This window comes from Salmo salar, chromosome ssa01 (genome assembly GCF_905237065.1).
Source record: "Salmo salar chromosome ssa01, Ssal_v3.1, whole genome shotgun sequence".
NCBI classification, from domain to species: Eukaryota; Metazoa; Chordata; class Actinopteri; order Salmoniformes; family Salmonidae; genus Salmo; species Salmo salar.
In genome coordinates this window covers 62912103-62975546 of record NC_059442.1, presented here as the reverse complement: position 1 = coordinate 62975546, position 63444 = coordinate 62912103, and the positions used below count along the sequence as shown (strand labels likewise).

Sequence of the window (63444 nt, the reverse complement as noted above, 5' to 3'; positions counted from 1 at the left end):
GACATTTCACATTCTTAAAATAAAGTGGTGATCCTAACTGACCTTTTAACCAGATAATTCTTACTAGGATTAAATGTCAGGAATTGTGAAAAACTGAGATTAAATGTATTTGGCTAAGGTGTATGTAAACTTCCGACTTCAACTGTATGTTTTATGTGAGATGTAGAAATGGGTCTGAAACCGAAAAAAAGAAAAGTCATGTGAGCATCACAAAGCCTACTCCACCCATGCTTTACCAAGGTTTTACACCACACATCTTTGACCTACTCCAGTAGCTATGTACTTCAAAACAATGTGTATGCAGGTTGATTAGGATTATAACCTTCTCAAACATCCCAATTCATACTCTTCAGTGGAATAATGGACTTTACAGTGTCCTTTATTAAAATTGTATATATATGTATATATATAGTACCAGTCAAAAGTTTGGACACACCTACTCATTCAATGGTTTTTCTTTATTTTTACTATTTTCTACATTGTAGAATAATAGTGAAGACATTAACACTATGAAATTAAACATATGGAATCATGTACTAACCAAAAAGTGCTAAACAGATCAAAAGTATATTTTAGATTTTAGATTCTTCGAAGTTTGCCTTGATAACAGCTTTGCACATTCTTGGCATTCTCTTAATCAGCTTCATGAGGTAGTCACCTGGAATGCATTTCAATTAACAGATGTGCCTTGTTAAAGTAATTAACTTTCCACAAATTAACTTTTAAGACATCAAGGTCAGTCAATGCGGAACATTTCAAGAACTTTTAAGGTTTCTTCAAGTGCAGTCGCAAAAACCATAGAGCGCTATGCTGAAACTGGTTCTCATGAGGACCGCCACAGGAAAGGAAGACCCAGAGTTACCTCTGCTGCAGAGGATAAGTTCATTAGAGTTAACTGCATCTCAGATTGCAGCCCAAATAAATGCTTCACAGAGTTCAAGTAACAGACACATCTCCACATCAACTGTTCAGAGGAGACTGCGTGAATCAGGCCTTCTTGGTCGAATTGCTGCAAAGAAACCACTACTGAAAGGACAGCAATAAGAAGAAGAGACTTGTTTGGGCCAAGAAACGGACATTAGACCAGTGGAATTCTGTCCTTTGGCCTAATGAATCCACGAAACCCTAACCACGCTGGGCCAATTATGTGCCACCCTATGGGACTCCCAATCACGGGACTCCCAATAACCAGCTATAGCTAGCTTAGCTCTCAAACTAGGTGGCATACTGCCTTCTCCCTACAGTTTTCAGAGGTTCACATGAGCCCACGACTGGATCATGTGAACTACAATGTTCTGCCCCCAGCTGTGCCCTGGACACCATATGTGAATTGATTGCCCCCATCTATCTTCAGAGCTCGTGCTGTTAGGTGACCTAAACTGGGACATGCTTAACACCCCGGCCATCCTACAGTCTAAGCTTGATGCCCTCAATCTCACACAAATTATCAATGAACCTACCAGGTACAAGCCCAAATCCGTAAACACGAGCACCCTCATAGATATCATCCTAACCAACCTGCCCTCCAAATACACCTCTGCTGTCTTCAACCAGGATCTCAGCGATCACTGCCTCATTGCCTGTGTCCGTAATGGGTCTGCGGTCAAACGACCACCCCTCATCACTGTCAAACGCTCCCTAAAACACTTCGGCGTGCAGGCCTTTCTAATCGACCTGGCCCTGGTATCCTGGAAGGATATTGACCTCATTCCGACAGTAGACGATGCCTGGTTATTCTTTAAAAGTGCTTTCCTCACCATCTTAAATAAGCATGCCCCATTCAAAATGTTTTAACCAGGAACAGATATAGCCCTTGGTTCACTCCAGACCTGACTGCCCTTGACCAGCACAAAAACATCCTGTGGCGTACTATCGAATAGCCCCCGCGATATGCAACTTTTCAGGGAAGTTAGGAACCAATATACACAGGCAGTTAGGAAAGCAAAGGCTAGTTTTTTCAAACAGAAATTTGCATCCTGTAGCACAAACTCCAAAATGTTCTGGGACACTGTAAAGTCCATGGAGAATAAGAGCACCTCCTTCCAGCTGCCCACTGCACTGAGGCTAGGAAACACTGTCACCACCGGTAAATCCACTATAATTGAGAATTTCAATAAGCATTTTTCTACGGCTGGCCATGCTTTCCACCTGGCTACCCCTACCCCGGCCAACAGCCCTGCACCCCGCACAGCAACTTGCCCAAGCCTCCCCCATTTCTCTTTCACCAAAATCCAGATAGCTGATGTTCTGAAAGAGCTGCAAAATCTTGACTCCTACAAATCAGCCGGGCTAGACAATCTGGACCTGTCTCTTTCTAAAATGATCCGCTGTATCGTCTGAGATCCCCATGGATTGGAAAGCTGCCGCGGTCATCCCCCTCTTCAAAGGGGGAGACACTCTAGACCCAAACTGCTACAGACCTATATCTATCCTACCCTGCCTTTCTAAGGTCTTCGAAAGCCAAGTTAACAAACAGATCACCGACCATTTCGAATCCCACCGTACGTTCTCCGCTATGCAATCTGGTTTCCGAGCTGGTCATGGGGGCACCTCAGCCACGCTCAAGGTCCTAAACGATATCATAAACACCATCGATAAGAGACAATACTGCGCAGCTGTATTCATCGACCTGGCCAAGGCTTTCGACTCTGTCAATCACCACATTCTTATCGGCAGACTCAACAGCCTTGGTTTCTCAAATGACTGCCTCGCCTGGTTCACCAACTACTTCTCAGACAGAGCTCAGTGTGTCAAATCGGAGGGCCTGTTGTCCGGACCTCTGGCAGTCTCTATGGGGGTGCCACAGGGTTCAATTCTCGAGCCAACTCTTTTCTCTGTATACATCAATGACGTCGCTCTCGCTGCTGGTGATTCTCTGATCCACCTCTACGCAGACGACACCATTTTGTATACTTCTGGCCCTTCTTTGGACACTGTGTTAGCTAACCTCCAGATGAGCTTCAATGCCATACAACTCTCCTTCCGTCTTCAACCGATCGCTGCCCACACCTGCCCGCCCGTCCAGCATCACTACTCTGGACGGTTCTGACTTAGAATATGTGGACAACTAGAAATACCTAGGTGTCTGGTTAGACTGTAAACTCTCCTTCCAGACTCACATTAAGCATCTCCAATCCAAAATGAAATCTAGAATCGGCTTCCTATTTCGCAACAAAGCATCCTTCACTCATGCTGCCAAACATACCCTCGTAAAACTGACTATCCTACAGATCCTTGACTTCGGCGATGTCATTTACAAAATAGCCTCCAACACTACTCAGGAAGTTGGATGAAGTCTATCACAGTGCCATCTGTTTTGTCACCAAAGCACCATGTACTACCCACAACTGCGACCTGTATGCTCTCGTTGGCTGGCACTCGTTTCATATTCGTTGCCAAACCCACTGGCTCCAGGTCTTCTATAAGTCTTTGCTAGGTAAAGCCCTGCCTTATCTCAGCTCACTGGTCACCATAGCAGCACCCACCCGTAGCACGCGCTCCAGCAGGTATATCTCACTGGTCACCCCCAAAGCCAACTCCTCCTTTGGCCGCCTTTCCTTTCAGTTCTCTGCTGCCAATGACTGGAACTAACTGCAAAAATGACTGAAGCTGGAGACTCATATCTCCCTCACTAACTTTTAGCACCAGCTGTCAGAGCAGCTCACAGATCACTGCACCTGTACATTGCCCATCCAACTACCTCATCCCCCATAATGTTATTTCTTTTGCTCCTTTGCACCCCAGTATCTCTACTTGCACACTCATCTTCTGCACATCTATCACTCCAGTGTTTAATTGCTGTATTGTAATTATATGGCCTATTTATTTCTTTACCTCCCTTATCCTACCTCATTTGCACACACTGTATATAGACTTTTTTCTATTGTATTATTGACTGCATGTTTGTTTATTCCATGTGAAACTGTGTGTTGTTTGTGTCGTACTGCTTTGCTTTATCTTGGCCAGGTTGCAGTGTAAGTGAGAACTTGTTCTCAACTAGCCTACCTGGTTAAATAAAGGTGAAATAAAAATAAATTAAAAAGATATTGATAATCATCGATACGGCTTTCAAAACATATGGCCCTTATCTTTCATCAGCGAAAAATAATCCTTCAAATAAAAAAGATAGACTTACTGTAGTAGTTTGCACAGATCCATACAGGTATGGGTGCCTCCATCTGACGAAACTACACTTCCGCTACACTTCCCGAGTTCGGAGCACACTTGATAGCTAATTGGCAGGTGTTCGGAGCACACTTGATAGCTAATTGGCACAGGTGGTCACTTCTGTCTGTTTTCTTTAAACAAGTGCTGAAACATGGAGATATGGAACACTAACCCTAAATAAAGGTGTTTATCAATGTAGCCTTTTTGTTTGACATTTTTTTTAATATGAAAGATAAGGTTCTTATGCTTCCAGAACTGCACCGCAAGCCATTTTGTGTTAATGTTCAGACCTGTCGTCGGGGCTCTAAACAAAATGCCTTCATCCAATGACACTTTTGTGTAATGTAATGGAACTGGGAGTCATGATCAAGGGCTATAGCTAGCTAGGCTAATTAAGGCTACATGCTGTGCTTTCTCCACAACCCCATTCAGATAAAACAACAGCCTACCTTTTGGTTGCTCGTCGTGGCCTACTCCTCATTTCTCAAAACTTTTATTCCATAATTTTTTTCCCATCTTGCAATGTGTCCCTGAACTCTCAGTCCACTCATTCCATTGAGCCGCTTTTATTGGCCAACATAAACAACAAGCTACACACATGAAGGCTACTGGTCGGCTACTGGTCGCTCAGTGCGCGTCATAAAAATGACATTGAAAAGGTTTTTAAACAATGTCACATGGATATTTTTGTTTCATTTAGGAAAAGCCTTTTCAATGTTAAAAACAGTTTAAAATTGGCCTATATTAGGCTCTCTTTTTTTAAATCAAAATGCATACTCACACAAGTATTTGAATACTAACATCCGTTTTAATATTCAAATAACCATGCACATCCCTACTAACAGCTATAAACCAATAAGCATCCAGGATCTAAGTGTACCATTTTATGAGGGATCTAGTTTGGATTAAGCCTCAAAGGAAGACAGTTTTTATCATGTGTAGGTTTCATTCAAGTCTCTGTTCATTATTTAACTAGTAACTCTGTCTTTGACAGGAGAGACACCAGATTCTCACTCTGACAGAGGGAGGAGTACTCCAGGGGAATCAGACCCAGAGATGCCCAAACCATTAAGATCACACCACTGCTCCCATTGTGGAAAGAGATTTACCCAGTTAAGGAACTTGAAAGATCATGAAAGAACACACACAGGAGAGAAGCCTCATCTCTGCTCCCAGTGTGGAAAGGGTTTTACCCAGTTAGGGAACCTGAAGGACCATGAAAGAAGACACACAGGATATAAGCCTTTCCAATGCTCTCAGTGTCAGAAAGGTTTTAACAGGGTTGAGGACCTGAAAAGGCATGAGATGACACACACAGGAGAGAAGCCTTTCCAATGCTCTCAGTGTGGAAAAAGTTTTATCAAGTTCAGCAACCTGAAAATGCATTTGAGAACACACACAGGGGAGAAGCCCTACCACTGCTCAGACTGTGGAAAGCGATTTACCCAGCTAGGGAACCTGAAGTCACATGAGAGAACACACATGAGAGCAAAGCCTTACCATTGTTCCCAGTGTGAATTTTTTTTCTTCTCATCACGGGACCTGATAAAGCGTGAAAGAACACACTATGTAGAGAGGCCCTACCAATGCTCTGTGTGGAAAGAGATTTATGAAGTCATCGCATCTGAAGGGTCATAAGAGAATACACACAGGAGAAAAAACATTCCAATGCTCTCAGTGTGGAAAGGGTTTTGCCTGGGTAGGGAACCTGAAACAGCATGAGATGACACACACAGGAGATAAGCCTTTCCAATGCTCCCAGTGTGGAAAAACTTTTACACAGTTAGTGCACATGAGAACACATGAGAGGACTCACAAAAGAGAATAGCCCAACTTCTGTTCCAAGTGTGTAAAGTTATTTTTCTCCCAAGTTAAGGGGTCTGAAAGAGCATGAAAAAATACCCAGGAGGAGAAGACATACCACTGCACTCATTGTGGAAAGACATTTTCCCAGTAAGAGGACCTGAAATCACATGAGTATAATTGTTCTATAGTTGCCAGGGTGCCGTAGTGGAAGCCTAAGCAGAGTTTTCCTGTACATCTTTTTTGAAATAATTTTTTATATAATTAAAAAATAATTATGAACTTTTTTTGTTATGTAATTAAGTATTGACTATACATATACACACACACACAGTGCATTAGGAAAGTATTCAGACTTCTTGACTTTTTCCACATTTTGTTATGTTACAGCCTTATTCTAAAATGAGTTAAATAAATCAGACCGTTTGCTATGAGACTCGAAATGTATTTCCAATCAATTGAATTTACTACAGGTGAATTTACAATCAAGTTGTAGAAACAAACAAGGATGATCAATGGAAACAGGATGCACCTGATGTTAACTTTGAGTCTCATAGCAAAGGGTTTGAATAGAATACTTATGTAAATAAGGTATTTTTGTTTGTTTTTTTTTTATAAATTTGCAAAAATGATAAACTGGTTTTCACTTTGTCATTATGGGGTATTGTGTGTAGAACTGATGAGGATTTTTTTTTAAATATATATACATGTTACAATAAGGCTATAACATAACAAAATGTGGAAAAAGTCAATCGTTCTGAATACTTTCCGAATGCACTGTATGTATCAATCTAACCAGAGATAACCATGCAGCCAATTAACTTGTCTTTTTTTTAAGCGTCTTTAAGATTCTTCTTGTGATTAAAAGGGCTACATAAATTAAATCTATTATTATTGTTAGAATAGAGAGGCTGTGTTCTGACTTCTGTTTTTGACTGAGAATGAGTGTTTTTGTTCATGCCACACAAAATGTAATTGTATATCAAATCAAAATCTAATTTTATTCGGCACATGCTTCGTAACCTATGGTTAGACTAACTGGGTGTTCATAATAGTCACAAACCACAGTTACAGTAGAGTACAATACAGTAAAAAGTAGAGTATAGTTAAGTACAGAAGACTAGAGCACACATGAGTAGAGTGCAGTATAATGTAATATTCTCTACTGAACTATACTTTTTACTGTACTGTACTCTACTGTGCACTACTGTACTTTGCTCTACTGTTCTGTACTGTACTGTAAAAGAGATCTTGGTCTCAGCATGACTACTTGTCAAAATAAAGGTTAAATAAAATATTCTACTCTATTTTACTGTACTCTACTGAACTCTAATGTACTTTGCTGTGATGTCCAAACTTGTGAAACATAGATGTCTATGATTGGTACAGATTTGGTCCTGTTATTACAATAATAGCCAGTGTGTAGAATAAAAGCCAAACATGCAAAAGGAGGATATTAAATTGTTCTACATTTGTGTACCTATTCAGGATACATCACCATGAAGAGAAGGGCATTCATAATTATGCATTTCTGTAACGAGTGTCGTGTGTGGAGGACCAAGACGCAACAGGGAAGGGTATACTCATCTTCTTTTTAATATTGAAGAAGGTGAAACAAAATGAAACACGTATACAATTACAAAAACGACACTAACAATTCTGTCAGGTGAAGAACACAAAACAGAATACAACTACCCACAAACCCCAAAGGAAAACAGGCTGCCTAAGTATGACTCCCAATCAGCGACAACGATGTACAGCTGTCCCTGATTGAGAGCCATACCAGGCCAAAACAAAGAAATACAAAGCATAGAAAAAATGACATAGAATGCCCACCCAAATCACACCCTGACCAAACCTAAATAGAGACATAAAAATGTCTCTCTCAGGTCAGGGCGTGACAATTTCTGTATAGTACAGATCAAGGACCCATGATGTGAGTCTCAGCGTTACTCTGGTACCGTGAAATTGTTCATATACTGTGCCTTCAGAAAGTATTCATACCCCTTGACTTATTCCACATTTTGTTGCTACAGCCTGAACTCAAAATTGATTAAATTGTTTTTTTCTTACCCATCTACACACAATACCCCAAAGTGAAAACGTGTTTTTAGACATGTTTGTTAATTTATTGACAATGAAATACAGAAATATCTCATTTATATAAATATTCACACCCCTGAGTCAATACTTTGTAGAAGCACCTTTGGCAGCGATTACAGCTGTGAGTTGTTCTGGGCATGTTTCTAAGAGTTTTCCACACCTGGATTGTGCAACATTTTCACATTATTATTTTCAAAATTCTTCAAGCTCTGTCAAATTGTATGTTGTTTATTGCTAGACAACCATTTTCAGGTCTTGACATAGATTTTCGAGTAGATTTAGTGTAACTCGGACACTGACGAACATTCACTGTCTTCTTGGTAAGCAACTCCATTGTAGATTTAGCCTTTTGTTCAAGGTTTTTGTCCTGCTGAAAGGTGAATTCCTCTCCTGGTGTCTGGTGGAAAGCAGACTGAACCAGGTTTTCCTCTAGTATTTTGCCTGTGGTAAGCTCCATTCCGTTTCTTTTTATCCTGAAAAACTCCTCAGTCCTTAACGATTACAAGCATACCCACAACAATATGCAGCCACCACTATGCTTGAAAATATGAAGAACGGTACTCAGTAATGTGTTGTATTGGATTTGCCCCAAACATAACACTTTGTATTCAGGACAAACAGTTAATTGCTTTGCCAGATTTTTTGCAGTATTACTTTAGTGCCTTGTTGCAAACAGGATGCATGTTTTGGAATATTTGTATTCTGTACAGGCTTCCATTTTATCAATCTGTCAATTAGGTTAGTATTGTGGAGTAATGACAATGTTGTTGATCAATCTTCCGTTTTCTCACTGCCATTAAACTGTAACTGTTTAAAAGTCACCATTGGCCTCATGGTGAAATCCCCGAGCGGTTTCCTTCCTCTCCTGCGACTGAGTTAGGAAGACGCATATATCTTTGTAGTGATTGGTTGTATTGATACACCATCCAAAGTGTAATTAAATCTCCCTCATTCACTTTCATTTCACATCCAAAGCTCGGTCTGGCGGACATCTCACTCTGTCTGTACTTGACCCCAGTCTTCTTCGACACACCATCTCCCTTTTATCATCATTTTCATCAAATTCAGATTCAACTTCTGCTTTCCTAATTCTCTTCGACCTCTTCTTCCTCCTCTTCCGAAATCCACCTTTTCATGTCCCTATCCCAATATTCCTCTTCTCCCGGCTTTGCTAGCGACCCGGTGGCATCCCGATTTAACTCCATCTCATAATCGTCCCATCGTCTAGGATTGATGTGCATTCCTGGTAATACACTCATGTCCCCCGTGGACCGGTTCATACATACACAAGGGTGTACAACATCCTAAATTGTCTGAAAATCCCAAAATGGGGGTGGAAAATTGTTTTATTAAGACAGTACATATATTTGCTATATATATTTTTTCGTCGTCTCGCCATTAAAGCTAGCCAAGGAGGAAAATGATGCCTATGCAGCCTGATTGGAGGATGCTTTATGTATGAGCCTATTATTACCGGGAATGCTAGATCTAGCTGCCACTATCAGCTGCCTAGGCTACACTCGAGCCATTTTATTAATGGAAAGAGACAAAAAACACCAAAAGTGTAATGACATTCAGCGATTGTCATTGGGTCTACACTCCTGTAGCCTGAATGAATTGATGCGTCTTGCTGACAAAATTACCTTTTTATGTAGAAAGAAAAGTTGGGACACCCTGTACGCTCTTAACCCCCCCCCCAGTTGACTTTGTTTGATTTTAGGGGGACTCATGTCTCATTCAGGTGGTCTCGTTCTCTCCGGCAGGTGGCAGCAGCTTAACAGAGAGTGAAGTCCCTCTAAATGACAAACCTAGGCCCAGTTCCATTTCAGTCCCTAGTCCCTACGTCTTTTGGGGTTACTGATCTGGAAGGACTGGTATATATAATAATAATAGAAAGGGTAGGGTTAAGGTAAATGGGTAAGGTGCAGAAATGGATTAATACCAGTCTATCACAGTCATGTTTTTTTCATTGCGCAGGCTCTGCTGGCTTAATTATTGCCAGTGATGAGGTATTCTAGACAAAGACAGATTATTATTTTGGATTTTCTGAAAAACTTAACTGACCAAAAATATAAATGCAATATGTAGTGTTAGTCCCATGTTTAATGAGCTAATATAAAAGATCCCAGAAATATTCCATACGGACAAAAAGCTTATTTCGCTCAAATTTTGTGCACTAATTTGAGCAAAATGTTGCATTTATATTTCTGTTCAGTATATAAGACTGCTGTAGGTCAGTGTTCCTCTGTGTATTCTAATGTTTATGTAGTCCACTGCTTCATGTGTATTTCAATGCTTCATATCTCAAGTAAACTTCTATAACAATAGACTTACCTGAAACAAATTCACAGGCGATTAAGATACTTACATATTTTTAAGAATACAGAGCACTATTTCATCTCACAAAAAGAGGATAGGATCATTCTAATGCTAGCACACAACTATCTGGGACCGTATGCATCGAGCGTCTCAAAGTAGCAGTGCTGATCTAGGATCAGCTCCCCCCTGTCCATGTAATCTTGTTCATGGTGATCTAAAAGACAAAATGTATCCTAAACAGCACTCCTACTCTGAGATTCTTGATACATATGGCCCCAGGTCTAGAAGTCACAGCCATTAGTTTGCAAAGTATTTTATTGTAAATGTTTACAATTCTCCATGTGAGGTTATAGTTTTGACGAGACAAAAAAATATGATAATAAGGTAACAAAAATAAATACATCTGTTGAGTAGACAGTGGTAAGTGTGGAGGCGAGTTGATGCAGAATTCCTTACTATGAATGAGCTGACTAACCGAGTTTTCATTCAATTAAACTTGCTTGAGAGATTCTAAGGAAAGACATCCTTGTCTGCCATTGTAAGCATGAATCTTTTGCCATCTCTTACTCTTCAATCAAAAGCTACACAGGTATAACATGTGAAAAAGGTTTCTTGAAGTTTAGTCTCATCCTTCCTACATGGCTAAATGGTCCAAATGAATTGTATGGACATCATTTCAGCAACAGACCACATGGATTCGACAAGTGAGTTAGTTTCAGAGGAATGCTCATTGTGACAATAGCACAACCGCAGTACAATTATGTTTGTTATATCTCAACCATAAAGCCAGTGTAGAGAAACATAATGAGCGATGCTAATAATCTGCTCACATAGAAAACATACCACAGGCTATATTGGCATCATAAATGAACAAGAGTCAATAGCAATTGCTAAATCAACAGTGGCATAGGCTACATTTTGCCAACCATTAACATTATACATTTCCCCCCCAATTTGATACGTTGAACAGTGGTAATAGCGCCACACACACACACACAATAACTCTTGTCAATGCTGAAACATGGGTTAACATTTTAGTTACACAGAGGGACACGGCCACTAAAAACAGGAAATGACAAGCAGACCGAGCCCCCACAGGGATTGTCGAGGTAACAGAATAACTGTTCAGATAGAATGTCACGCATCACCAAACATTACACTCATTCATTCACTCACCTAATACTCTCTTCAGCTCCAGCTCTTTCTAACAGGGTTAAAATTAAATAATAACCCAGAAGAAAACACAGTTTGAAAGACTATTTAGAAATGTAAAAAAAAAAAATCACCTTTCTACATAAAAATACTGTTTGTTCCATTTATCCCCACAGTTCCGATCAATATAACTGAAGATACTTAAATCTGATCTGAAAACAATATGACGAACATGTAGAGAAACATAATGCCTTTAGTGCCTTATACACACACAGTGGTCTGAAAAAATACATGTGGAAAACCTCTTCTGCTGGTATATAAAAGTGCCACAGTCGGGCCATAGAGTCAGTGGTTATAGGCCCGCCTGACAAGTAGTGTTCATAGGTCAGTTTAAAATCCTTCAAGTGGTTTGGTCTTTCAATGTTTCTTCATGTGATTGTTGGCCTGTCCTTGTAAAGTCCTGTTAAAGCCTGCGTGGATCTCCATATCAATTGTCGTCTCAATCGTCTCGAATGGCTCCCTTCCCTTGCCTCATTTCATCCATCCTCACTGATGTGAAAGAGCTGGCAAAGTGAGATCAAATCCCCCTGGAACCTTCTAACATATTACTAGTACCCATCCTGACATGACAAGTCAGAGCAGATGAAGCAGAAAAAGACACGGAGAGGAGACGAGGAGAGGAAGCCACTGTGGACCAATTAGGTTGCATTTAGACAGGCAGCCCAATTCTACTTTTTTTTCTTCACTAATTGGTCTTTTGACCAATCAGATCAGCTCTGAAAAAGATCTGATGTGATTGGTCAAAAGACCAATTAGTGGAAAAATATTAGAATTGGGCTGCCTATGTAAACTTAGCCTAAGATGCAGACAGTGTCCAGTTCAGGATGAGCCAGTCTAAGCCAGGCTTCTCTGTCTGGGCTTGATTCTTGGGTAAAGCTGTTGAGAAAGACACACATACTGCTTAGTAAATACATTGGAACATTATCAAACAATAATTAACCTCTTAATGCAAAGTTTTTCAGTAAGGTTTAACTTGAGGAAACTCAGTTGTGACACTGACTCACCCCCAGAAGGTTCCGAGGGATGTACCCCTCGGTGTCGCCCATGCGCGCCCACCACCACTCGATCTCATCCTCGTCCTCCCGGCGAACGATGGTCATGCAGTCACCCTCACGGAACGCCAGCTCATCAGAATTGTCATTGGAGTAGTCCCACAGGCCGTAGACCACGGCCCTGTTCATAATGCCCATCTTCTCCTGCACTCCTGGAGGAAAGAGGAGGAGAAAGAGGGTTTAGCAGAGCAAGAACACATACAAAAATGTACAAATCATACACAGATATATGCACGCATTCAAACAAACTTTCCCCAGACATAACACTCAAGGCTATAGGATCAGTAGATATGTTGAGCTACTAACCGTAGAGGAACTGGGAGCACTGGGTGTATCCCTCCTCCATCTCCTCACACTTATCTGCTGCCGTCTGCATGTCACTGTAGGTCATAGCAAACACCGCTGCTCCCGACTCAACCAGGAACTTACACACCTGCACGTTATTACAGGAGGCCGCGCAATGCAGCGGAGTCCTGAGAGAGAACCAGAGAGGGAAAAGAAGAAAGAGAAAGGGAGGAAAAAGGAGTGATATTAAGAAAAAAAATCATACATTCCAAAATACTTTCAAGTAAGAGTTCAAGTTGGACTGCAGTTTACAACACTCCTATCACTGACTGCAGTAAGAATCACAATCAGAGGTGTTGGTAGTATAGGATCCACTCACCATCCATCACTGTCGGCTGCGTTGACGTTGACACCAAACTGCACCAAGAACTTGACGATCTCTGTGTGTCCGGCACAGACTGCGTTGTGGAGGGCTGTGATCCCCTCATCATTTGGCAGACTAGGGTCCTCCACCTGAGAGAGGAGAGAGAGGTGGATACGATTTCACAACTCGCTTTACACATAGTATATTTTACACCCACTTAATAAAAATTATAATCAGCTAAGACTACAAAACAAACATTAAGACTACAGTACTTCATTTTGATTGAGAGGGATGGTTTACCAGCTACCATGCTACCTGCTATTACAAAAACACCTTTACAAATTTTCCTTCACTACACACAAGCCTGTTAAAAAGCACTTGTAAACACTGTCTATGAAAATCTTTGCTTACAAAATAGCTTAATAGAGAGCCACTTTAGGGAATAATATACATCTATACATACACAGACATAGTCTTACCTCGTAGATGATCCTCTGGACCAGGTCAAACTCTCCCTCCAGAGAGGAATCCAGGAGCAGGGCCAGAGGGTTAAACTTCACCCTCATACTGTGGTCGATCCTTTCCGAACCAGTCTTACGCAGGTTGGTCCTCTTCCCCTAATAGATACACGGAGGTGAGTACACTTTTCAAACAATGTCATGCCTTGATGAAGTCACACAGCCACTGACACACACTCACAAGGAAGTGTCTAAGGATTTTAGCTAGTGTCCGGTCCCATCTGTACTCAAACGGATAGAGAGATGATATATGGACGTCCTTGAGCCACATTCCAAATCAATGCTCAGTTCATATGAATGGGTGCCAGCCCACAATGCAACACCATGCTAAAGAATAATAAACACATTGCAAAAACGATTCTATAGGGCATCCAGAGTATCCATTGAATGTGAATAACCTGGCTTGAAAAAGAGAAAAGGTATGAGCGACCTGTTCCTTCAGCTCCTAGCTCATTACTGAGCTTATTGTGAGGGGACCAAATCAGTGAAGAAACAACTGGTTTCACTAAGCAACCTGATTATTACTCAACCAGATTATGGTTATTACTGGCCCATGAAAGAAAGGGCCCTTTTTGGGTCTTAACAGGGGCCCATTGGGTTCAGTGGAAGAGAGCAGGGACTGGGAGGCAAAACTGGATCAGACCATTCATCAACACTCCTAGGGTAGGACCTATTACTGGGTAGTATACCGTATTTTACAATTTACAGGTAGTGATGCACGGACCGGTTTGGGTTTTTACTTTACCTTCTATAACGGTATTTGAATGTTTGGTTAAATGTGGTACGTTGTGTGTGTAACGTACATTTTTATAGTTTACTTCACTACTTGAGTCAACTCTCTCCGCTATCGCTCTCTCTCCATGCCGCTTTCCACACAGAACTAGCCCTGTCCCGTCATTCAAGGAGCACATTTGTTGTTCCTCGACCATGAGACACTTGAGTTCAGTCTGCATGGTCAATGCAGCACATGCAACAATGTTGATGACAACGATGCTGTTTCACTTTGCTTCTTAATATAAATCCACTAGCGTTGTATAATTACACTATTAGTTTGTGTTTCTCACATCTGCAAACAGCTAGGTAGTATTTTCTTTTTCGAAATCATTGCATTTTTCTCTCCAATATTTATCTTGTCTCATCGCTGCAACTCCCCAACGGGCTCAGGAAATGAAGGTCGAGTCATATGTCCTCTGAAACATGAACCGCCAAACCGCACCTCTTAACACCCGCTCGCTTAACCCGGAAGACGGCTGCACCAATATGTCAGAGGAAACACTGTTCAACTGACGACCAAGGTCAGCCTGTGGGCGCCCGGGCCACCACAAGGAGTCGCTAGAGCACGATGAGCCTTGTAAAGCCCCCTCCCCCAAACCCTCCACTAACCCAGACGACGCTGTGCCAATTGTGCGCCGCCCTATGGGACTCCCGATCGCGACCAATTGTGATACAGCCCGGAATTGAACCCAGGTCTGTAGTGATGCCTCAGTGCCTTAGCTGCGCCACTCAGGAGGCCAGCTAGTTTGTCTTTTCTTAGCAAGTCGGGCTAAATCTTGTTAGCCGCTAATTGTTAGCCACTAATGCTAATCTTAAATACAAATCGCTAGCTAGCTAACAAATGTACTGAGTCAGAGAATACATAATTAGCTATACAGCCTAATAATACCAGTGACAGTGTAGACCTAAATCCGCATGTTGTTTGTGCAACTGTATCTTCTAAATCAAAAAGGAATACGCGAAGCAAGAATATGTTAACTACATGAAGTGGCTAAGACAAAACATTCAATGTAGCCAAAGATTATGGGGTCCCCTAGGTAACACTTATCAACACTTTGGTTCCTACCCTGTCACAATAACTCCTCCATGGGATTTTCATTCACTGTCATGTCAAACAACATTGTATTCAAAGTGCCTACGATTCTATGTCATGATTCCAACAGTTCACCCAAGTGTTTTGCTCTAAATCGCAATTGCAACATTTGGTTAAAAATAAGGCTTGGATTGTTTGCCTATATCGTGCAGCCCTACGTGGCAGTGTGGAAATGATCTCAAATAAGTGCAGGAAATGCAGAAATTTAAAATAATTTTGGGTTGAATTGAACAGTATAACAATCAGAATGGAGAAAGACCCATTAAAATCACTTAGAATGTGTTGACACCCTAGGGTCAGGCACTACTCATAAAGCAAATTTAGAATTTTGTTATTCAAAAATGTTAAATAGTCATACTGTTCATTTATTTATTTTTTTAAATACAGTGATATGATATTTTGGCCATATCGCCCAGCCCTAGTAGGACCCCACTGATAAACCAGCTTAGAGAGGATCAACAATGGAATGCAGCTTGTTGTTTACTTACAGGGCTAGAAAATAACCAAAGCTCATTTCATTGTCACCCTTGGACGGGCGAAGATTGAATAGGTTCCACTTCCTACTGCACTTGATCAGGATTAATGTGCTTATATAACCAATGAGAGGGTGGAGGGTGAACATGTACTGTATAATCTGAACAGTCAGAACAACCCATGATCCGACCATGAGACTAATAACATGAGGCACATACAGCACTGTAGAGTACAGTCGGCTATTGTTAATACATGCTATGGCTTAAGACTGGTGTTAAGCTATTTGCAGCAAGTAGAGTGGATGTGTTTGATCTGGTACTGGTGTTAAATGTGTCTGATTGTGAGCTGATGTTTATGAATGTCATAGAAGGCACTTAAAATGAAATGTATCATCATCATTAAAACAACAGTGTAACTTAGGTTTCTTACAGGTGGCAATGTGACCTGTCCGGTGACCTCTGGTGCCTGCATGCTGAGAGTGTCCTCCCCCAGGCTCTCCTGCCCAGCCCCGCTGGGGTAGGGTGGTGGAGGGTAGGGGGGGAACTCCTCCGTGAAACTCTCTGGAGGAGGGGTCAGGCTGGGTGGGCTGGGCTCCTCCATGCCAACAGCAGCAACAGGGGTCGGTGCAGGGAACAGGGGCTGGTCAGGTCGCGGTGCAGGGTGGGCCGGATGGGGAGGGGGAGTGAACTCCTCTCGGTCTCCCTTTGGGATGGCTGGTGGGGGAGTGTGCTCTGCAGGGAGTGGGGGGAGGAGGTTAGGGGAGGGGGGCAGGACTTCACAAGCCTCAAGTGTTACACTCTCCGGTTGGCTGCTATCCCCACCAATCTGGGCCCCTGGAACACCAGGCCCTGCCCCTCCCTCCTCCTTCACAGCCTCGGGTGTGGTGGGCGTGGTGAGGATGGTCTCCATAGCAGCCAGCGTGGTCTTCTGGTATAGCAGTTTCTGGATGTTGGGCCCCGCGGGGCCCTCGGGCTCTGTGATAGAGCTGCGTTTCTTCAAGGGCCGCGGGGCGTTGTACAGCTTCTTCCTGAGGGCCTCCAGGTCCCCGTCGCTCTGGTGGCGGTAGGGGTTGGAGATGAAGGGCAGCAGCTTGGTGGGGCTGAGGGGACGAGGGGTGCGCTCTGTCTCCCCCTGCTGGCCCTCGGTAGGGGGGACATGGGGGGCCCCGTGGTCCACCTCAGAGGGCTGGTCTGGGGAGTTTCGCTGCTCGCAGTAAGGATTTTCTGGGTGCTGGGGGCCTCCGCTGGGGATCACAGGCTTACCGTACACTTCAGACACAAAGAGAGACAGAAATAAACAGAGAGAATCGGTTAGGAGTTAAAGCAGGCTTTATAAAAACAACAAACAGACAACCTCTTTTCCTGCTAATAAACAATGACACACCAGGACCAGAGTTGTAGAACATGTAACATTTGAATCAGTTTGTAAGAATATCATCCAGGCAGTATATAAAATAATTAAACAAATTAAAAAAATATATTTTATTGTCACACACACAGGTGTAGTGAAATGTGTTATTTTACAGGAAAGCCATAGTAGTACGTCGCCCCTTGAGAAAATTACGGTTAAGTGCCTTGCTCAAGGGCACACTGACAGTTTTTTCCATGCCACTGGACCCGGCCCCTATCTGTTAAGGACCATGTGGTTGCTGCCCTAGTATCAGTCTCCCGATGTTAACAGAAGCACCGCTGGGCCCCGAGGGACCCCCTTCAAGCTAATGAGCAGTCATTCTGACTGCAAACGTTAAAAACTTAGACATGAACTCAGTAATAAAAACAGCAGCTCTGGGCTGTATTCTTTGACAATCTCTCTCTGGTCATGGTTTTAAAAGTTATGAAATCTCACATATGCCAGTATCAAACTTTGCTGTGGCCGGGGTCGTGGAGTGAATCTTTTCAGACAAATTAAATGGGAACACTTTGCCAACCCGGTGTGCAGGGCTTCTGAAACAAGTGCACCTACCGCCAACAGCGCAACACGAATAACACGAAAAAAAGAGCACAAGCCTTTACGCCTTCATCATTGGCTTTTCTACAGAAATGTTTAGTGATCGACTAGGAGTGCCTTGAAGATTGACCAGTCGATAGCGATTGATCCTTTGGTGACCAATGTACTAGCGTTTTTTCCTCCTCCGTTCTTCTCCCCTTTGCTCTGTGTACACATGCTGCTTTTCCTTCAGAAAAGAATGCATCACTACTTTGTTAATTTGCACAATGTATCTTGTTCACTTTCGCTTGTAAATGTCCACACTCACGAAAATGACATTCAGTAGCTACTAGCTATGCTTGTATAACTTTATGAACTGGATTTATAATATATATATATATATATATATATATATATATATATATATAAAATTAAATTAAAAAAAACTAGGAGCACGCTGCATTAAAACAGACAACTGAAGAAAAAGCAATTATTGAAGGAGCTGCACTACACTAAAAATATCTCCACCGTGCCGCAGAGGACAAGCGGCAGCTATGCAAGGAGAGACTCAGCACCTGGAAGACCCCATGGAGGACAATCATACTCGACTCGAGTGATTGCCGATGGAGAAGATGTGTGTCAACATGTCAGGTTGGTGGCTTTGTCCTGAAGGAGATCCACAGGGATGATAGCCTTATGGACTCTTAATAAATTGTGAAAGCACACTAAAGACCTCACTTCTGCAAATTGAGACACAGCCAGTCTCAGATAGGGCCAAGGGTTTATTCTGATCATGTGACCTGACCAGTAAAATCTCTAGGTGCTTGTCATATCCTAAAAGTAGTTTGTCTTATCATAACCAGGGCATCACGTTTTTCCTGGCCAGAGCAGAGCAGATCCCTGAGAGTTCATGTCCTCTGTTTCACTCAAGAGGAGAAATCCCACTGGTGAGACTAACTCATTACAAACCTAGTCAGACATATCTGCATATGCAAACCGGTAATAGTAACAGGGTGATGATGAGGATTACTTTGATGTTTTATTTAACGATTGCCATGCCTCGGGGCTTATTACCTTTAATTAGATTCACTAACTGCAGCTTGTTCTGAGTCAGGACCCTCTCCTCTCCACTGGCTAAATTCAATTACGGTACTCTCCTAGGTACTTAACATAAGACTGACGGCAGCCTGCTTTAACCTCTCTGTTAGGAATTACTCTTGCAGTAAGTGTAAAACAGAGAAAAGAACAGAAACAAGACTGTTTCTAGTACTCTGGTGTTGAGTGAAATGCTTTGGAGCCATGGTTCACACAACTTTATTGATTGACAGTCTTAAGACAAATAGCCAAATGACTCCAGACAGACAGTAGCCCTGATAAAGTCAATAGGAACAGAAGAGGAACCAGAAGGTAGTCTTACCACTGACAAATCCGTTGCCGCGGCTCTGGCTCCTGTTGAGAGCCCCCTGCAAGGCCGGTGGGAAGGGCTTGCCTGGGGTGGGCTGCTGGGTGTACATGGAGTAGATGGAGCTGGCTGCCAGGGTCTGGGGCTTGATCAGGTCTTTAGGCAGCTCTGGGGTGAAGGGTCTGACAGTGGCGGCCAGAGGGGGGTCCTGCTTTGAGGGCAGGGGCAGGGTCTGGCTCTGGGAGGGGGGCAGGGTGACATGGGCCTGTGGGCCCCCCTGGGATTGCTGGTGCTGGCTGGGAGGCTTGGCCTTGGGGAAGGTGCCTGTGTTGAGGCCTGGCTTGCCATAGGGGGCACCACTGGGGGCTTTGGGTTTGCTGGCAACGGGTGGGGGAACCTTAACTGGGGGTTTAGCAGCAGACTGGGGAAAGGAGGACAGAGAGGAGCTGGTTAGACCACAGAGGATTGGCATGTACGCACACACACACGATCAAGGACAACTCCTGATGTCAAGTGCTCATGTTTAATGAATGTTCAGTTTTCTGACTTTCTGGGCACCATACATTGCATTCGGTCTGCAGTAAAAATAGCTAAGCGGCCATTTTTGTTGAGATCCACAGTTCTTACCTGGGAGTCTCTGACCAGGTCGTCACTGCTCTGGTTCTTGCGGAGGGAGGCGGCGGGCACCTCAGTGGGCTCAAACATGGAAAATGGACGCACCCTCCTGTCCTTCTTCATCCCCTCAGTCTCATCTACACACACAACAACACAGGTGTAAAACATAACTATGCAAACATACAGGGAAAACAATAGCAAAACCCTATCTGGACTGTGTAAGTAATTAAGTGCATATTCAAGGAAAGTAAAGTGGCAATTTGAGTCTTCATGTTTGTGTGGGTTCGCGGATATGATTTGGCCACTACATATCTGGTCATTGTGTGGTCGAGTCTACAGTCATATTTATGTGTGGTTGTTGTGCTGTGGGGGTGGTTACCTTCCTCTGTGTTAGGGCTGGAGTGAGAGGTCATTCTGGGCAGTGTGGAGGATGACCCATGACTACTGCTGTTGGGCTCTGGTCCAGAAGGGCCCCACTCTGCCAGTTTACCTGAGAAAGGGCGGTGAGGGTGGTGGTTAGGGAGTTTAAGGTTTAAGGGGTGTTTTCTAAAAATACTTTCAATTGAAACCAATGAAAGGCAAAATATATTTAGAAAGGGTCTGGCCAATGCTGGGCTATATAGCAATACCCTGTGGCGGGGTCTTCTCTTTTCTCAGCAGAATTAAGACAGTACAGGAGCGCAAAATGTGGTAGAACTAGCTAGTTCTTTCCATCTTTCTAATTTCCTCAGTTACTGATTTAGACCTGATCAGGCCAGTCCGAAACCACATGGTTGTCAGACTGTCAGTTCTGCTGGAGGTAATGTGTTCGTTCCAACGGACCCATTTAGAATGCTTCCGAATCCAGAGTGGAAGGAGAATAGCAACAGGCACGGTTTAATTCAACAAACAGGCAGTATTGCCTCACAGCAACACATACAACAGAGATCTGGCAGAAAGAGAGATGATGATGAAAATACAAAAGAAAAATGTTTCTTCCATAACAAACATATCCCCTCAAAGCGTATTGCCACGCCCACACAACTGGGCCCCCTGCTCTGGCCCAGTTGTGCATCCACTGAAAGGGTAACAAACAGCAAGTACAAGCGGACACACTCACAGAGCACACCGCACCACAGGGAGTGTGTACTTTTTTTTTATCTTAGCCCGCAGCTATTTCAGAGGCTTAAGCAACAAGAACATGGATTCTAAAATAACCAAAAATGCACGAGAGACAAAAAGCAGAGGAGCCTTAGATATCCAGATATCTAGTGTTAAAGATTCGGTCCGTTATAGGCCAGAGCAGGGGGCCCAGTGTTGGCATGGTGAGGACCCGGGGCCAGGCAAAGACACTCCCCGTCGATGGAGAAGAGCTCTGGAGGGGTTTGGACCGGCTGCACATTCACATTTTTCCTCCCCAAGGTCTCCCTCTTTTCTTTCAGATAAATAAAAAAATATACCAGTTTCATTTAAGGACCAACAAATGTACAGCCGTGCCATATAGATTGCAAAATATTTGGGAAGAGATGTTCGATGTTCAGCTTTTCTTTCCCACTGCATATTGGCTCATCACGCAGAAGTGATTGCATGTAACATCACAGGAGACTGGGGAAACTCTTACTTTAACTCCTGTTTTTCCCTCATTTTGCGTTGAAAAGGACATGTAAAGGAAAAGATGGACCAATGAAATGACTAGTTTTGATTTCATATCATAAATGTTTAATGATGCCTCTCCGATTGGGGCTACTCTCTGGCAGATGATTACACAGGCTGCTTTATAGAATTAATTAACATTTCATTATTTATTTATTTCTCCATATTTTCCTCATTGTTTCTGTGATCAAAAAATACAATTAACATTTAAATGAAATTCTTTAAGAGTCCTGTGTAGTATTTTGATACTTCGTGCAAGGCAATTGATAAGCATTAAAAACTTTGTGGATGGAACTTCCCGAGTGGCGCAGCGGTCTATGACACTGTGTTCCAGTGCAAACTGCATTTCTACAGATGCTGGTTCGAGACCCGTGCCAGCCGTGACTGGGAGACCCATGAGGCGACGCACAATTGGCCCAGCATTGTCCGAGTTATGGGAGGGTTTGGCCGGCCGGGATGTCCTTGTCTCATCACGCTGTAGCGACTCCTGTGGCAGGCTTGGCGCATGCACGCTGACACGGTCACCAGGTGTATGGTGTTTCCTCCGAGACAAAATATTTTTTTGTGGATGGGTATAATTTGTATGTATAAAATGTATAATAGTAATATTTAAAATTACTAAATCCAGTAATTTTGTATACATTTATTTAAATTTGCATCGGGTCGCATCTGGGGGTATTCTGGTAAGATGCCGGCAAAGTCGGCTGAATTCTGGTAGACGGAAACGGCCCGATGTACTTGGGACGATTCTGGGCAGTCATTCATTTTGATTCCGGGTCGAGTCCGACACCGAGCTGATTCAATCAGTTCCGGCTCCCCGGAAGAGGGCCGCTTCTGGGCCGATTCCTCATTGCTAGCTGGGAACGAACAGAAACATCACAGAATGGCATTATAATATATGCACAAATTGTTCTGGAATGTTTCGGATGGGAAACATGTAGATGCCTTTAGTGGCAATGTACAGGTAACTGCCAAAATAATGAATACAAAGTATATTGAAAGCAGGTGCTTCCACACAGGTGTGGTTCCTGAGTTAATTAAGCAATTAACATCCTATCATGCATAAAAATGTTGGGCAGGCCATTATTTTGGCTATGCCCCCATAGGATGACAAAGCCCCCATCCACAAGGCACGAGTGGTCACTGAATGGTTTGATGAGCATGTCAACGATGTAAACCACATGCCATGGCCGTCTCAGTCACCAGATTTCAACACAATTGAACACTTATGGGAGATTCTAGAGCTGGGCCTGAGACAGCATTTTCCACCACCATCAACAAAACACCAAATGATGGACTTTCTCATGGAAGAATGGTGTTGCATGATCCTCCAACAGTGTTCCAGACACTTGTAGAACCTGGGCATTGAAGCTGTTTTGGTCCAATATCCTATTAAGACTATGTTGGTGTTTCCTTTATTTTGGCAGTTACCTGTAGATTAAGTAAATTCATAGTAGCTATTTGACCAATCTGAAGAGAATACTACTGAGCTTTCCCTGGTTCAACCTCTGAATGCACAATCACACAGCAACATGAGGGCTGGTATTCCACCCTGGCAGACATAAGTCACCATTTAGTGGCAGAAGAATTCTGGTTAAGGAGAAGGTAGGCTATCATCTCAGACGGGCACCACAAAACAGCACTATAACCACTGATTCAAGGTCTGGTATCTTTTCAATCCCCCTAATGGTTCAGGTTCAAATAAGTAGGGTAATTGGATCCTAGATCTATGGTTAGGGGCATTGGTAGAGGAAGTAGCCACAACAGAGCACCAAGGCCATAGGTTACCTTCTGAGCTCAGAGTGACTTTACCACCAGAGCCCATCTATCAACAGGGGTATCTCAGAATCCTCAGCTCCTGTTGAGGGTGGGGAACTCAGTCACATGTCAAACCTCTTACAAGCTCGTCATCTGGATTTCATTTATCACTCAGCTGAGGTAGAGATATAGAGTACCAACCTTAATTAAAAGGAGACTGTGAGCGTAAGAGGTGAAGTGGAGACTTCAGCAGAAGAATTGACAGGCAAACGTTTGCCAGGGCCAAGAGGGAAGAAGTGAAAGGGGAAAGGTGAAATGAACATGTGTTAAGGTTAAGGTCACTGTCTCACCTGTGTTGGCCTTGCCCTGGGGATCTGGTTGTGCAGGCATGTTAACGGTGCCGTCGGGGTAGACAGCAGGTTTGACCAGCAGCTCGTGTCTCACTGGGCCGCGAGGCATGGTGGACGACTGGATGTACGGGCCGACAGCCGCCACACGAGAAGGACCCTGCTGCTGCTGCTGACCCCCCAGACCGTCAGAGGGCAGCTAGGGGGAGAAAGAGATATGAAGGGAGGGAGAGAGAGAGTTAGACAGACAGTTCAGAGCAAGCCAAACACACAGATCCAGCTTGTCATCAGTGTGGAGGAACAACAGGGTCACTCACTGACAGACAGTATGTAAAGAGTGAAAAGTACATACAAAAATAGAAATACATTTATTAAGCATCTCCCTCAGCTTAGTAGTAGATTACGCTGTTAGTCTATTTGCAACTCTCCTAAATACACAAAGGAGTGGTTGAAGTTATGGATGAAAATATGATAAAAGCTAATTTAAGGGAGCTAAACAGTGTTGAAAAATACTCCAACTACCCCACATAAAGCCTGATCAAGTTGAACTCTGAAACATTTAGGAAAAAAAACACAGACCAAACTATCAGCTCTCTTTACATTCCAATATAACCAAAGTCTTTCTCTGAAAGTTTTTGGTTCAGAAAACAAACTTTAGCAGTTGTGTAAAATGAAGTCTTACGCAATGGAGCAGATTAAATAAATCAAGCCGTGCCCTTTAAAACAAGATCAAATCAACTGCACTCCGCTACTGGAAACAGAAATGCAGATAATCCGACGGCTGCTGCTGCTCTACCAAGTCATGCTGAAGAGATCAGTTTGTGTCTATGTCAGGTCCAGCTCTGCCATTAGTTACTGTACCTGGGGATGAGCGTCTTTTGAAGCCCTCTCCTTACCAGGGTAGCCATTCTTGAGAAAACAAAAACACAAAAGGCAACAGCAGTTGAACACACTAGTAGTCAAACCCCATACAAGTACATAAGTCGCTATTGATCAGTTCCTCCCATATGTTCAGACGGAGCGAGGTGAGGTGATTCTAGGCTGACATCTTTCAGGCTAGCGTTTCGCGACAAATGTGTTAGAAACATGCCTTCCAGGTGATGTCAGACAGACCCTTGCTGTGTAGTTGGCCAGAGAGAAGGGTAAACGTAACGGCTCTTTGTGGCCGCCTGAAAAAGCCCTGCTCATTATAATTCGAGGCAGACTGTCACTAAATCCCCTCCTCAAAGAATCCTGCTCTATTCAGCCTTCAGATTCTCTGCTTTCATCTGTAATAACTACAGTACATACATATTACACCTTTACCTCTTCAGCTCTCTCCTTTCTTTACCTCAGCTCTTCCCTTCAACATAGGAGAGAGGACTTCAAAAGATGGACTTTTTTAATAATGTGATACATTATTTTCTACTGGTTGTAACTGACAATTAACCTGTCAGTCTATGTCGTTGTTTGAATTGTTTCCATGTTCGCTATGGGGGGGAAATGGTAAGACAAGCAGAACACTTGTTCAGTGAAGGCAATCCCACACTGTGTTAGCTAGGTTTTTCATGTCTTCGGGTGTAGTTCGTAAAGGTTGAAGCGTGTATGTTAGGATGGTAACGTTATAATAATTAAGGATGAAGCGTAAATTCATGCCAGGAATAAAAAGTGTGAAGTTTTTGATTTCCTCCCTTCTGTAATAAGCAGCCAATTAAGTATTTTCCCTTTATTCATGTGTTTAATCTGATACTGTTATCTCCAGCTAAACGTTTTTTATGTATGTAAGCACTTCATAGTTATATCAAGCTAATAAGTGACTCATTAGACAAGAAAGTTCTAAGAGTGTGCTTAACTGTATTTTCATTTATTTTATAGTTCTCGCGGAAGGTGATAATTCTGACTAAAACAACAGAATAAAACCGCCAGTAAAAATCAAGGAACAGTTGTGCTCGTGGTTACTGGTGGGAGCTACACTGGTGGTTTTAATGTATATAAAATGATTAAGTATGCCTATTAAGGGAAGGATTAATTCCACTTCAGTATGTGGTTGAATTATTAATTCTGTGAGTTTTAGCACTGCAGATTGGAGGGGGGTCTTAAAGAATGTGTTTTGCTTAGTATACACTTTCATCCAAAGCAGTTTACAAAACAGACTATTTGTGACTCGTTTCAGGAAAGTAGGCTTATGTCCTACGTCACTACTTCACAGGAGCGGCATTTGAACGTAAACATTTAATTTTGATCAGAATGCGTTTTTGGCAGAAATGCCTTAACCTCTCTTGGGTAGGGGGCAGTATTTTCATGGCCGAATGAAAAGTGTGCCCAAAGTAAACTGCCTGTTACTCAGGCCCAGAAGCTAGGATACGCATATAATTGGTAGATTTGGATAGAAACCACTCTAAAGTTTCTAAAACTGTTACAATTATGTCTGTGAGTATAACAGAATTGATATGGAAGGCAAAACTCCGAGGACAAACCATCCCCCCCCAAAAAAAAATCTGCCTACCACTGTTTCAATGGCTATCACTTTTATTATAAGGCGAAATCCTCCAAGATTGCAGTTCCTAGGGCTTCCACTAGATGTCAACAGTCTTTAGAAAGAGTTTCATGCTGGTATTTGGAAAAATGAGCCAGAAATTATATTTTTTCTAGGTGGCTCCCATTTTGGCTGTAGTGTTTCCAAGCGCGTGGAAGAGAGCCCATTCTTTGGTATATTTCTTCGGTAAAGACAATAACAATTCTCCGTCTTAAATTGCATCGTTTATTTACGTATTAGGGTACCTAAGGTTTGTTTATAAACGTTGTTTGACTTGTTTGGAAAAGTTTATTAGTAACGTTTGGGATTCATTTTGTATGCATTTTGATGGAGGGAAACTGGGTGGATTATTGACTGAAGCGCGCCAGCTAAACTGAGTTTTTATGGATATAAAGAAGGACATTATCGAACAAATGGACCATTTGTGATGTAAATGGGACCTTTTGGAGTGCCAACAGAAGAAGATCATCAAAGGTAAGGCATTTATTATATCGCTATTTATGACATTCGTGGCGCACCTGCCTGGTTGAAATATGTTTTTCATGCTTTTGTATGCGGGGCGCTGTCCTTAGATAATCGCATGGTGTGCTTTTGCCGTAAAGCCTTTTTGAAATCTGACACAGCAGCTGGATTAACAAGAAGTTAAGCTTTATTTTGATGTATTACATTTGTGATTTTCTGAAAGTTAAATATTTATAATTCTGTAGTTTGAATTTCGCGTTCTGCAATTTCACCGGATGTTGTCGAGGTGGGACGCTACCGTCCCACCTGCCCATAACAAACTTGTATTCCAACCATAAATATGAAAACAATTATTAAATTACGAGCCTAGTTGGTTTAGCCACAGATAAATACAGGAACCTTCCTGCTAGCCATGATTGGCTGAGATAATGAATGGGCTGGACATGCCAAGAGATGAGTTTGGATTGGACTGCCATGTAGCGTGCTTCTGTCTATAACGTGAGCTGTTCAGTATGTGTTGACAGTCTTTTCTACCTCGCCGTTTTTGAAAGATATAAAGTTAACTTTCGCAGTTCTGAATGGCTTTCTACTTTCCTCAACAACATTGATTCCCTGAATTTAGCCGGCGCTATCGACAGATCAGTTGGAAAAAGTGATGGGATACTTTCTGCACACACCACGATCAATGTGAACCGAAGTGACTTGACACAACGCTGGTCAAACAATATGTTGCTACAAACAAAATGAGGTTAAATGGTTCCAGTCTGCCATGAAGCATTCATCCATGAATACGGGTAAGAGTCTAGCTATATTTTCAGATATGTTTATAATTTTGTCAGAAAGTAGTTTTATTGCAAGTTAAAGCGTACTGTTAGTTAGCGAGGAAACGTTAGCTTGCTGGCTCGCTAGCTAACATTACATGTATGATCTGTGTAGTAATATTTTTTAAATCAGAAACCCATTTGCATTGCTAGTTATAGCCTAATGTTAGCTAGCTAACGTTGAACCTACTTTGTTAGCTTTAGCTGCCTGCAGATTCATACTACATCTATGACAATGTTTGTATTGGTAGTAGTATGAGTTGGGATTATGCCGGTTCATTGTTTAACTAGCTACCTAGCTAGCTACATGTCTAAACAAAAAGACTCCACTTCAGACGGATTATTACATGACCCATCAAATTAGCCAGGTGTGTCTGGGGTTGATTGCGGCCATCTACTGGATTTCATGAACATGTGTACATGTCTAGACAAGTGTGAGCCATCCACTTAGCTAGATGTAGATGGGGGGTGGTTATAGCATTTCCTTCAGATAACCCATCAATTTAGTGTGTCGGGTAAGCATCATCTATTAACAATAAAATATTAATAAAATATTTTTATCTGGACACTTTCTGTTTTTGATATTGCTACTATGCAAGTAACCACTTCACTGTACCGTTTACACCTTCTGTATCCTGTGCATGTGACAAATTAACATACATTTTATTTGATTACCACATGGCCTCACATGTGAATCCTTAAAGAGTTGGGTGGGGCTTAAGAGGGTGTGAACGATACTGAATGGGTGTAGACAAAGAGCTCTCCAGTTGGTGTACCAAAACATTCAAGAAACATTTCCTCAAAAGTGGGGTTACGAGTTTATCAACTTTAAAACCAGAATTACTTTCCTATTGTTCCTCAACTGCAGTGTACAATATACCATGTTCTATTCTATTTTATCTAATGTAAAAAAAAAACACAATTTCAAATGTTGCTACATAAGACCGAATCAAGGCGGTCGGTCACATTTGCACATATACAGCTTAATATATATTTTATGACATTCTCTATGCAAATGTCATATGAACCAGGGAATATTGTGATCAGTGGCATGCACACTTTTAAGGAAACATTTTCAACTTCATATTCATCATCTCCAGCACCATACCAAAATGTGAAAACGGTGCGTTTCTATGTTAAGTAAAAAACAGGAAGTTAAGTGTTTCTGATGACACCATCTGGCGACACTTATGAAATCTGGCGTGCATCCTGTGATTTTAACCAACTATGAGTAGGCAAAGGTAAGTAGTAGTTGGTTAAAATGACATAATACACACCAGATGATGTCAAAATATTTTCAGATGACATTATCCGAAAACACTTTGTGTGCATCTTTATGACTACAACACATAGAAACCTGGCATTTTCACATAATATTATGTTGGAGTTTAGGTGGTGCAGGAGATTAACATTTGGGAAATGTCCCTTTAAATGATAAAACTTGGATTAGTAGGCATAAAGTCACTCAAACGGACAGATAAAGTGCCTTCAGAAAGTATTCACACCCATTTACTTTTTCCACATTTTGTCGTGTTACAACCTGAATTTAAAATGGATTCAATTTAGATTTTTTTTTATCACTGGCCTACACACACACAACACTTAATAATGTGGAATTGTGGTTTATGACATTTTTACAAGTAAATTAAAAATGAAAAGCTGAAATGTCAACCCTTTGTTATGGCAAGCCTAAATATGTTCAGGGGTAAAAATGTGCTTAATAAGTTGTGTGTGCAATAATAGTGTTTAACATAATTGTTGAATGACTACCTTATCTCTGTACCCCACACATACAATTATCTGTAAGGTCCCTCAGTCGTGCAATGAATTTCAAACACAAATTCAACCACAAAAGACCAGGGAAGGCACCTACAGTATTGGTCGATGGAAAAAAAAAAAAAAAAAAGATATTGAATATTCCTTTGAGCAAAGTGAAGTTATTAATTACACTTGGGTTGGTGTATCAATACACACAGTCACTAAAAAGATACAGGTGTCCTTCCTAACTCAGTTGTCGGAGAGGAAGGAAACCGCTCAGGGATTTCACCAGTTTATTGGCTGTGATTGGAGAAAACTGAGGATGGATCAACAACATTGTAGTTACAAAGTGTTATGTTTGGGGTAAATCCAACACAACACATTACTGAGTTACACTCTCCATACTTTCAAGCATAGTGGTGGCTGCATCATGTTATGGGTATGCTTGTAATTGTTAAGGACTGTGGAATGTTTCAGGATAAAAAAAAAACAGAATGGAGTTAAGCACAGGCAAAATCCTAGAGGAAAACCTGGTTGTCTGCTCACCATCTGACACTGGTAGATGAATTCACCTTTCAGCAGGACAATAACCTAAAACACAAGGCCAAATCTACACTAGAGTTGTTACCAAAAAGACAGAGAATGTTCATGAGTGGCCGAGTTACAGTTTTGACTTAAATCTACAAGAAAATCTATGGCAAGACCTGAAAATGGTTGTCAAGCAATGATCAAAAACCAATGACAGCACTTGAATCATTTTCAAATGTCACGACTTCCGCCGAAGTCGGACCCTCTCCTTGTTCAGGCGGCGTTCGGCAGTCGACGTCACCGGCCGCCGATCCACTTTTCATTTTCCATTTGTTTTGTCTTTGTTTTACACACCTGATTTCAATCCCACAATAACTGTTTCATTATTTAACCCTCTGTTCCTCCATGGGTTTTTGTGAGTGATTGTTTATTGTATTTTCGGTCTGTCATGGTGTGCGTGTATTTGTTACTTTCTATATTTGACATTTTGAGTAAAAGTACATTGATTACTCATATCTGCTGTCATGCGCCTGACTCTCTACACCAGCCACACATAGGACCCATTACATCAAAGGAATAAATGGGCAAATGTTGCACCTTCCAGGTGTGGAAAGCTCCTAGAGACTTACCCAGAAAGACTCACATCTGTAATCGCTGCAAAAGGTGCTTCTACAAAGTATTGACTCAGGGGTGTGAATACTTAATAATACTCAATAAATTTGCTAACATTTCTAAAAACATTTGTTCAGTTTGTAGTTATGGGGTATTGTGTGTAGATGGGTAAAAATATATATATTTAATTCATTTTGAATTAAGGTTCTAACAACAAAATGTGGAATAAGTCAAGGGGTGTGAATACTTTCTGAAGGCACTGTAAATATCCCCACGTTAAGTTAGTTTGATTGAGATACAACATGATAGAGTTATCAAGGAGGAAATTAAAGGGTGATGTCTATTCATTTGACAGTGGTTTTGTTTCTCTATTAAAATACTACTGATCGAGGATAGATTCTGTAAATTGGCCACCACATGAAGCATGTAAAATCATAATAAATCATGCCTGGGATTTACTAACATAATTTAAGAATTTGAGTGCCTGAGCAAATCATCCACAACCACTCTGAGTTTCCAATTGACAAACACTCCTCGCCCTTACACGTTGTTCTAGTACACTAATAGCTACAGCAAATCTCATGTGTCCTGACAATTTCCTCACAAAATCTTTCAAAGACAGATTAAAAAGTTCCATGTTTACATAGATTAAAAAGTGCAATGGAAACCACAGGAGTCAAAAACAATTCAGAGGAAGAGGGGCAGAGAGATACCAGGCAGTGATATCATCTCCTCTGGCATTCCTGTCTGTCTGCCTGCCTATGCTCTAGTCTCCTCCCCTCTCCTGGAGTTGTTTTTGCAAGTTGGGCTGAAGAGAGGGAATGTTGAGTGTAAACTGAGATAGCAAAATCAACCCTGTGACAAGGATCAAAACAATGATTAATTCCACCAGTGTCCTTCCCTCCTGGTCTTTGGGAGCCACCGGGTGCAGGCTTTTGCTCCAGCCAAGCACTAAAATACCTTAATCAGGTGTTAGTACTGGGCTGGGAGAAGGATCTCCCCACTCTGTGGGTCCCAGGGACGAGGGTTGAAGAACGCTGAATAGAGAGAGATTGAAAAAGTGAACTGTGGAAGGAGATATCTGAGGGTATTTCAGTCCTGTGAGTCAGTGATTTGTTTGTCAGTGAAGAAAGGCAGCAAGAGACAGGTTTGAGGAGTCTTACTTTTTTGATAGAGGCCGGCTCTGAGGGCCAGGGCATCTGGGGCTTTCAGAGGTAAACAAAATACAGTTGTGTTTATACTCTACAGCCCCAAGGGGGCGCTCAGGTTATCAATTTTGATGGGGTGTGCTTCACTATGTAAACATTTCCATTTCTTTCACAAAGTCTTGAGATGTCAAAGTAGGTGTTCTGCACTCATGTGTGCGCATGTGTGTGTGCGAGTGCGCATGTGTTTGTGCGTGTACAGTATGTGCGCATGTACACTACGTGCGTATGTACACTACGTGCGTGTGTGTACACTCACAGGCAGGTTCTCTTTCTGCTGCAGAGCGGCCTTCTTCTTCCAGAGGCGGTCTCGGAGCTCACTGACCCTTTTGTCCATAGAGGCCACCTCCAGGTTGCGCTTGTTCAGACTGTCTCTCTGATGCTGCAGCTTGGAGTTCTGCTCCTGGTTCAGCTTGTTACGCAGCTAGAGGGGACAAGAAATGACATGTCAGAGAGCTGAACTAGGATGGAGGACAGGGTAGAGGACATACAGTGCGTCATGAGAAAGTATTCATACACCTTGACTTATTCCACATTTTGTTGTGTTACAGTCTGAATTAAAAATTGCTCAAATGTATTTTGTTTCTCACCCATCTACACCCAATACCCCATAATGACAAAGTGAAAACATGTTTTTAGAAATGTTAGCAAATTTACTGAAAATTAAATACAGAAATATATGATTTACATAAGTATCTCCACCCCTGAGTCAATAAATGTTAGAATCACCTTTGGCAGCAATTACAGCTGTGAGTCTTTCTGGGTAAGTCTCTAAAAGCTTTGCATACCTGGATTGTACAATACAATTGCACATTATTCTTTAAAAAAATTCTTCAAGCTCTGTCAAGTTGGTTGCTGATCATTGCTAGACAGCAATTTTCAGTCTTGCCATAGATTTTCAAGCCGTTTTAAGTCAAAACTGTAACTAGGCCACTCAGGAACATTCAATGTCGTCTTGGTAAGCAACTCCAGTGTATATTTGGGCTTGTGATTTAGGTTATTGTCCTTCTGATAGGTGAATTTGTTTCCCAGTGTCTGTTGGAAAGCAGACTGAACTAGGTATTTAGGAACGACGCCTGTATGTTTGTAGTGACTGAGTGTATTGATACACCCTCCAAAGTGTAATTAATAACTTCACCATGCTCAAACGGATATTCAATGTCTGCTTTTTTTTATTTTTACCCATCTACCAATAGATGCCCTTCTCTGCGAGGCATTGGAAACCTCCCTGGTCTGTGGTTGAATTGGTGTTTGAAATTCACTGCTTGAATGAGGGACCTTACAGATATGAGGTAGTCATTCAAATATCATGTTAAACACTATTATTGCACAAAGAGTGAGTCCATGCAACTTATGTGATTTGTTAAGCAAATTATTACTCTTAAACTTATGTAGGCTTGCCGTAACAAAGGGGTTGAATACTTATTAACTCAAGACATTTCAGCTCCTCATTTTTAATTCATTTGTAAACATTTCAAAAAACATTATTCCACTTTGACATTATGGGGTACTGTGTGTAGGCCAGTGACAAAATAAAAGAATAATCGCAATTTAAATTTAAATTCCGGCTGTAAAAGAACAAAATGTTGAAAAAGTCAAGGGGTGTGAATACTTTCTGAAGGCACTGTATGAGGCTATGAACCAGTGGTTCTGATGGCTCAGTTGATTAGTTAGGGCATGGTGGTAGAGATAGTTAAGGGTTTGAGTCCCACACGAGCCACATACAAAATGTACGTGCTTTGGAATCAGACCTGGGTTAAATAGCCTGCATATGTAAAACACGTTCCAGAGCTCCTGGGATTTAGTTCAAGTACAATGGAATTTTCAATTGTCCCAATCAAACATACCTGTAGCTCCTTGTAGAGGCGGTCCAGTTCAGCCACAGAGCTCTGGTTGTCGTGGAAGGAGTCCATCTTGCCGTTCTTGAGCATCTCCAGCTGTCTGCTGAGCTCCTCCACCTTGGACACAGCCACCACCAGCTCCTTCTGCTTCTGTTGGAACAGACTGTTCATCTGCTCTATCTCCTCCACTAAAGACGAGAGAGAGGAGGTTAGAACCAATCGATCAGTCAGTCATCCTACACAAATCCCCCAATCAATTCACCACTCAATCAATCCAAACAACAACCAATCCCTTGCCCATTCATAACAACACTGTGCTCACCTAGCTTGCCGTTGCTGAGGCGTTTTTGCTCCACCTGGCCCTTGAGGGCCCGGACCTTCTTCAGCCTGGTCTCCTGGTTCTCCACATTCTCCTTGAGATGCTGCAACTTCTCCTGCTCCGACGCTTGCTGCTGCTGCCTCATGTAGCGCAGACGCTGCTCCTAAAGACAGGGGGAGTAGAGAGGAGAGATTGCATTATTACAGTGTTTTTGCTGCCTCTGCTGTGGCTTCAGGTAGCAGACACAGCTCCTGTGGAGGGGAGAGTAAGAGAAAAGAATGAGGATGGTTACAGAGGCCTGCTGTTTTATAAACCATAGCAGCTGCTCCTACACCTTCCCTGAACAAAGTCATTTTTTTACTTCATCATTTAATTGACAGCCTACTATATAATTTTAAATGTATGTACATTTTGGTGTATCTATGACCTGTTAAATGCTGCTTTTATGGCATGCTATCCTGCCAAACATACAGTACCTGTCGTTAGTTATAATTGAACATTTGAATATCACTACAGTCTAAGTTTAACAATGAACTTACTCATTGCGCCATAAACATGACATGAATCTCCTGAGAATGGTTATACTTTAAAACAATAGTGTATTTTCTGGCAAGGCATGATAACTTGGCCTCTCTCCTGGTTGATCAAATCAAATCAAGCTTTATTTACACAGCACATTTCAGACATGGAATGCAGTAAGGCATGGATGAGATATAGAAAATAGTAAAAATAAAGAAAACCCTTGAATGAGTAGGTGTGTCCAAACTTTTGACTGGTACTGTATATGCCAACTTGCTCTCTCAGAATAGCATAACGGACCTGCAACTTTGACTTTCTCCACTTCCGCTCTGCCTTTCTGCAATTTCTCTTAAATTGATTAGTTTCCTCACTCATCTATGTTTGGATGTGGCCTTTTTCAACTTTACTGGAGCTATGGCATCAATGGTTGCCCTTCATTTGCTATTAAAGTTATCAATTAAATCATCACAAGAGGAAGGTGGAGTATTGTTCATACACTAAAAATCTGCAGCAACTTCAGAGGTAAGATAGCGTTTCTTAATAATGCATTCAGTATTATCCTGTGCTATGAGCATCAAGGTAGTAAAAAAATACACATTGGTGATCAGGTAAAGCCAACAAACAATAGAGGATATGTCAATAGAAAGCCCCTTGGTAATAACCAGGTCAAGAGTATGGCCGTGGTTATGGGTGGGCCCAGTAACATTTTGGATAAAGTCCATAGAGCTCAAAAGATTCATAAGTTCAATGGCCTTGGAGTCAGTCTCTTTGTCAACATGAATATTAAAATCCCTCAACACAATGACTTTAGCATAGTTCTTAAGGACAATAGACAATAGTTCATATACATCAGTAAAGAAAGTGGGTTAGTGCTTTGGTGGTCTATATGGCCAGTACTGGTGGCTGACATTTAAACAGTATAGCATGATGATTAAAACACCCAAAGTCGCCAAATGAAATGTCCTTACAGCGGAGAGCATTAGTAAAAATAGAGGCTGATCCCACCCCCTTTTCCCCTTTTCTGTTAGAATTTGAAAAGCTGTTATCCGGGGGGGAAGATTCAATAAGAGCAGCACTACAGTCTGATGGCAGCCATGTTTCAGTGAGACACATGCAATCAACTTTGCGCTCAGTAATGGAGGTCATTCACAGGAAAGGTTTTAGTTGTGATTGCTCTAACATTTAAAAGCGCCATCTTCAATGAGTGTGGGCCACTCTGCCCCTTGGGCATCTGCCTCGAGGGAACCAATGGAATAACAACCAAGTTATTAATGTTACAACTACGTTCTCTGACAAACTCCAATCTATCAGAATGGTAGAAGATGACAGTTTTTATAAACTCACTCGTACCCCCAAGGCATAAGACCGCTAAATAGTCAAATAATTGTTACCCAAACTATGTGCACTGACCCAACGTACACTCACTAGACTACTGTATATGCTGCATATACACACACACACACACACACACACACACACACACACACACACACACACACACACACACACACACACACACACACACACACACACACACACACACACACACACACACACAAAACCCGACAACTCAAACACACACACGCACCCACTTTTACATTCATAATGTGCTGCTGCTACTGTTCTTTGTTTTACTATTATTGTTATCTATCCTGATGCCTAGTCACTTTACCCTGCCTTCGTGTACATATCTACCTCACATTCTGCGTGCCCCTGCACATTGATCTGGTACTGGTACTCCCTGTATATAGCTCCACATTGATCTGGTACTGGTACTCCCTGTATATAGTTCCACATTGATCTGGTACTGGTACTCCCTGTATATAGCTCCATAGTGATCTGGTACTCCCTGTATATAGCTCCACAGTGATCTGGTACTGGTACTCCCTGTATATAGCTCCATTCTTATGTATTTTATTTTATTCCTTGTCTTACTATTTTATTAAATGTTTTCTTTGTATTATTATTTTTTTAACTCTGCATTGTTGGGAAGGGATCATAAGCAAGCATTTCACTGTAAAGTCTACACCAGTTGTATTTGGTGCACGTGACATAACATGTTTTGATTTTCCTGTTTGTTACCTTCTCCATCACTCCACCTGCTCAAGGCCATCCCATGAACCAGACGCTTCATCAAAAGGGTTATCTTCCAAACTCTTCCTATTCCTTAAAAACCTTTTTCGCTCCCTGATAACTCCCCTTCTCAACTTTTCTCTATCACTTTGTCCTCACCTTTAATCGTCCCATCCCTCTTTCTCTCACCCCATCTCTGTTTTTCAATCTCTCCATTTATTTCCATCACTTTACCCACCCTCTTTCACTTTCTCTTGCTCTCAGCATCTCCCTCTTTCATCCGACCCCACTTGCTCTCCCTTGCTTTCTTTCTTCATCCATGTCTCATTAGCCCCTTTCCACCCCCCTCTTTCTTTCTACCCTCCCGCCCTTGTTACCTTGGAGGCGAGGAGTTGTTGCTGTGCATCTATCTGCTGCTGCTGTCTGGCAGCCATTTCCTGCAGCTCAGCCAGAGTCATGTCCATCCGTGGGGCCGACACCTGCACAACAGAGAGAGAGTCAGCTACACACGCCAACGTGCACGCACACACACACACGAGAGCTGGCAAAGTAAGACAAACTCTGAATAGTCTACGTACAAACACCATCTTTCTCTCACTCCAAACCAAGGGAAATATGTGTTTTGCATCTGTCAGGACAGGCCTGAAGCCAAGTAGAACAAGTACAGTCTCTGCATGTGGGTAAATAGCACAAGCTCAAATATAGGGATTTTTTTTGCGTGATTGGTGACACAGGAGTAACCAAACCCGTTTTTCCCGCTCCTTCTCTTTGAAAGCTATAGCTGTTACAGGTTTAAAAGTCTGAAACTAACACCAGCATACCAAGAGCAGGGAGAGGAAATGGTCAAACATAGGCCAGTCCAACAACTCATAGAATAGGAAATGTACATGTACACTCTGCAATTAGCAACTGTATACTGCACACAGTGAGTGACTGAATGAAAAACTGTTTCAAAAAGGTCTCCAAGTGTTTGTCTAAAGTCAGTGGTTTCTGAACTCACCCCGTTCTCCATCCGTCTATCTGAGGGGCTCTTCACTCCATTCCTCTTTGAGTCTGATCCTCGGGAGCCACCTGAAACACACGTCCAAAACCTCAGTCAAAGACACTCGGAGAGAAGACTAAAGTAGCAGAAGTTGTTTTGGAGACTGGAAACATTAAAAAGCCACCAAGTCTGTTTAGGAAACTATGAGAAACTCTCGCAAAGTGTTCATTGGAATTACAGCTGATATGAGTGACTGAAAAAGCGATTGCTTGCTCAGATACCATACACTGACACACGTTCTGCAAAAGGTTCCTTCAGCTGGAGAGTAGGGTTCACAAGGAGGTTACACAAATACAGACTGGCCAGCATTAGCAACGAGCAAAACCACTCAGCCAGCACAAAGAGATCAGTGTTGCCAGAGACAGGTCATAATCTCAAAATTTACTACAGCACTCTGGGTTTCTGAGGAGCTGCTCATCGAGTCAGAATGTGTGTATGTGCACATGCGTAGCGCATTTGTGTGGTTGGGGAGATTTTAGGGAGCCAATGAACCTGATCTAATCCCTTGAGAACCGGCCCTAGATAAAGCCTTTACCAAGTAACTTAAATAATAGTTTTGGACAACCTCTGTTACAATCATGGGCTATGTCTGGGGACTACTCATGGGCAAAATAATACACTAAACTAACTCTGGATAAATAATTAGCCTACAAGGTAATGATATCACATTGGCAAATTAACTTAATAGGCTACTTAGTTAACTTAATGGAGCAAATTGCCATCTCTTTTGGTAGCTAGCTAAGCTCACTTTATGAGAAAGAAGAAAGGTGATGGGAGAAAAAAAGGCTAAGCTCTCTCTATAAGAGAAAACACAATGCTTAGTTAGCCGATTGTATCACAAGGCTAACTAACAAGGCTAACTAACTCTATTGGAAAGAACGCAATGGGAGCCAACTACAAAGACATGGCCTAAGTACAAACAAGCTAACAGTGTGAGGAAAAAAAGAGCAGGCTAAAATGGCCAGAAAGGAAAACAGCCATCTAATCCCAGAGCCAGATCCAAGCTGTGAGGGGTCAAGGGCTTAGTAGTTACGCAATGAGGGGCTGAGACGATCCCCACCACCAGAGGACTAACTCATTTATAGAGATGTGATTTGAACACCCCTTCACAATGACAGCCCTGGAGCATTAGGTCAATGAAGGCTTGTCTGGGATTTGAAGATCATTTATTCTATTTGTAATAGAAATCTGTAGGCATATGTGGATCAAGGGGGTCTTAGGCTTCTGTTGTACAATCCATGTCTTGTGGGGAGGGAGGGCCATCCGAGTTTCTACTTTCGAACAACTTGTTACGTAATTGATAACAGGGCTGTGTCTTTACACTGTCTGGTGTGTTTATGAACATGTGTATATACAGTACAAGTCAAAAGTTTGGACACACATACTCATTCAAGGGTTCTTCTTTATTTGTACTATTTTCTACATTGTAGAATAATAGTGAAGACATCAAAACTATGAAACCACATATAGTAACAAACAAAAAAAGTGTTCAACAAATATATTTTATATTTCACATTCTTCAAAGTAGCCACCCTTTGCCTTGATGACAGCTTTGCACACTCTTGGCATTCCCTCAACCAGCTTTACCTGGAATGCTTTTCCAACAGTCTTGAAGGAGTTATATGCTGAGCACTTGTTGGCTGCATTTCTTTCTCTCTGCGCTCTAACTCATCCCAAACCATCTCAATTGAGTTGAGGTCGGGTGATTGTGGAGGCCAGGTCATCTGATGCAGCACTCCATCACTCTCCTTCTTGGTTAAATAGCCCTTACACAGCCTGGTGGTGTGTTGGGGCATTGTCCTGTTGAAAAACAAATAATAGTCCCACTAAGCGCAAACCAGATGGGATGGTATATCGCTGTAGAATGCTGTTGTAGCCATGCTGGTTAAGTGTGCCTTGAATTCTAAATAAATCACTGACAGTGTCACCAGCAAAGCACCCCGACACCATCACACCTTCTTCTCCGTGCTTCAAGGTGGGAACCACACATGCAGAGATCATCCATTCACCTACTCTGCGTCTTACAAAGACAAGGTGGTTGGAACCAAACTCATCAGACCAAAAGGACAGATTTCCACCGGTCTAATGTCCATTGCTCATCTTTCTTGGCCCAAGCAAGTCTCTTATTCTTACTCATGTCCTTCAGTAGTGGTTACTTTGTAGCAATTTGACCATGAAGGCCTGATTCACGCAGTCTTCTCTGAACAGTTGATGTTGAGATGTCTTTTTTTGATCTCTGAAGCATTTATTTGGGCTGCAATTTCTGAGCCTGGTAACTCTAATGAACTTATCCTTTGCAGCAGAGGTAACTCTGGGTCTTCCTTTCCTGTGGTGGTCCTCATGAGAGCCAGTTTCAACACAGCGCGTAATGCTTTTTGCATCAAGATTGACTGACCTTCATGCCTTAAAGTAATGATGGACTGTCATTTCTCTTTTCTTACTTGAGCTGTTGTTGCCATAACATGGACTTGGTCTTTTGCCAAATAGGTCCATCTTCTGAATACCACCCCTACCTTGTCAGAACACAACTAATTGGCTCAAACGCATTAAGAAGGAAAGAAATTCCACAAATTAACAAGGCACACCTGCTAATTGAAAAACATTCAAGGTGACTACATCATGAAGCTGGTTGAGAGAATGCCAAGAGTGTGCAAAGCTGTCATCAAGGCAAAGGATGGCTACTTTGAAGGATCTCAAATATAAAATATATTTAGATTTGTTTAACCTGTTAGGGCTAGGGGGCAGTATTGACACGGCTGGATAAAAAACGTACCCGATTTAATCTGGTTACTACTAATGCCCAGTAACTAGAATATGCATATAATTATTGGCTTTGGATAGAAAACACCCTAAAGTTTATAAAACTGTTTGAATGGTGTCTGTGAGTATAACAGAACTCATATGGCAGGCAAAAACCTGAGAAGATTTCATGCAGGAAGTGGCCTGTCTGACAAGGTGTCGTTCTTCTTGCCTCTGTTTATTGAAGACTGAGGATCTCTGCTATAACGTGACACTTCTTACGGCTCCCATAGGCTCTCAGAAGGCGGCAAAAAGCTGAATCGTGGCTTTGCAGGCTCTGGCTGAAAAAAAAGTAGCGCGTTTGGGTAGTGGCTGGTTACAGTACTGTGAGACTCAGGCGCGTGCCCGCGTCGACCGAATGCTTTGTTTTCTTTCCTCTGTTTACCTAAACGCAGATTCCCGGTCGGAATATTATCGCTTTTTTACGAGAAAAATTGCATAAAAATGGATTTTAAACAGCGGTTGACATGCTTCGAAGTACGGTAATGGAATATTTAGATTATTTTTGTCACGAATTGCGCCATGCTTGTGACCCTTATTTACACTTCGGATAGTGTCTTGGAACGCACAAACAAAACTCAGCTATTTGGATATAACGATGGATTATTTTGGACCAAACCAACATTTGTTATTGAAGTAGCAGTCCTGGGAGTGCATTCTGACGAAGAACATCAAAGGTAATCAAACTTTTGTAATAGTAAATCTGACTTTGGTCAGGGCTAAACTTGGTGGGTGTCTAAATAGCTAGCCGTGATGGCTGGGCTATCTACTGAGAATATTGAAAAATGTGCTTTCACCGAAAAGCTATTTTAAAATCGGACACCTCGATTGCACAAAGGAGTTCTGTATCTATAATTCTTAAAATAATTATGTTTTTTGTGAACGTTTATCGTGAGTAATTTAGTAAATTCACCGGAGGTTTGCGGGGGGTATGCTAGTTCTGAACGTCACATGCTAATGTAAAAAGCTGGTTTTTGATATAAATATGAAGTTGATTGAACAAAACATGCATGTATTGTATAACATAATGTCCTAGGGTTGTCATCTGATGAAGATCATCAAAGGTTAGTGCTGCATTTAGCTGTCTTCTGGGTTCATGTGACATTATATGCTAGCTTGAAAAATGGGTGTCTGATTATTTCTGGCTGGGTACTCTGCTGACATAATCTAATGTTTTGCTTTCGTTGTAAAGCCTTTTTGAAATCGGACAGTGTGGTTAGATTAACGAGAGTCTTGTCTTTAAAATGCTGTAAAATAGTCATATGTTTGAGAAATTGAAGTAATAGCATTTCTAAGGTATTTGAATAACGCGCCACAGGATTCAACTGGCTGTTGAGCAGGTGGGACGAATTCGTCCCGCCTAGCCCAGAGAAGTTAACACTTTTTTTGGTTACTACATGATTCCATATGTGTTATTTCATCGTGTTGATGTCTTCACTATAATTCTACAATGCAGAAAATAGTAAAAATAAATAAAAACCCTTGAATGAGTAGGTGTGTCCAAACTTTTGACTGGTACTGTATGTGTCGTGTGTGGCATGCTTTTGTTCTTCTGTATCCATCTCATCCTGTTAGGTGGTTGGGAACTAACCTGATTCTCTGCTGGGTGCTCGGTCGTGACGCAGGAAGAAGCGCACCTCTGCCCTGTGCTGTCCCCAGCGCTGAAGCACGTCCAACATCTGCTCCCCATCTCCTACAGGTCGCTCTGATGAGGAGGGGAGGTGGGGAAGAGAAGAAGGGGTTAGACTAGAGAACACACACACACAGGTTTAGGATGTTATGGAATCGAGTTAGTGGATGCTTGTGGAAACAGTAAACCATATCAAATCATTGCACCCCCCCAAGATTTGGAAAGTGACAAGAGTAGAAAAAATGTACACGCATGCGACTGCCAATCCAGCATCCATACATTGGACAAACATACATTCATCTGTAAATGTTAGTAATTTTGTCTCAAAAGAAAAGCAGTCAATGTGTGTGTCGTATGACATGTGTCGTGTGGTTTGTGAATCCAATCAGACCACACTGACTGACTGGTGGAGGCTAGTCAACATTTTGAGGATATGCATTTAATCAAGACTTAAGTAGCAAAACCTGAAATTGTGTTTTTTTTTGATTTTTTACATTGGATAAAAGTAGAGACTCAGAGCTAGAAAATGGTACATCATACACTACAGCTGAGGAACACTGGGAAAGTAATTCTGCTTTGAAAGTTGAAAAACGTGTATCCCCACTTTTGAGAAAATGGCCCTTTGTCATGTATACACAGGGAGTCAGGAAGCAGGTGTAGAAGGAGAGTTTAATAACAATGATGAAAGTCAAATTAACAAAACAGGAGATGTGTACTGAACATGAAAACAAACCAATACTGCCTGAAAACTGAGGCTACTGAGGGCTAAATAAAAGGGGAAGTAATCAAGGTACTGATGAAGTCCAGGTGTGCATAACGATGGTTGCCAGGTGTGCGTAATGTGGGTTGCATAACTGGTATATTTTAACGCCAATAAACCGATCCGTTTGAAAATGAATTTAGTATATGTCAATCTAGCAAACCAGGCAACAATACGCAACTTTATAAGCAATGTTTTGGTTTGTTTCTAGCTTGTTAGCTTGCTAGCAAAATGTTAAGTTAGCAGGCTAGGCAGTTCAAATAATGACCAAATTATATAGCTGACAACGTCTTAACTTCAGCTAATTTGTATTCATTATTACAAGAAAATAAACGCACAACAAGTTGATGGCAAGCTAATTACAGAAAATAGCTTACGGATGTGATCATGACGAAATAAAAGCAGGGCATTCTCCCAGAGAATTTTAGAACTTGGCCTAACGTTGTATCCTAATTTGAATTTGGTGCAGATCATGTTGTTCTTCACATTACTATCTCTGGTAAACACACACTATATCAACTAAAATCTAAATGTATTTGTCACAGGATACAGAAGGTGTAAACGGTACAGTGAAATGGTACCTTGCATAGTGGAGTCTTTTGTTTAGACATTTAGCAATGCAAATGGCTCTGAGATACGAATAATATTACTACACAGATCATACGTGTAACTTTAGCTAGCGAGCCAGCTAGGTAATGTTAACTGGCTAGCTAACAGCACGCTTCAACTTGATGGAAACGACTTTCGGACAAAATTAGAGAAACTTATAATATCTGAAAATGTAGCTAACTGGACTCAATTACCCGTAACCATGGATGAACTCTTCTCCCTCTCTGTCACAGATGCCATGGTTGCCCTTAGTTTGAAGATGTAATCTGGAGACTGGTGTTTTATACAACAGCCTTCTGTGTGTTCTCTTTGACTCCCTTGACATATTTGCAATCAAATGCCAGAATGTTCTCCATCTCCTTAGCTATCATACTCTGTTTCCACTGGGCATTCCACTGATTTCAAAACTGTGCTCCAGAAAGTGGAGAGCAACACTTTTGTAGTTAATTGTGATATCTTAAAAAAAGCTGTGTTAGAAAGGATTACCTACACATATAGAGTAGCCCTTTGTTGTTAGACATAAGCGTGCTACATAGCAGACCAATCCGAACTCATCTCTCGGCATGTCCAGCCCATCCATTATCTCTGCCAAGCATGGCTAGTGAAAAGGTTCCTGACTTTTTCCGTGGCTAAACCAACTAGGCTCATAAATGTAACAACTGTAGTCGTATTTACAGATGGCATACAAGTCTGGCCAGTTGGCACACAGTCAGCACACCTCTATTCTTTGTGTGCTTTCCAAAATCGTATTTTGTCTCAAAACTCTCCCTATTTATGTTTCATATGCTCTTGAAGTTTGATAAGAAGATTAGCCTAGATGTGTTTTCCTCACGTAATCACTAGATCATAGGTTTTGTTATTGGTCCAGGTTCCTTATTTCACAGGCCTCTACAGGTCTTAGTTGTCAGATTGACAGGCATCGACAGGTGTAAAGGGGAAAAGGCTCACCAGATCCGCGCCACATCTCAGCCAGGTGGCATTCTGTCTCTCCGGGCTCCTTACACAGCTCCACCACGTCCCGGCACAGCGTCTCCGGGGTAACGGGCACCTCGGTAAAATGCTGGTCATTGTTACTGAGGTACACTGTCAAGAACATCTGGGGGGTAGAGAGAGACAAAAACAGGATATTAACATGATGACATCCTTTAAAGGGATTCCCAGTACTTTTGTATAGTTTTTAGCTAGTAGTTCTGAAAGTAGCGCACACGAACCAAAATAATGGAAACACAAGTAAATGAGGGATTTGATTTGGATCTCATTTAGTCCCCATTTGGACTAATCTTCCAAGAGTCCTTAAACATTAACATACAATTTACAATACGAACACATTTTCACATATAACACACTACTACAAACATACATAATATACTAACATAATGATCCAATAAATACTCAATCTAAAAAATATTGATTCTTCATCTACTATAATCCCACAACATTTCTATGTATTATATTTAAATACTTTTAAAATAATGTTTAAATGTATATATTGAAATGTTTCTGGTTTTCTCAGTTAATTTATTCCATTTCTTTATTGCTCTAAATCGAAATGTTATTTTGCCTATTTCTCTTTTCTGTCTGGATAACGCATAGATAGTGGACAATCTATTCGTAGTATTTACGGAATGTCTGTCTCTTACCAACTAAATACCGTTGTGAATAGAACTTGGCCGTTTTAAATGATGTATATTATAAAATAAAATAAGCATGTTTTTTTCAATTATCTTGTCGATTGATGACCAACCAAGAACATTGCGCATGACTGCAACAGAAGAACCATATCTACACCTTAAAACAATCCTTGCTGCTTTGTTCTGTGCATTCTGCAACCTCCTAACTTCACTTGATGATGCATTTCCCCAGACCACAGAACATTAGTTCACCTGACTCTCAATGAATGTTTTTGTTATTTGCTGAATAATTTTTCCTGGTAAATATTTAGCTATCCTTCTGATTATGCATGCTGTTTAATTTTTTTTTTTTTACATAGATTAGTTATTTGAGACGACCATGATAAGCAGTTGTCTAGCTGCACTCCCAATAGTTTGGTTTCTGCCACTTCTTCAATTTGTACTCCTCCCATACTTAATTGTATCCCATGCTGTTTTGGCCTTTTCCTAGTGGAACAGACCAACATAACTTTGGTTTTCTTGGTGTTTAAAATAATAATAGGGATAATAAGTATATTGAATGCAGGTACTTCCACACAGGTGTGGTTCTTGAGTTAATTAAGCAAATAACATCCCATCATGCTTAGGCTCATGTATACAAATTTTGGGCAGGCCATTTTAATAACAATCTGAGATATCTACTGCAGCCCTCATCCTCCACATACAACACCCGTTCTGCCAGTCACATTCTGTTAAAGGTCCTCAAAGCACACACATCCCTGGGTCGCTCGTCTTTTCAGTTCGCTGCAGCTAGCGACTGGAACGAGCTGCAACAAACACTCAAACTGGACAGTTATATCTCAATCTCTTCATTCAAAGACTCAATCATGGACACTCTAACTGACAGTTGTGGCTGCTTTGCGTGATGTATTGTTGTCTCCCTTCTTGCCCTTTGTGCTGCTATCTGTGCCCAACAATGTTTGTACCCTGTTTTGTGCTTCTACCATGTTGTGTTGCTACCATGCTGTTTTGTCATGTGTTGCTGACTTGCTATGTGGTTGTCTTAGGTCTTTCTTGTTGTGATGTGTGTTTTGTCCTATATTTTTTCTTTTTTTATTATCCCAGCCCCCGTCCCCTAAGGAGGCCTTTTGCTTTTTGGTAGGCCGTCATTGTAAATAACAATTTGTTCTAAACTGACTTGCCTAGTTAAATAAAATTAAACAAATAAATTAAAATAATGGATTGGCTTTATATAGCGTCGTTCTACCTACTGAGGTACTAAAAGTGCTTAACATTGTAATTTTGACCATTATTTTGGCTTCCATGTCTATGCTCCCATAGGATGACAATTCCCAGATCCACAGGGCAAGAGTAGTCACTGAATGGTTTGAAAACGATGTCAACCATATGCCATGGCTGTCTCAGGTACCAGATGTCAACCCAATTGAATGCTTATGGGAGAATCTGGAGCGATGCTAGAGATAGTATTTCTACCACATCAACAAAACACCAAATATTGGAATAATTCGTGGCAGAATGGCGTCGTATCCCTCCAATAAAATTCCAGACACTTGTAGAATCTATGCCAAGGTGCATTTAAGCTGTTCTGGCTCGTGGTGGCCCAACGCCCTACTAAAGATACTTTATGTTGGTGTTTCCTTTATTTTGGCAGTTACCTGTGTGACCGCACACACACACACACAATACCAGTCAACAATTTGGACACACCTACTCATTCAAGGGTTTTTCTTTATTTTTACTATTTTCTACATTGTAGAATAATAGTGATGACATCAAAACTGTGAAATAACACATATGGAATCATGTAGTAACCAAAAAAGTATTAAACAAATCAAAATATATTTAAAATTTGAGATTCTTCAAAGTAGCCACCCTTTTCCTTGATGACAGCTTTGCACACTCTTGGCATTCTCTCAACCAGTTTCACCTGGAATACTTTCCAACAGTCTTGAAGGAGTTTCCACATACGCTGAGCACTTGTTGGCTGCTTTTCTTTCACTCTGCAGTCCAACTCATCCCAAACCATCTCAAATGGGTTGATGTTGGGTGATTGTGGAGACCAGATAATCTGATGCAGCACTCCATCACTCTCCTTCTTGGTTAAATAGCCCTTACAGAGCCTGGAGGTGTGTTGGGGCATTATCCTGTTGAAAAACAAATGATAGTCCCACTAAGTGCCAATTAGACGGGATGGTGTATCGCTGCAGAATGCTGAGGTGGCCATGCTGGTTATGTGTGCCTTGAATTCTATATAAATCACTGAAAGTGTCACCAGCAAAGCACCCCCACACCATCACACCTCCTTCTCCATGCTTCACGGTGGGAACCACACATGCGGAGATCATCCGTTCACCTACTCTGCGTCTCACAAAGACACACAGTTGGAACCAAAAATCTCAAATCTGGACTCATCAGATCAAAAGGACAGATTTCCACAGGTCTAATGTCCATTGCTCATGTTTCTTGGCCCAAGCAAGTCTCTTCTTTTCATTGGTTTCCTTTAGTTGTGGTTTCTTTTCAGCAATTCGACCGTGAAGGCCTGATTCACGCAGTCTCCTCTGAACAGTTGATGTTGAGATGTGTTTGCTACTTGAACTCTATGAAGCATTTATTTGGGCTGAAATCTGAGGTGCAGTTAACTCTAATAAACTTATCCTCCGCAGCAGAGGTAACTCTGGGTCTTCCTTTCCTGTAGCGGTTCTCATGAGAACCAGCTTCATCACAGCGCTTGATGGTTTTTGCAACTGCACTTGAAGGATCTTTAAACGTTTTTCCCGGATTGACTTTTTCCAGATTGACAGAACTTCATGTCTTAAAGTAATGGACTGTCATTTCTATTTTCTTATTTGAGCTGTTCTTGCCATAATATGGACTTGGTCTTTTACCAAATAGGGCTATCTTCTGTATTCCACCTCTACCTTGTCACAACATAACTGATTGGCTCAAACGCATTAAAAAGGAAAGAAATTCAACAAATTAACTTTTAACAAGGCACACCTGTTAACTGAAATGCATTCCAGGTGACTACCTCATGAAGCTGGTTGAGATAATGTCAAGTGTAGAAAACTGTCATCAAGGCAAAGTGTGGCTACTTTGAAGAACCTCAAATATAAAATACATTTTAATTTATTTAACACTTTTTTTGGTTACTACATGCTCCCATGTGTTATTTCATAATTTTGATGTGTTCACTATTACTCTACAATGTAGAAAATAGTAAAACTAAAGAAAAATCCTTAAATGAGTAGGTGTGTCCATATAAACACACTGAAGAAAAAAAAACCATTAGGAACACCTTCCTAATATTGAGTTGCACTCCCTTTTGGCCTTAGAACAGCCTACATTTGTCGGGGCATGGACTCTACAAGGTGTCAAAAGCATTGCAAAGGGATGCTGGCCCATGTTGACTCCAATTCTTCCCACAGTTGTGTCAAGTTGGCTGGTGGACCATTCTTGATACGTATGGGACACTTGAGCATGAAAAACCCAGCACTGTTGCAGTTCTTGACACATTCAAACCAGTACACCTGGCACCTACTACCATACCCCGTTCAAAGGCACTTAAATATTTTGTCTTGCCCATTCAACCTCTGAATGGGCACACATACACAATCCAAGTCTCAATTGTCTCAAGGCTTTAAATTACTTCTTTAACCTGACTCCTCCATTTCATCTACACTGATTAAAGTGGATTTAACAGGTGACATCAATAAGGGATCACAGCTTTCACCTGGATAGTCTGTCATGGAAAGGGCAGGTGTTCCTAATGTTTGGTACACTAAGTGTATAGTGCATTCGGAATGTATTCAGATCCCTTCACTTTTCTTTTTTTTTTGTTACATTACAGCCTTATTCTAAAATGGATTAAATTGTTTTTCTCGTCAATCTACACACAATACACCAAAGACAAAGCAAAAAAACGGTTGACATTTTTGCAAATGTATTAAAAATGTTAAAACAGAAATAACTTATTTACATAAGTATTCAGACCCTTTGCTCTGAGACTCGAAATTGAGCTTAGGCGCATCCTGTTTCCATTGATCATCCTTGAGATGTTTCTACAAGTTGATTTGAGTCCACCTGTGGTAAATTCAATTGATTGGACATGATTTGGAAAGGCACACACCTGTCTATATAAGGTCCTACAGTTGACAGTTCCCGTAAGAGCACGGATGTGACGCTTGGCATTCAGGCCAAATAGTTCAATGTTGGTTTCATCAGACCAGAGAATCGTGTTTTTAGGTGCCTTTTGGCAAACTCCAAGCAGGCAGTCATGTGCGTTTTACTGAAGAGTGGCTTCTGTCTGGTCCCTCTACCATAAAGGCCTGATTGGTGGAATGCTGTCCTTTTGGAAGGTTCTCCCATCTCCATAGAGGAACTCTGGAGCTCTGTCAGAGTGACCATTGGGTTCTTGGTCACCTCCCTGACCAAGACCCTTCTCCCTCGATTGCTCAGTTTGTCCGGGCGGCCAGCTCTAAGAAGAGTCTTGGTGGTTCCAAACTTCTTCCATTTAAGAATGATGGAGGCCACTGTGTTCTTGGGGACCTTCAATGCTGCAGAAAAATGTTTTGGTACCCTCCCCTGATCTGTTCCTCAATACAATCCTGTCGCGGAACTCTAGGGACAATTCCTTCGACCTTATGACTTGGTTTTTGTTCTGACATTACATTTACATTTACGTCATTTACAAATACAAATTGGTGCATTCACCTTATGATATCCATGCACTGTCAACTGTGGGACCTCATATTGACAGTTGTGTGCCTTTCCAAATCATGTCCAATCAATTTAATTTACCAGAGGTGGACTCCAAGTTGTAGAAAAATCAAGGATGATCAATGGAAACAGGATGCACCTGAGCTCAAATGAGTCTCATAGCAAAGGGTCGGAATACTTATGTCAATAAGGTATGATTCTTTATTTTGTATAAATTAGCATACATTTCTAAATAACTTTTTGCTTTGTCATTATGGGGTATTGTTTTTTAAATATATTTTAGAATAAGGGTGTAATGTAACAAAATGTGGAAAAGTCAAGGGGTCTGAATACTTTCCGAAGGCACAATGTTCAAAGGAGTGGGCTCCACACACGTCACTGCATCTCAATGGTCTAAAATGGGTTCCTATCCTTGTGTGGCTTTATGTGAGAGCACCAGAACGGTTAGAGCAGATTCCAAAAAGACATCAACTACATTCCATTCACTTATTCTGTCTTTTCAGAACACTGACATTGTCCTAACTAGGTAGCCATACTTCTAAGAGTCCATTCTAACAATAAATGTTCTCTCTTTTTAAATGTGCAGGTGTAAGTAATCAAAAGCAACCGCCAAATACAAACAATTAAAATCACTGCTGATGATGCAGGTAATCTCGGTGGTCCAGACCTAACCAATAGCTTTGGTAAATTAGGACGCAAACGGACACTTTATAGAACAATTAGGTAATAAGCCATTGCTCATGCTTGGCTTACTACAGTAGGGTGATGGGGGGGGTTGTAAATGAAAGGGTCACAGTTGTTTCAGTGATTCATGGCCAACCCTCCAAAGTACCACCCCAGATAAAGAGAAAGGGTTAACAATGACAGACAAATCTTTCACAAACGTCACCTAAAAGGGGAGCCCCCTGCCCTCATTAAGTTCCTAAACTCTGAACAGTTTTTAGTTGCTGTTGTTTTTTTGTCCTGGTCCTAGATCTGTGCTTAAATCTTATCCAAGATCTGTGCCAAATATCTGGGATCAGCATTTGCGTAGAAGGGAAACCTCAACCTCGAGCCAGCACTCCACTTCTTTACAAGCATTTCACTACAACCGCAATAACATCTGCTAAATGTGTGTATGTGACCAATAAAATGTGATTTGATTTTTGAACCACTGGACTACAGCGTGTGTGGATCATTCAACAGCTCTAGGAGAGTAGTAGCTTCAGCTTTGCAGGAGGGTTTGCCAGATTTGCTCTGAAAGGTTTCAAATAACAGTGACCCAGATACATGATCGTTTATGGCTGCTTGGTTGTTGTGTGGGGCAACAAATCATGTAAGACAAGCATGGAGTTCCCTTTGACGCTTCAATGCAATAGATTAGCCCTTTTTTTACAGGAGGACAAATGTGCTTTAAATCCCAGCAGGACAGGAAAAGTCATCCAGAAATCACTACAGGCAGCAGTTGACAACATCAGCTCTTGCAAGGAATGTAGGACATCCAGAGGACCCTGTTAATGTTAGGAGAGAGGGATAGGGAGGGAGGGAGAGAGTGAAATGAGAGAGAGAGAGAGAGAGAGAGCGAAAGAGTTGTGACATAAGGTTAAGCCCTCTGGGGCTCAGCACTAAAGTTAATGATCCAGACAGACCATGCCATTGCACTCTCTCTCAGCCTACACTGGATGAGTTGGCACTTGGTGGCTTCTGCTCCTGACCTTCATCCACCTCCCTCTCCCTTTCACACAAAATACATTATATGTAAAATACTTCTGAATATATCACGAGAGAGAGGAAGAGGAAGAGATTAGAGAGGAGTGGTGGATAGTAAAAATATATACAGTACTGCATATTATGGCCTGTATATTGCCCATTTGTTGCCAACAAGTAGCACATACAGGTAACTTGAAAAGTTAAAGGAAACACGAGTAAATGAGGGAGACAAAGTATATTGAAAGCAGGTGCTTCCACACAGTTGTGGTTCCTGAGTTAATTCAGCAAATAACATCCCATTATGCTTAGGGTCATGTATAGAAATGCCCAGTTACTCATTTTTTTGGCTACCATGGCTAGGATAAATCTGTGACTTTCAAAGAGGGGGTCTCAAAGGACCATAGGGGGTTTAAAGGGTATGTGTGTCTCAATCACCAGATCAACCAAATTGAACACTTACGGGAGATTCTGGAGCTACGCCTGAGACAGCATTTTCCACCACCATCTATAAAACACCAAATGATGGACTTTCTCATGGGAGAATTGTGTCACATCCCTCCAATTGAGTTCCAGACACTAGAATCTATGCCAAGGTACATTGAAGTTGTTCTGGCAGCTCGTGGTGGCCCAATGCCCTATTAAGTCAAGTTGTTAGCGTTTCCTTTATTTTGGCAGTTACCTGTAAATTCCATTTATTTTCTCAATGTCCTGATGAAACAATTTTCTATGACGCTCATTCTCTTATGTCAACGTGATCTATAATAATGTTGAAGTTAATACAAACGCTAGAGCAGAACGGGAGAGTGGAAGTGCAGTAGAAAATTGCACTAAAGTGTGGAGAGTGGTGTTGAGACACTACCCCAGAGCTCATTAAAATATTAATTAACGCCACAGCCAGAGAAATAAACACAGGTCAATAAAAACTAGATGAGCCGATTAAGAAATAACAAAACAGCATAACAGCTGCTTAACAAAGCAGTGCAAAAAATATCTAAGACAAATAGGCCTACATTAACCTGATATTCCTATTCAGTATCAAAACAATTAACCCAAGCCATAAAAAAAAGCATTGTACTAGTCCAGTGGTTCCCAACCTTTTTCGGTTAATGTACCACCAACTGAATTAGGCTCTGCTCAGAGTAACCCTGAATTAACCCCTCATGTGCATTTTACCAGTAAGCCTATGGTCTCATGAGTCTTCTCAAGTATCCCCTAGGGATAGGCGAAGTACCCCCAGGGGTCCTAGTACCCCGGTTGGGAACCACTGTACTAGTCTAAACCTTAACACTTTCAACCAAGAGAGTGTAGCAGCTTCGGCATCACCGTAGATCTCCAGTAACACACAGGCCAAGGGTACTACGTGGTCTGAATGGAGATAAGACACTTCAGGGACAAAAACCTGCACAGATCAGCAATCAGGAGCAATTGCTAAGATACAATAGTTATACACTATCAAAAACATAGCCTAGTATATCAGCCCTGAAAGTGAAGGTTTACTTTCAGTATCATAACCAAAAAAAGGGGGGATGGAACCAGATGCTGTGCTGCATTACCCACTTGAGGAATATGGGTGGTTTCTAATAATGTCCTAAAAGAGAGTGCCAGCTGCCAGTCAAATTATAAATTGCAGGTGCACACAATATTCTGTTGTGACTTGACGGGCATGGGTCTGTCTGATGAAAGCCGCTGGTAGCAGAACAACATCAAACCCTGTCTGTCTGTGATTCATTTTATGAAAGCACTTCTGAGAGCAGGAGCAGCCACAGCTGATGACACTACCGTACCCTCTCAACCACGACCCAGGGGGTTCCTGTGTGCACGTGCGTGTGTTGCGTGCATGCTACATCCTGCTGCCCTTCCAAACAAGATTGACCATTGTCAATTCTGTGCCTTTTTCTCTCTCTCTCTCACACACACACACACACACACACACACACACACACACACACACACACACACACACACACACCTTGTAGATGACCTAGCCCTATGGGATTGAGGTATTGACTGCCCTGATCTAAGATCAGACTGGTCTACTCCCAATCCTAACGTTAACCATTAAGGCAGATTGCTGTGGGAACGGGCTTATCTCCAGTTGTTTAGGCATGCTTTCAGATCTACTGGGTTTAAAATAGCCAATTACAAGAAGTAGTATGAGGGCAGTCTGTGTGAGTGTGTGCCACTCCCACTCAAACAGAATGAACACATTACCTACCACACATGTGGTGCTGCAAAAGAAATACGATGTATGTAGGCTACACTGTCCCGCAAAATAAGGGTCAATACCACTGTATGTTATTTACCTTTAGTACAAACTCAATATCTATTTTGTTGAGTTACCGTGAGAGAAGAGGAGGGGGGGTATCAAAACTGTCCCCTTAGCAGTTTCCATTATCAGATCCCCAGGACTAAACATGAGGCACAGTAAGAGTTATAGACTTCAATGTCAAAGTAACTAGGAAATAACTAAAGGCCTGCTTAGAGAGCAAACATCAATACCACCGTGTGCACCTAGTCAGAGCTACCTACGACATGCTGCCGGGTCCCACACGCACATATGCAAGCGCACACAGTCTCTGTCCATTATATATATTCCTGGGGTGATAAAGCGATCCAGCTAGGTCTTGTTGAGCGAGCCCCCTCTAAGGAAGTCAATAGACTGCATCAAGACAGGCTGCATTTCTCAGTGTGTGCATCTGTTTTTCCGTCCTCTCTGCAGAACTCTGGGCCTGAAGACTTGGCTCTGCTCCAGCTGGGCAGTCCTTCAAAAACGCATGGCAGAATACTCTATACATTATTCCTTTTCATCTACGCATGGCAGAATAATCTGTACATTAATCCTGTTCATCTACCTCCACTAAAGGGGAAGACAGAGGAGAGAAGGTCATTGGTGAGAGCAGTAGCTAACAACTTGTGCTGTAGTCTGCAGTAGGCTACGTCACTCCCTACTTAAATTCAGCATAACCTCCAGTCTCTGTCTGCACTGCACCATGTTTCCCTCCAAACTCCTCCTTTCATGGTCTCTCCATTCTGCATATTATATTGTGATACAAGGCAACTATGAGCCTTCTACAAGAGAAAATACAAATGGGAGCCAAATTAATCAGAATGAGCCAACTAACAAGAATCTTATTCTTCCCTATCCTAGACAAACTGTTTTAAAAAAAATGTAACTAGGCAAATGAGTTGAGCAACAATCCCAATCCCATTTATTCATATTTTAGAAGGGACAAGTTAACCTCTACGGGATCGGTTGAGCTAACGTGCGCTAATATAATTAGCATGACGTTGTAAGTAACAGAAAAGTTTCCTGGACATAGACATGTCTTATATAGGCAGAACGCTTAATTTCTTGTTAATCTAACTGCACTGTCCAAAATACAGTAGCTATTACAGTGAAAAATTACCATGCTATTGTTTGAGGAGTGCACAACAACAAATGTATCATGGCAACTGGTTTGATACATTCACCGTTGAAGGATAATAATATACTTACATTCAGTAATCTTGCTCTGATTTGTCATCCTGTGGGTCCCAGAGATAAAATGTAGCATAGTTATGATTGATAAAATCAATTTTTATATTCAAATATAAGAACTGGGCTCTACGGTTTGAATCCTTGCTGTCTCTGGCTCCACACCCACCACGCCTGGCCATCTAGATGTGTGAAGGTTAGTGTATAAAGCTAATGATCCATCATGTATGACATTCCTGGTAGTGTGTAAACTTAAATTTTGTATAACCATATCATTTTTGTATGTTCTCTATAGTTATGTACTTGAAAGCGTATCAATTGACCAATTCGGCACAAATACTGTCCAGTATTGCAATGCTTCACTGGATCAATCTGAAACTGTACACACACTGCTGCCATCTAGTGGCCAGAATCTAAATTGCGCCTAAACTGCAATATTATAGTATGACCATTCTCTGCAATTTCAAAGAGGAAAAAAAAAACATCTTTTACCAGATCTAATGTGCTATATTCTCCTACATTAACTTCACATTTCCACAAACTTCTGTGGTTCCTTTCAAATGGTATCAAAAATATGCATATCCTTGCTTCAAGTCCTGAGCTACAGGCAGTTAGATTTGTTTATGTCATTTTAGGCGACAATTGAAAAAAAGGGTCAGATCCATAAGAGGTTTTAATGTCTTTATTAAGCCGAATTTGGAATGAGCAGGATAAAGTATAACAAGATCATTGGCACAGGTGAGTGAGTGTGGGACACAATCTTCCTCTGACCAACCCTGGTTGCGGCAGTGCTCTACTCTGGCCTCTCTCATGCCCATGGGTGAACTAGGATTAATGCCCCTGACATGACACCCAATGTCCTCACTGTGTCAGTCTCTCTACATTATAGCCACATACCCTTACCCCTTTCACCTGCATCCACCATGGACGTCGCGTCAGGCACTCTGGATTCTATGCCAGGTAAGTAGACACCTACAGGGTGATTTTATGGTGCCGTGCCTTCTTCTGAAGGGTCAGGTTCAGTAACTACACCCAAAACCATTCTCATTAATCTACTATGGGGAGGAAACCCATTCAGAACATTTATGACTGAGGCTATTCAGTGGAGTCTCCAGATGTAAAGTACATTACACACTAGCCTATCTAGATATTAATATTAGCATATAACAATCAGTCCTCTACAAATCCCTTCCAGGGATTTATTGGGATCAAAGAGGGGCTTAAGTGGTGGGCATGGCAGGAGCACAGTCAGCCCGTCTGAATTTTAGAGCACATTTTAGAGGCCCCATCTTGGTGGCGTAGACATTTTTCAACCCATTTCCTGCTATTCTACAATTTTCTCCATGGAGCTGAGACAAGTTCTTGTCGTTTTAAAGCAAATTTCCTGCAATTCTCCCGGACTGTCTGGCTTTTATTTTGGCGATTGTTAGTTCTCAAAGATTAGGCCTATATTATTTAAAAATTGTATAGGTCCATAATCTTTTCTACATACTTTATATCTGTTTCAGTCATTTGAGTTTACATTGAAAGTGTTTTTCTGTCCCAAAATATCTAGGGACACTCAACGAGGACCTATGTTCTCTGGAAAATAGTACAAGACGTGGAAGGTGTGTTCCACAACGCATGACCTTCCATGGCATTACATTATTTTCTAGATAACACAGAGCCCTGAGTTGATTATCCCTTTGACACCATCGCTATAAATGAACATATTTGCCGTTAGAAATGTATTCATTTGCCAGTAGAAAGGTGACAACATCCACTGAAGTAGCTAGCATACTAGCTAGAGTAGTTGCCTTGGTAACCATACAAACAGACTTGCTAGCTCAGCTTACATTTACATTTACATTTAAGTCATTTAGCAGACGCTCTTATCCAGAGCGACTTACAAAATGGTGCATTCACCTTATGATATCCAGTGGAACAACCACTTTACAATAGTGCATCTAAATCTTTTAAGGGGGGGGGGGTTAGAAGGATTACTTTATCCTATCCTAGGTATTCCTTAAAGAGGTGGGGTTTCAGGTGTCTCCGGAAGGTGGTGATTGACTCCGCTGTCCTGGCGTCGTGAGGGAGCTTGTTCCACCATTGGGGTGCCAGAGCAGAGAACAGTTTTGACTGGGCTGAGCGGGAACTGTGCTTCCTCAGAGGTAGGGGGGCCAGCAGGCCAGTGGTGGATGAACGCAGTGCCCTTGTTTGGGTGTAGGGCCTGATCAGAGCCTGAAGGTATGGAGGTGCCGTTCCCTTCACAGCTCCGTAGGCAATCACCATGGTCTTGTAGCGGATGCGAGCTTCAACTGGAAGCCAGTGGAGAGAGCGGAGGAGCGGGGTGACATGAGAGAACTTGGGAAGGTTGAACACCAGACGGGCTGCGGCGTTCTGGATGAGTTGTAGGGGTTTAATGGCACAGGCAGGGAGCCCAGCCAACAGTGAGTTGCAGTAATCCAGACGGGAGATGACAAGTGCCTGGATTAGGACCTGCGCCGCTTCCTGTGTGAGGCAGGGTCGTACTCTGCGAATGTTGTAGAGCATGAACCTACAGGATCGGGTCACCGCCTTGATGTTAGTGATGTTAGATGTCAGCTAACAAACCATCATCCTACCTTGCTATTATGAAAATCGAAATAACATGTAAGAACTTCAAAACCATACATTTATACCATGCGTTAAATGGAAATAATGCACACTCTAGAATGCCCTTCAAGCCAATCAGAAACTAGTATTCATAAATGCCTTGTTATCAAATCAGCCTTTTTTTAATATTGGTCGCGACGCAAAGTGGGTCGCAACGTGTCACAGTAAATTCATAATTATTTCATTAATTACTGGAATTTATTTTGGCCAAGTACAACCGCACTCTGTTCAGTGCGCTCTCTGTTTAGCAGCAGTGTCTCTGCTCAGGTTGGCAGCTGCGCGAGTGGAAGATGCCAGTGTGCTTCGATTTACCAGATATTTAACTGCAGTTTTCTTTAGCAGCAGATGATGCGCTGTCAGCCACTGGCTTGTCATTCCCACTCGCCATCATGTAATGGACTCAAGTGATCCACAAGTTCTGACTGAGCTCAATTGTCATGAAACGCAAATACAGCGATGTGTTTCTCTTGGTTTAATACAAACTTGGAGTAATAACGAGGAGCGCCCACAATGTGTTTTGTGCGGGGAAGTGCTTAGTAATGAGTCTCTCAAAACGAACAGATTAAAATGACAGGTCCTGACCAAACATCCACAGCATGACGGTAAACCCAGGGACTTCTTTCAGAACAGGACAGAAATGCTTCAGGAAACAGTGCTTCGACAGTGGAAAAGTAAATCAGCTAGCAAGGCATTTTTGTAATTTTATAACAGGTGATGATAAGCAGAAGGGAATACTATTTCTCATAGTAGTCGATGCGAGTTTATCTTTCAAACAATCCCCTTGTACACACACCTAATAGCTAGCTAGCTAACTTTAGCCAAAGCAAGCTATCTAGCTACTGATAGTGTTGCACTATGTAACAGTACAGATGAAAATGGGAAAAAACTGTTGCTGTTAAAACACAAGTGATAATTTTTATTCTTAACTGGAATACACTGATTGACGCAAGATGATTTTTGAGGCAAACACACTCACACAGTTATGGGTTGCTCATCTACAGCAGGAAGCGGTTCTGATCCAGTTTGGCACCAGAAACCTATGAGTCAAGATTCTCAACTCTGGCATACTTAAGAAACAAGTAAAGAAACAGACTCAATGCTGAGCATGACCTCAGGGTTGCACTGTTAAAACCTGAGCCCAGAATAGACCTGCTTGTTGAAAACTTCAACCAGCCACACACCTCTCATTAGGACTGTGAGTGTGTTGTTTTCTAGTCTACATCTGATTGATGTGATCAATCAGTTCAGAATTGTAATTATTTATTGTATTTTAACAGCAACAGTTCCAACCTAGACAGATATGTAAGAGTGTTGTTTTTAATGGGGAAAAATAAACATGAATAGCTATTTATGGGCATTTCATTTAATTGTTATTAGTCTACGTTGCATTTGTTAATGGGCATAAGGGCAATGAAATGTACTGATATTTACATATAGTTGCATGTTTTCAAAAACTTGGGTCCCAGGAAAACACAGAATTTCTAATTTGTGTCTCAGGCTTAAAGTGTATGAATATATTTATAAACTGTGTGGTTGGAGCACAGAATACTGATTGGTTGAAAGCCGAGGTATATCAGATTGTATACCATGGGTATGACAAAACATATTTTTACTCTATTAATTACGTTGGTAACCAGTTAATAATAGCAATAAGGCACCTCGGGGCTTGTGTTATATGGCTAATATACCACAGCTAAGGGCTGCTTCCAGGCAGAACAGCCCTTAGCCGTGGTATATTGGCCATATAACACACCCCTCTCGGGCCTTATTGCTTAAATATTTTACACTGTTTGGACTAAGACAACACAAAAAAGCACTTAAGAGGGCTGCCCAAGGATTTCAATGGCAGAAAAATCCATGACATTCGTGCCGCACCTTGCCTATTTTATTATTAAACGGCATTGTTTGTTGTTTTTTTTACAACTAGCCTTCAGCAGTTGATTCATTATGGTTCCATGATAATTTCATGTGGAGGTCCATTTGTTTACAGTTGTATATGTGTCCTTGGATCTCCCAGCCTTGCTAACCTCCACCTGACTGGTGTGAATGTCAGGTGTTGCATAAGGAGCCCTCCCAGAGAGTCAACACAAAGCCAGTCAGTCGTCACACAGAGAAAGCCTCCTCAGGTTTCTGTTGACTCTACAGCAAAGTAAAGCAGGGCTGCCCACATCATTACCTAATTTTCCCACCATTCTATCACCACAAGCCTAGTTTGATGTGGTTGTTGTTTTGGTTGATTAAGACAATATGTCTAAGTCAACATTGAACACTTCATTGCTGTTTAGGAACAAACGTGTATAGGTTTAAGAACTCATTGTAACAGTATACATTTTTAAATCATTCAACATGAGATTTGGCCAATAAAGAAAGTTAGGCCTATAGGCTAACCTGAGTATTACCTCATTACCCTTCAAAACTGGAACATGGCAGGGGTTAATCAATTCAAAACCACACTAACCTCCCTAAAATAAACCTGCAAAAAAAACAAGCTTTGATTACAACATTGTGTACACAGCTCAAGACCAAATGTGTTAATCAGTGCTAGCTGTGACAGAAGGTAAATCAGAGTAAAACTATTGTGTACAACTAGCCTACACCCACAATGGGCCAATAAATGGAGAGCGTCTCTTTTCATAGACCGACAAGACACACATAATCACCTATTCCACATGATCATAAAGAGTCCCTGCCCATTGTCCTAAGAAAACAGTGACCCCCTTTATCGCCCTCCCCCACTCAAGGCAGCCACAATGCTACTACATTCTAACTCCCACAGAGCACTGTACAAGCACAGACAATACCTCATGTTCTAATGTGGCTATATTGTGATAGGGATTATGCTGATCGTACTGATAGCACAGAGTAGAAGCTAACACACCAAAAGCACGTGCACATACGGACACACCCCAGCGGGCCCAAGGTCTCCTGTGCCTATAAAAAGCTACATGGTATGGTAAGAATAAGGATTTATATTGATATCCATGTGAATGGAGGTTGGTGATAAATGGCTGGGTGTGAATAGTGGCGCTAGGACAAATCTAGCAGACGGGAGTCATCCTGAGAGTACTCTGACACTGCTGCCTGACAACATGATTCATTCACTCACTCATCCAGTTACAGGAAAGAGAGGAATGAGGGGGAGAGATGCACACACTGCAGGCTACCTATCTGTATAGTAAGTAATACTATTTCAATAAAAGTGATGAAAGATGGAGCTCAGCACTGCAGCAAAAGGAATGGATCTCTCATGTTGGCAGGGGTCCACATTACCAACTGGTATGTGTGGGAATGATCACTTCATCCCACTCCTGCCAGCAGCTTTTTATTCCGTACCCGCTCGCTTTTTGTCCAACTCCCACCCGCTCCTGAACTCAACCACAGTCCTGCAATGTTATTTTAGGTGTATGTGACACAGCTCACTTGCCAACCATGGTCCCAGCAATTTTGCACCCTAAAGGCAAAATCAAAATGTGCTAAAAGGAATAGGTTAAATTACCAGAGATTCTCACGTGGCCCAATATATTAGGCTATCGGTATTACTGGGCTATATCAGCCAATAGGCTAGATGCAGTTTGAAGAGAGCAGCGTTTGAGAGAGAGTGGACACTTGCACTTTCTCTTGAGATAGGCTATATGCAAAACATATCTTTTAGTAGTGGGACGATTTTCAGATGGGGATCAATATTTATTTTTAGGCAATGTAGTTCACTATTGCCTAATTATATTTGAGTTAATTTCCTTGGAAAGATAACTGCCACCTGATTCTACACCCATGCATAGACAAAGGCAGCCTACTCTTTCATATAGCCAGAGAAGAGGCAAAGCAAGAGGGTTTACTCAGCCCAAAACTCTGTCCACTTTAAGCAGATAATTATTAAGCAAGCAGTTTTTGTATGGGGGGGGGGGGTCCCTGTTGGAATTTGAGATGGTCTATGCACATTCAGAAAGCTAGCATAACATCTCACTCTCCATTGAACACAGACAGTTGACGTCAACACCCCTCATCGAATATTTTTTAAAAAAGTATTCAAATAACAAGATGTATCTAACAATTCCAAGCTAGGAATAGGCGTGTGCTTGACAGCCCGCCGTTCCACCCTGTGGTCAACAAATTCCATTCTTAGGGCGGAGACAGAAGCATCTCGTCAGTATCTCTGATATAGCCCACTGTAGGCGTACTTGATCTTACACACCCAACTAGGCAGGCTACTGAACTGGAAAAAGAAAAGGAGAGCCGCACTCTAGGAGCTCAGATGCAATAATTGAATAACCAATGTTTCGACAGACAAGCTGTCTTCATCAGGCTATAATGGCTACTGAACTTGACGCAGCTAATTCTGAGTCTGTGAATAATGAAACAGAGCTGTTTTTAATACAATAGGTAGAAAAAAATAGTTTCATCCAAAAGTTCTGTCTGACCGCACGCAGCATGTAAAAAAAGACCGCGCGGAAATGATCTGTCTGGACCTGCAATCCGTCGGGAATGCAGCCCTCTACTACAGAGTTGGTGGGTGACTTGTTCAAGGAAAAACAATAACTGCCACGTTCAAAATTATGTATCTGTGTCAAAACTATCGGATTAATGAGCTTTTGAACAAAGATCGATTAGAAATGCCCAATCTCCTATGGACATACATTTAGACACTCGGGTGATTGATTATGCATTAGGCTTCTCTGCAAGTCAGTGCTGTGTATGGGTTTTTCCAATGTAAACAATAATAAATAGCTTCCTAGTGAATAAATAATTAAAAGGTTATAACCACCATAAAAGTTTTAGCCTAGTAGGCACTACAAAAACTTCAAGATTTGCCGTTTTTAAAAGAACGAACACTATCTGAAAATCTGTTAAATGTCTATAATGTGTCATAAATTAGGCAGCCTACCATTAAATTGCATCAACCCTATAGAAACAAAGTCACACACACACACACACACACACACAATACATACATACATACATACAATGAAACTGTAAATTGTAATGTATAACGTGTAATGTAACTTGAGTTTTTCTTTATGTCTGAAAACACACTGGTGGAGATCACAACAATGTAACCAACAGTATGGCAAGGCCCCATGTGTCAATTTAATGCCCGACGAGAACGCTACAATGTTGCGTAAGATATCTACCATAGAAACAAATAGGCGAGTATAGTGACAACTTTTTTCAAGTAATTAAAGGCAGAAATTCTCACCGGCATCATTTTAGCTTCGTACCGCATTTAACCAGTTAAATAATTCCTTGGATCGTAGTATCTAGGAAAGCTGGTGGCGTTGCAGCTCAATGTATTTTTAATCCTGATCCTGTCCCGTAGCCTGTCCGATATAATCGAGACGATGAGTTCTCTTCTTGTTGTTGAATTGTAAAAAAGGGCAAAGATAATACAATTTATTTCGTTGTCTAATAGCCTAATCAGTCTCCTCTCTTCATATGCCGTGGACCTGTTGTGACAAAATGCAAGGCCTTCTGGAAAAGAAAGTTTTTAGTGGCGATTGTATTGCTTAGAAGTTGGTAGTCGTGGACGGAAACGCATTGCGTTCGAATCGCAAATTATTGCCTGGCCATTACCCAAAACGATGAAATAACACGGATATGTGCGATGGTATTTGATATATTTTTGCAATGGTTTTCCGAGGCCGTAGGTGCCTATCCAGCCCTGAAACACCGCTGACAGCGTACTAGTTCGGTGGAGATCTAGCAGCCTATCCCAGAGTGACGTAGAGGAGGAAACTCATCCAACTCATCCCATTGGAATTTAAGCCCCGCCTCGTTTCGGACAACGAGGGAGTTCGATTAAGCTGAACCGGGTGCAAGCAGTGAGGGAGCACACTGCACCAAATCCCCTAGTTTCAGACTAATTATCCTTAAACCTCTGAAGACTCTAGCCACTTCCATGCCAGTTGGAATAACAGAAGCGTTATCTCTGAATACTCAAGTTGATTTCTCTATCGACTGTAGGATA

General features: G+C 41.7%; 1 protein-coding gene across 2 annotated transcripts; it reads right to left on the bottom strand.

Moving 5' to 3' along the window:
• Window positions 1-10689: 10689 nt before the first annotated feature.
• Window positions 10690-63194, bottom strand: LOC106607150 (apoptosis-stimulating of p53 protein 2). 2 transcript variants are annotated; one of them, XM_014203789.2, is made up of 20 exons: window positions 62677-63194; window positions 44286-44433; window positions 41930-42043; window positions 37498-37568; window positions 36875-36976; window positions 33909-34068; window positions 33593-33774; window positions 32005-32169; window positions 31704-31745; window positions 24706-24753; window positions 23848-24043; window positions 20487-20597; window positions 20120-20244; window positions 19508-19913; window positions 16594-17432; window positions 13785-13922; window positions 13321-13454; window positions 12963-13129; window positions 12609-12808; window positions 10690-12480 (listed from the first exon to the last, which is right to left on the bottom strand). In XM_014203789.2, the coding sequence occupies exons 1-20, from the start codon at window positions 62701-62703 to the stop codon at window positions 12439-12441; spliced, it is 3417 nt and encodes a 1138-aa protein (XP_014059264.1). In that variant the 5' UTR covers window positions 62704-63194; the 3' UTR covers window positions 10690-12438. The 2 variants fall into 2 exon arrangements, with proteins under 2 accessions (XP_014059264.1, XP_014059272.1); XM_014203797.2 differs by lacking the exon at window positions 31704-31745.
• Between the last annotated feature and the right edge of the window lie 250 nt (window positions 63195-63444).

Coding starts and splice junctions, on each gene's coding strand:
- LOC106607150 (XM_014203789.2), bottom strand. CDS start 62,703: ATGCGGTACGAAGCTAAAATGATGCCG. Junction 32,170..33,592: donor GCCTCTACAAGGAGCTACAG/GTATGTTTGATT, acceptor TGTCCCCTCTAG/CTGCGTAACAAGCTGAACCA. Junction 20,245..20,486: donor CAGCCCTAACACAGAGGAAG/GTAACCACCCCC, acceptor TTGTGTGTGTAG/ATGAGACTGAGGGGATGAAG.